The sequence below is a fragment of the Triticum aestivum genome, chromosome 6D, assembly GCF_018294505.1.
Source record: "Triticum aestivum cultivar Chinese Spring chromosome 6D, IWGSC CS RefSeq v2.1, whole genome shotgun sequence".
Lineage (NCBI taxonomy): Eukaryota > Viridiplantae > Streptophyta > Magnoliopsida > Poales > Poaceae > Triticum > Triticum aestivum.
In genome coordinates, this window is record NC_057811.1 from 487,617,224 (window position 1) to 487,689,312 (window position 72,089).

Sequence of the window (72,089 nt, forward strand, 5' to 3'; positions counted from 1 at the left end):
GCCCTCCCAATTGACGGCGACTCTCCGACAGCTATTGGAACCCGCCGGGTCAGGGAACTCCTTCAGACACCACTGGCGCAGCAAGAGGCGTACTCCTACAGCCGGGACAGGATCCACTCGACCCCTCGTCCAGGCCGGAGCCCGAGTTACAGCAGACACATGGTCTCAGCGACCGGCTCAAGTAACGTCCGACGCCATGAGCCGCCCCCTGGCCATGGCCCGGCTCATGACGGAGCTTTTCACGTAGCAGACCGAGATAGAGCGCGGCAAGAGGCGGAGCAGGCGCCTCAGTTGACGGCTTACCAGACTCCCCCGGCTTATCCGACGACTTCCGTCGACGTGGGTATCCCTACCAGGACTGGAGGTGTCCCTTGTTTAGTGCCAGCTCTCCGCAATGAGCGTCTACCAAAGGACTTCAAAGGCCCTAGGAAGGTGCCTAATTATACGGCTGACTTACAACCCGCAGCTTGGATCAAAAGTTACGAGATGGCCATGGAACTGCTGGAAGTCAGTGAAGCGGCAATGGCCAAGTACTTCACCATGATATTAGATGGGACTGCCCGCACTTGGTTGAAAGGGCTACCACCGAATTCCATCGGGTCTTGGGCTGAGCTGAAAGCCCGGTTCATCCAAAACTTCAAGGATACCTGTAGGCAGTCTATGTCAATTGTAGATTTGACTAACTGTAAGCAGCAGGAGGGTGAGTCTACGACACATTGGGTTCGCCGGGTTAAGGAGATAATACATTCCTCTGATAAGATGGATGCCGGCTCTGCAGTCTTAATGTTGGAACAGAATTGTCGTTTTGTGCCCCTAAAGATGAAACTCGGGCGGCTTAAGCGCGACTGCAATGATATGGGTACACTGATGGCGGCCCTCGTCAAGTACGCCGATTCTGATGGTACCAGGGACCCCGCTTCAGATGATGAAAGGACAGGGAAGGGAAAGAAGAACGGCAATGGCAAGGGTCCTCAGCATAACTCGAGGAACCAAGGAGGTGGCAAGCGCAAGGCCGAGGGCAGCCTAGAGTTCGTACCCAACGCCAGCTCACAGGGTAATAACGAGCGACGCAAGGGGAGGCCCCCTCCCCGAGCCGGCGGGTCAGGCCCGACGCTGGAGCAGCTGTTGAATGAGCCTTGTCCAAGGCATGGCTCTAGAGAGAAGCCAGCTACTCATCTATGGAAGGATTGTGCAATCATGAAGGCCTTTAAGAATTCCAACGCCTTTAACGGCAACAATGTCCTGGGCGGTGGCTCAGGCGCCGACGGTTTTCATGGCCCGGGCGGCGGCTCAAATTCTAATCTTCAGAACGGTCAAGGGGGCTTTAATCAGCAGTCTGGCCAGGGTCATCAACAGCAGCAGGGGGGTTATCAGACCAATCCAAAGCAGCTTAGCGGTGGATAGTATCATGTGTTTACCACCAGTCTGTGTAAGCGAGATCAGAAGCTTCATAATAGGGCTGTGAATGCTGTTGAGCCGGCGGTTCCACGCTACTTGCGGTGGTCTGAGCAGCCTATAGTGTGGAGTAGGGAGGATCACCCTCCCCGGGTGGATAATCCGGGTCACTTGGCCTTGGTGGTGGCTCCTCAGGTGGGAGGATATAAGTTCACTAAGGTGCTCATGGATGGAGGCAGCAACATCAACATCCTCTATTATGAGACGTTCCGTCGTATGGGGTTGATTGATAAGAACCTCAGCCAGTCAAACACTATTTTCCATGGTGTGGTACCTGGTAAGTCGGCTTATCCAGTCGGCAAGATCGATTTGGAGGTGGCCTTTGGATATGAGCACAACTACAGGGTGGAAAAATTGACCTTTGAGGTGGTCAAGATAAGAAGTCTGTACCATGCCATATTTGGGCGGCCGGCTTACGCCAAGTTCATGGCACGGCCGTGTTACGTGTATTTACAGCTCAAGATGTCGGGTCATAATGGGACCATTACGGTTCACGGCAGCCGGAAGGTGGCCCTGGAGTGTGAGGAAGGCGATGCAGCTTATGCAGAATCTATTTGTGCAACAGAGGAGTTGAAGTTTTACAAAGACGATGTTGACCCAACAGATATGACCTCTCTGAAAAAGCCGACTACGGAGCATGAGCCGGCAATGAAATTTAAGTCGGCTGATGAGACTAAACTTGTTGATTTCGTTCCAGGAGATTCATCTCAGCAGTTTAGCATCAGTGCCAATCTGGATCCAAAATAGGAAAGCGTGCTCATCGAGTTCATCCGTGAGAATAGGGACATTTTTGCATGGAAGCCGTCTGACATGCCAGGTGTACCTAGAGAACTCGCTGAGCACACTCTCAATGTTGATCCAAAATTTAAGCCGGTTAGGCAGTTCCTTCGGCGGTTTAATGAAGAGAGGCAGAAAGCTATTGGTGAAGAGGTGGCCCAGCTCTTGGCGGCCGGGTTTATCGTTGAAGTCTTTCACCCAGAATGGTTAGCTAACCCGGTGCTCGTACTCAAGAAGAACGGCACCTGGCGGATGTGTGTGGACTACACGGACTTGAACAAGGCGTGTCCGGCTGATCCTTTCGCCCTTCCCCGTATTGATCAAATTATTGATGCTACGGTGGGTTGTGAGCGCCTAAGTTTCTTGGATGCTTCTTCTGGATATCATCAGATTAAAATGGCAGTTAAGGACCAGGAGAAGACGGCGTTCATCACTCCCTTTGGAGCCTTCTGCTATGTATCTATGCCCTTTGGACTCAAGAGTGCACAGGCGACTTATCAGCGTTGCGTGCAGAACTGTCTTCATAACCAGATTGGGCGCAATGTTCATGCTTATGTGGATGATATTGTGGTTAAATCCAGGAAGGAGGAAACCCTGGTAGATGATCTGAGGGAAACCTTTGATAATCTCCGGGTCTACAAGATGATGCTTAACCCGGCCAAGTGTGTTTTTGGTGTTCCTGCAGGCAAGCTCTTGGGTTTCTTCGTTTCTAACAGAGGCATTGAAGCTAACCCGGAGAAGATCAAGGACATCACCTCCCTGGCTAAGCCGGCGTGTATAAACGACGTCCAGCGCCTGGCGGGTCGTATTGCTGCTTTAAGCCGTTTTATAAGCCGTTTGGGTGAGAAGGCCATGCCATTATATCAATTGATGAAGAAAACTGATGACTTTGTCTGGAATGATGCAGCTAATACTGCTTTTGAGGATTTGAAGAGACAGTTGGCCGAGCCCCCAGTCCTTGCTGCTCCGGTTGACAAGGAGCCTTTATTGCTATACGTGGCTGCTAACACACGAGCCGTCAGTGTGGCCGTGGTGGTGGAGCGCAAGGAAGAGGGTAAACTTCACTTGTTATTTTTCATGCATTTACCGATTATTTTGAGCTGTAAGACCCTGAAATTGAAAAGCATTTCAAATGAACTCTGAAAAGGTTGAAAGTTGGCATGGTATCATCATTTCACCCACATAGCATGTGCAAGAAACTTGAGAGGGTTACGGCAAAAACTGGATGCACTTCGTGTACAAAACGGACAATCTCTTTCGAAGTATTAGGGTTTCATACGAAACTCGTCTGTTACAAAGGGATTTCATTTTTTAACTTATTTGAACTCCAGAGTTTTTCTGTGTTCAAAATGCACCATTCAAGGCCACATCATAAATTTTCAACCCTTTATGACTTCATTTGTTATTTTTCATGCATTTACTGATTATTTTGAGCTGTAAGACCCTGAAATTGAAAAGCATTTCAAATGAACTCTGAAAAGTTTGAAAGTTGGCATGGTGTCATCATTTCACCCACATAGCATCGGCAAGAAAGTTGAGAGGGTTACGGCAAAAATTGGATGCACGTCGTGTACAAAACGGACAATCTCTTTCGAAGTATCAGGGTTTCATACGGAAACTCATCTGTTACAAAGGGATTTCATTTTTTTTGAAATTATATGAACTCCAGAGTTTTTCTGTGTTCAAAATGCACCATTCAAAGCCACATCATAAATTTTCAACCCTTTATGACTTCATTTGTTATTTTTCATGCATTTACTGATTATTTTGAGCTGTAAGACCCTGAAATTGAAAAGCATTTCAAATGAACTCTGAAAAGGTTAAAAGTTGGCATGGTATCATCATTTCACCACATAGCATGTGCAAGAAAGTTGAGAGGGTTACGGCAAAAACTGGATGCACTTCATGTACAAAACGGACAATCTCTTTCGAAGTATGAGGGTTTCATACGGAAACTCGTTTGTTACAAAGGGATTTCATTTTTTTGAACTTACTTGAACTCCAGAGTTTTTCTGTGTTCAAAATGCACCATTCAAAGCCACGTCATAAATTTTCAATCCTTTCTGACTTCATTTGTTATTTTTCATGCATTTACTGATTATTTTGAGCTGTAAGACCCTGAAATTGAAAAGCATTTCAAATGAACTCTGAAAAGGTTGAAAGTTGGCATGGTATCATCTTTTCACCCACATAGCATGTGCAAGAAAGTTGAGAGCGTTACGGCAAAAACTGGATGCACTTCGTGTACAAAACGGACAATCTCTTTCGAAGTATCAAGGTTTCATACAGAAACTCGTCTGTTACAAAGGGATTTCATTTTTTTGAACTTATTTGAACTCCAGAGTTTTTCTGTGTTCAAAATGCACCATTCAAAGCCACATCATAAATTTTCAACCCTTTCTAACTTCATTTGTTATTTTTCATGCATTTGCTGATTATTTTGAGCTGTAAGACCCTGAAATTGAAAAGCATTTTAAATGAACTCTGAAAAGGTTGAAAGTTGGCATGGTATCATCATTTCACCCACATAGCATGTGCAAGAAAGTTGAGAGGGTTACGGAAAAAACTGGATGCACTTTGTGTACAAAACGGACAATCTCTTTCGAAGTATCAGGGTTTCATACGGAAACTCGTCTGTTACAAAGGGATTTCATTTTTTTGAACTTATTTGAACTCTAGAGTTTTTCTGTGTTCAAAATGCACCATTCAAAGCCACATCATAAATTTTTCAACCCTTTCTAACTTCATTTGTTATTTTTCATGCATTTACTGATTATTTTGAGCTGTAAGACCCTGAAATTGAAAAGCATTTCAAATGAACTCTGAAAAGGTTGAAAGTCGGCATGGTATCATCATTTCACCCACAATGCATGTGCAAGAAAGTTGAGAGGGTTACGGCAAAAATTGTATGCCCTTCGTGTACAAAACGGACAATCTCTTTCGAAGTATCAGGGTTTCATACGGAAACTCGTCTGTTACAAAGGGATTTCATTTTTTGGAACTTATTTGAACTACAGAGTTTTTCTGGGTTCAAAATGCACCATTCAAAGTCACATCATCAATTTTCAACCCTTTCTGACTTCATTTGTTATTTTTCATGCATTTACTTATTATTTTGAGCTATAAGACCCTGAAATTGATAAGTGACCAAATTAGTAGAAGTTCATCATCACATTAAAACCAAAGTACATACATAGTTCTCATTGAACAACATATAGCTGTCCAGAGCATCTAATTAAACCATACATTGAAATTATGTAAAACATTTCAATGCAACAACAAATGCGATCATAATTGCAACGAAGGTAACAATTGATCCAACTACATAATGATACCAAGCCTCGGTATGAATGGCATATTTTCTAATCTTTCTAATCTTCAACCGCATTGCATCCATCTTGATCTTGTGATCATCGACGACATCTGCAACATGCAACTCCAATATCATCTTCTCCTCCTCAATTTTTTTATTTTTTACTTCAAGTAATTGTTTTCTTCTTCCACTAAATTTAACCTCTCGACAATAGGGTCGGTTGGAATTTCCGGTTCAACCACCTCCTAGATAAATAAAATCTATGTCACGTTGGTCGGCATAATTGTCATAAACAATAAATGAACCAAGTAGTTACAAAAAGATAATATATACCACATCCGAATCATAGACAGGACGAGGGCCGACGGGGGCGGATACCAAAACCATCGCACTATATAATAACAAGGAATAATAAAAGTAAGAAAATTAGACAAGTATCTATCTGAAGTAAGAATTTTTTTTCTTTCAGAAAGAAGATAAGAACAAGAGGCTCACCACGGTGGTGTCAGCGACGAGATCGGCGCGGGCGATCGACGGCGGTGAAGACGGGGACGGGACGTGACGGACCGCTAAACCTGGACAAATCTCGGGGAAAATGGAGCTCGGAGGTCGAGTTTCGAGAGGAGAAAGATTAACTAGTGTGGCTCAGACATTTCATCGAACACCTCATGTGCATAGGAGGTGAGCTAGAGCACCCAATTGTCCTCCCCTCGCCGGCCAGAAAAAACAGAGCACTGTGGAGTGCTCTGCCGTGGCGATGGGGTATATACAGGCAACTCATTTGTCCCGGTTCGTGGTAGAAACCGGGACTAAAGGCCCCCCTTCTGTCCCGGTTCGAGCCACGAACCGAGACCAATGGTTGTGGGCCAGGAGCAAGGACCATTGGTCCCGGTTCGTGCCTAGAACCGAGACAAATGGGTCCATACGAACCGAGACCAATGCCCACGAGGCCACGGCCGGCCCCCTGGGCTCAGGAACCGGGACGTATGCCCCCATGGGTCCCGGTTCGTGACTGAACCGGGACTAATGGGCTGGCCAGGCCCGAACCAAAACCCTGTTTTCTACTAGTGTATTCAAATATATGAATCCACTTTCATATCAAATTATGATCTTTGTTAGTCTCTTACACCCACACAATCCTCTAACCTTTGTAGCTAGCATTAACTTTCTCTTGTGCACGCACACACCCTCCTCGCCCTCCCCCTCCCTCAGCATTCTATCCATCGCGCACATTCTTTTTTTGTCTTTAGGTCGTTCTCCCACAGTCTCCACAACTCCTTTCCAACACACACTGATCGATAAACCTCTCCAGCGATGTCTGCCTACAACATACACGCGCACTTTCCATCTCCACCTTTCTGTGTCCATGCCTCGTGTCTCTCATACGGTCCCACAAACATGTAAACTCTCACCCCTCTTTTCATCGATCTCACAACCGCACACTCCTCCCCCTATCTAGCTAGTAGCTCGGCCTCTCGCACCACCTCCTATATGTCACATCCTAGCTAGTTCATGCATTAGAGTGTTGCATCATGTCTACTTTTCACAGAAACTTGAAATGGGGATGCCAGAAATCCCCAGCACCCCCCCTAAACACAACTAGGGTTTACTAAAATCCTTTTCAATGAACCTGAAATGCCCTCCATAAATGTTCACCATCTTTGGTCCTGGCTAAAACCTCTGCCAAAAATGGTTTCATATTTTTGGAGGCTATTCTGGATTTTTCACCAAGCCATAAGTATTTGCATTTGGGCAATTTAAATCCTATAAATATTTTAAAATGCCCAAATAATCTTGAAGGTATTTTTAGGCTGTTGAGAATATTTTCAAAGGTGCCTCTGAATATTTTCCGGATTTTCCTAATTGGAATAGTATTTCTACTATTTCAAAACACAGAACAGAAATAAATAAAAAGGAAAACAGAAAGCAGAGAAGGAACTTACCTGGCAGCCCACCTGGCGGCCCAGCACTGTGCTGGCCCATGGCCAGTCAGCTGCTTGCTCCCGCCAGAGCAGGCACAGAGGTGACGCCGGCGTGCGCGAGCTCGCCACGGCGCCACCTGCTTGCCGCCTCGCCCGTGGACGAGCTGGACGACCTCCACGTCGCGCCCCCGAGCCCCTGGACACCCCCATTCGCCCCCATCGCCTCTCCCTCGCTCTCTCTCGCCATGGCCGACGCAGCCGCTGCCACCTCGCCGGAGTAGCCGTAGCCACCGCCGTCCCCGCGTCACCTGACCGTGTCCAGCAGCTCCGCCGTCGCCTTCTCCTTCGAGCAAGTCGAGCCCCGAGCGCTCGCTTGCCCCGAAGCCACTGCTTCGACCTCGCCTTCACCGCCCACCGCCGGAGATCCCCTTCGCCGTCACCACCGCAGCAGTTCGTCCCCGACAGCGCCACCTAGCTCATCGCCTCTGCCGTGAGCTTCTGCCCCTTCCCCATCCTCTCATTCTTGCTGCCGCCCTTTGCGTCGACCGTAACCAGCAGCACCGCACACGCCGCCGCACGAGCTCGTCGCCGACGAGGCTCCGGCCATCCAACGGTCGCACCACCATGGCCGTTAGCTTCACTGCATCGCCAGGAGCCCGTAGCACCATCGCACGCCCCTCGCCGTGCTCTCCAGCGACGGGTTCGACTACACCCGTACCCCGGCAGCCGCACAGCTCGTCGCCGGCGTCGATTCCGGCGACCCCGAGCTCCACCACCACCACCAGTCGATGCGGCTCGTTCCCAGCTGCGTGTAGATGCTCTCCGCCGCCCATTTGGTCGCCGGAGCACGGATCCCGCACCCCACCGCCGCGTCTGGACGTCGCCGGCGGCTAAACGCCGGCGAGTCAGCGTGGTTTGACCACGGGTTTGACTCCCCAGAGTCACTGACAAGTGGGGCCCGCCTGCTAATTAACCTGGGTTAGATTTAAGTTAATCCTAATTAGTTAATTATCTAACAGTGACACTGACACAGGGGACCCACACGTCAGGTTTGACCTGGACGACCCCGTTGACCACTGACGTCATCATGACACACTGCTGACGTAATAAGTAACTTAATTACTGGAATTATTCTTATACAGGAAATTCCAGAAATTATCACAAACTTCAAAAAATCATAGAAAATAATCTATAGCTCAGAATGAAAAGATTTATATATGAAAAATGATCAGAAAAATCCATTCTATCCATCTGTACTGGTTTCATGCATGTTTAAGCAAATTAACCTACTGTTTAATGCAGAACAAGATAAAGCACTAACATGGGCCATTTATGAACTTGGAATTTGAATCTTTGATTCAAAATAGTCCAAACCCATCTGGTCTTAGTTGCATTAGCCCAATACATCCATTTTGCCATGTCTCATGCATGCATCATATTGTTGCACTTGCTTGGTGTTGATTGTGCTTCGATGTGTTCATTGTGGTAGGTCCTGCCTCCGAGGATATTCACGAGTATCCAACTGAAGGGCAGTATCCCACCACCACTCCGTCAGGCAAGCAACCCATTGATCATTTCGATACAAACCCATCTTCTCGCTTCTGCTCTCATTTACTGCATTAAGACAACGCGATTCAAACTGCTGTGTGTTGCGGTAGTTGAACCCACTTTCCTTTGCATGACCTGTCATTGCCACAGTAACTAGATGAAACCCACTAGCATGTGTAGGAGTTGATTGAGCCATGTTGTGTTCCTACAATGCTATGCTTGCTACGCTTAGAGTCGTGTCAGGTCTGGCTCATCAGGGTGATGAACTAGAGTGAAAGCGTGTGTCGGTAATGAGAGTGAGGTGTTGAATACGATTTGGTAAAGGTATCGATGGGAGGCCATGTAGGAGTACATGGTGGGTTGTTTCATTGAGACCGTCCCTAAGAACTGAGATCTGTATGCGTGATTTAAGATTCAGCTACTACCACGCATTGGGCCCGAAACCAATGGACCCCCTCGGCTTCTTAATCACCCTTGTCCTCTGTCCAGGAGTTGCACGTAGTTTCTGGTGTTTGTAGTAAGCTGGAGGCCGTGGACAGCGCTGACCAAGGGGTGGGCTGTGATGCGGTAGGCTCGTGGCACGGTGTACCGAGTCGCCCGTTTGGTGTCCGGGAACCCTGCACACATCGTTTGGGGCCGTATGTGGAAACCTCGGCCGGACTCCCTGCGGATGGAACCTGAATAGGCGATAAACCTGGACTAGAGACTTGAGTGTTTAGGTAGGCTGTGGCCGACACCCACGTTGGGCTTCCGCTTGAAGGTTGCCGAGTACATGTCGTGTAAGCGACGGTAAGTGGTGAGAGCGTGTGTGACGAAGTACACCCCTGCAGGGTATAAAACTATTCGAATAGCCGCGTCCGCGGTAAAGGACTACTTGGTCGCTTATGCAGTTCATAGACAAGTAAATGGATACTACTAAAAGCCTCAAGATAAGTGTGAGTACCGCGGATGGCTCTCTCGTGGGATGACGAGGGAGGATCCACGGTGGAGTATTGAAATGGTGATTAGTGGACTCGTGTGCGAAAACTATTTTACAAGTGGTGTCTCGTAGGATAGCTTAGCCAAGAGTCAAAGCTGGCTTGCTGCAATAACTCCACTACCTTCTTGAGAATGAACATGTATAGTAGGATCTGTTGTAAGACTTGCTGAGTACCTTTGTACTCATGTTGCTTCAATTACTGTTTTCAGACGACAACACCGCCCCTTCCGATGGGTTCTATGTAGAACTCGACGACGACGAGTGACTTGCCACCCAGGTGGTGATCTAGGCTTGTGAAGGGCCTACGTAGATAGACAGGCTTCGTCAAGCCTTCTTTCTTTCTAGTGTCTGTACCCAGACAAGTTGCTTCCGCATGTGTTTGTATGATTGTATGACTTGAGTGTCGGGTCATGTGACCCCTATCTGTATGAACAAGTTATGTAAGGCTCTCTGGAGCCCTTTAAATAAAGTACTTTGAGTTGTAGAGTTTTGTTGTGATGCCATGTTGTATTTGCACATATCGAGCATATTGTGTGTATGATTGAAATGCTTGGTATGTGTGGGATCCGACAATCTAGTTGTTTATCCTTGGCAGCCTCTCTTATGGGGAAATGTAGTCTAGTGCCTCCTTGAGCCATAGTAGTCCGCTACAGCCCGGTTCACCGGAGTCCTGCTAGCCCAGCACTACTGCTCTGGACACTTGACTGGCCGGCATGTGTTTCATATCGTTCCTGTGTCTGTCCCTTCGGGGAAATGTCACGCGGTGACATCCGGAGTCCTGCCTAGCCTGCTACAGCCCGGGTTCCCGGAGTCCTGTTAGCCCAGTGCTACAGCCCGGATTCACACGCTGCTGACCGACACGTTCGATGTTGATTCATGTATGCCTGTCCCCATACGTTAGTGCCGCTTTGGGTTCACGACTAGCCATGTCGGCCCGGGTTCTCTGTCATATGGATGCTAGCGACATTGTCATATACGTGAGCCAAAAGGCGCAAACGGTCCCGGGCCATGGTAAGGCGACACCCGTGGGAGTACCGTGCGTGAGGCCGCAATGTGATATGAGGTGTTACAGGCTAGATCGGTGTGACTTAGAATCGGGGTCCTGACAGCGTTGGCATCAGAGCCGGACTGCCTGTAGGTGCGTTAAGCCAAACTGGTCGATGTCGAGTCTAGAAATGCTTTAGTTATATGTAGGGGAATTGATTGTGGGAGGGAACGTAAGGCGCTTTTACTCCTTTACCTTATGCCCTCTGATCTGAGTCATTCTCTTCTCATTCTACGTGGGTTAAGGACTAGGCTCTCTTCTCTCTATCAGGTTCACGTGTTACTAATCCGTAGTAACTTATAGGATTGTTGGTTCCATGCTTCGGTTCAGTTTCTACTACCTTAGTATGTTGTCGGTTGAACCAGAACCTTGATATGATGTTGTTGAGTGGTATTGCAAACTGTTGCGAATGTCTCAAATCTTTTTCCGAGCATTTACAGCCGTTATGCTGTCCGAATTCTCCTAGAAATACTAATGCCTTGCATTATTCCGTGCTTTCAGATGGCCACCCGTTCCCAGAATCAAGTGGTTCGTCTGACCCGGTGCCTCGGCGTACCTGGTCACACGGCCATGCTGGTCCGAGTGATGGTTGAGACAGGCTATCGGTGGTATCCCGAGTATACCGTCGAGGAGCAGTTTCGAGACTTTAATCAAAGCCAATATTTTTGCACAGTCAGGATTTACCCTTCCTATCCTGGAGCTACTGAACCCCTCCATTGCTCTTATGGACTTGGGGTTACCATCGAGATGTCCGTGCAGGACGCAGCTTACTCGATGATGACTATCATGCGAGCCAGAACTGCCTTGCTTCAGAACACTGACTTCCGCTATATGCCAGCATCACTCCCTGGGGCACAGGGGTACTATCAGGCTACCTACTGTGATCCTACCCATGAGGATTCACTACTCCGCACCACCACCGAGATGCTTGAGGACAAGGACCGTGAGAATCGTGCCTTGCGAATGGAGCTCTTTAATGCCCGTTCTGATCACTGGGCCACTCTGACACGGTTTGCACCTGCCGTGCAGGCCGGGTATATGGACATGAGGGACTTGTACCCCGTGCGGTCTGGTCTGCCAGAATGTATGGAATGGCGTGATGTAGGAGGCATCACCCCTCCTCGTGGACCCCGTCTGCCACCGTTTGTTGGACCAAGGCCACACCCGAGTCCTTATGGACCGCAAGCTCCACAGGACCGACTGTTTCCAGATGATCATGTTCAGCTCCCAGGACATGGTGGTGACTTCTATGAAGATTACTACGGAGACGTCTGAGTTGGTAGTAGTTCCACTAGTATTGTAACAGTTGTATTCCCCACAGTCCTGCGTGTCTTGTGGGATACGACTTGGTGTGTATCACGTTCCGGAGGTGTAGAAAAATAATGTATAGGAGCTTGGAATGCCTCTGATGAGATGTATCGTCTTTCATCGTAGCTGTACTCTAGCCTGGGCTTGTACTAAACTATGTATGGTGTGTATGACCGTTGGTATATATATGTCAGTTTCTATATTACCATGTCATACTGATGATCATCTCTGCATTCCGTGTTATCCATTACATTCCGCATTTCCCTGCCAAGATTTAGCCATCCTTGTCTAAACCGTTGTTTTGTTTCTCCTAGGATGGTTAACACCCGCAACAACCCTGCTGTCCAGGCGCAGGGTGAAGCCAATGCAGTTAGGGGGGAGAATCTGCCTCAACCGCCTTCTCTGGCCGAAGTCATGCTGGAGGCAGAAAGAAACAAGCGTGAGACTAACCGCTTGCTAGAGCGAATTGAGCAGAATACTGCACGTCATCAGAGGAACGACTTGGTGTCCATCAATGACTTTATCAAGTTGTACCCACCGAAGTTTAACCATTCCGTCGAGCCCCTCGATGCGGATGATTGGCTTCGCAGCATCACCCATAAGCTACGTTCTGCCAACGTAGCCGAAGCTGATAAGGTTACCTACGCTGCCTATCACCTCGAAGGCCCTGCTAGCCTCTGGTGGGAAAACTTTGAGGCTATGCGCCCAGCCGGCCAAATCACTACTTGGGCTGAATTCAGTGAGGCTTTCCGTGAGCATCATATTCCGGAGGGTCTCATAGATCGTAAGCGGGAAGAATTCTGCAACTTCACCCAAGGCAGACTGACCGTGGATGCATACAGCCGTGAGTTTGGAAATCTAGCACGCTATGCTCCTGAAGAGGTATCCACCGACGCCAAGAAGCAGGCAAGGTTCCGCAAGGGACTTAGCCCCGAGCTTCGCCGTGATCTTCGTCTGCACGAGTGCACCTCTTTCCAGAAATTGGTCAATAAGGCCATCAGTGCTGAGACAGGACAGACTGACTATGACGCTACACGCAAGCACTCTCGCGATTTTGGTTCCTCATCCGGCTCCGGATCTCAGAAGCGCCGGGTCTGGATTCCAAACACTGCTCTGCCACCTAGGTTCACTCCGAGGCCATCCTTCGAGGCGCCTCGCCCCAACCAGCAGTATGCACCGCCCAAGGTCTATGGTGGCCCCGCTGCTAATGCTGCTCCACGCCCCAATGTTGTGACATGCTTCAAGTGTGGAGAAACGGGTCACTATTTGCGCGAGTGCCCCCGAAACAACCCCAATCAACCTGGACAGTCCGTTGGCCGTGGTAAGCCAGCAGGAAAGACTTACTACGCCAAGCCAGCCACCACTGCACGTGGCCATGTCAACTATGTTTCAGCTGAAGAAACTCATGAGGATCCCAACGTCGTCCTTGGTACGCTCCTTGTTAATTGCCATCCGGCAACTGTTCTTTTCGATACTGGAGCATCTCATTCATTTATCTCTGAGAGCTATGCTCGATTGCACAACACCACATTTTGTGACATGCCCACCTCCATGGTAATTCAAACCCCTGGTTCTAGATGGCAAACCTCTAGGATAAGCCATGGAAATGAAATTCTTGTCGACAGATTGGTCTTCCTTGCATCACTAATAGCTCTCAAGTCCTCGGACATAAATATCATCTTGGGTATGGACTGGATGTCAGCTCATTATGCTAAGATTGATTGCTCTACTAGAACTGTTCAACTCACCCATCCGTCGGGCAAGACAGTCAATGTTTTGACCCGAGTGTCTAAGCGTCAGCTTTACTCATTAAATGCCAACCCTCTTCCAGACCTTGAAGATGTTCCGGTAGTCCGTGACTTCCCGGATGTCTTCCAGAAGAACTGCCAGGTATTCCACCTGACAGGGATGTCGAGTTCGTGATAGACCTTGTTCCAGGAACCGTCCCAATCTCTAGAAGACCTTATAAGATGGCACCCCTAGAGCTAGCCGAGCTTAAGAAACAACTCGATGAGTCCTTGAAAAAGGGTTTCATCCGTCCTAGTTCTTCTCCGTGGGCTTGCCCCGTCCTCTTCGTCAAGAAGAAGGATGGTACGGATCGGATGGTTGTAGATTACCGACCTGTCAACCTAGTCACTATCAAGAACAAGTATCCGCTCCCCAGGATCAACGACCTGTATGATCAGCTCGCTGGATCCTCAGTCTTCTCTAAAATGGATTTGAGGTTGGGCTACCATCAAATCAAAATCAAGAACGGGGACATTCCTAAAACGGCCTTTGTTACTCGTTATGGCCAATACGAGTATACCGTCATGTCTTTCGGTTTAACCAATGCTCCAGCCACCTTCTCTCGGTTAATGAACTCAATCTTCATGGAGTATTTGGATAAATTCGTCGTAGTATACCTCGATGATATACTCATCTACTCCAAGAATGAGGAAGAACATGCCGAGCATCTAAGGCTAGTATTGACGAAACTTCGAGAGCATCGCCTTTATGCTAAATTCTCTAAGTGTGAATTCTGGTTGCCAGAAGTGACCTATCTAGGCCATGTAATCTCTGGTAAGGGTATTGCTGTCAATCCCGAGCGAGTTCAAGCCATCCTTGACTGGACTCCACCTGAATCGGTCAAGCAAGTTCGGAGTTTCCTTGGCTTAGCGAGCTACTGTCGCCGCTTCGTCGAGAATTTCTCCAAGGTTGCTAAACCTCTAACTGAACTCCTCAAGAAAGATAAAAAGTTCGAGTGGACCCCACAGTGCGAGTTCAGCTTTCAGGAACTGAAAAGACGCCTGACATCTGCTCCCGTACTCATACCACCAGATTTTTCTAAGGACTTTGTTATCTATTGCGACGCCTCGCGACAAGGACTAGGTTGCATACTCATGCAAGATCGTCACGTGATTGCCTACGCTTCCCGACAGTTGCGTCCACATGAGGATAATTATCCCACACATGATCTAGAGCTTGCAGCCGTAGTCCATGCACTCAAAACATGGCGACATTACCTTCTCGGTAATCGTTGCGAGATTTTCACTGATCACCAAAGTCTGAAATACATCTTCACCCAACCGGATTTGAATCTCAGGCAAAGACGTTGGGTCGAGTTGATCACAGATTACGACTTAGGAATAACTTACACCCCGGGCAAAGCCAACGTCATGGCTGATGCGCTAAGCCGTAAATCTTACTGTAACAACTTGATGTTACAACAAAGTCAACCACTTCTCCACGAGGAATTCTGTAAGCTTAACCTTCACATTGTTCCTCGAGGGTTCCTATCCACCCTGGTGGCGAAACCTACCCTTACGGATCAGATCATCAAAGCTCAGAAGGTAGATCCGGGAATCTCCCGTATTAAGAGAAACATCAAGAAAGGAGTTGCGGATTGTTTCTCCGTTGATGACCAAGGTGTTGTGTTCTTTGGAGACCGCCTAGTGGTTCCCAAGGTACGCAACCTGAGGCGATTGATCCTTAAGGAAGCTCATGAATCTCCTCTCACCATTCATCCCGGTAGTACTAAAATGTATCAAGACCTACGCCAGAGGTTTTGGTGGACTAGGATGAAGAGAGAAATTGCTCAATACATTGCTAATTGCGACGTCTGCCGTCGTGTTAAAGCAGAGCATCAACGGCCTGCTGGCACCCTTCAGCCTTTGGCTATTCCTGAATGGAAATGGGATAAAATCGGTATGGATTTCATTACCGGGTTTCCCAGGACCAAGAGAGGGAATAATGCTATCTTCGTTGTTGTCGATCGTCTTTCCAAAGTAGCCCACTTCCTACCTGTTCGTGAGAGTATAACCGCGAGCCAGCTAGCTGACTTGTACATCTCCCGAATAGTGTCTCTTCATGGTGTTCCATTGGAAATTAACTCAGACCGTGGAAGTCTCTTCACCTCTCGATTTTGGGAAAGTTTCCAGAATGCTATGGGAACTCGTCTCTCCTTTAGCACCGCCTTCCACCCTCAATCAAGTGGTCAGGTAGAACGAGTTAATCAAATTCTGGAGGATATGCTCCGAGCTTCTGTCATCTCTTTCGGCATGGATTGGGAGAAATGCCTTCCATTCGCCGAGTTCGCTTATAACAATAGTTATCAAGCTAGCTTGGGCAAAGCTCCTTTCGAGGTTCTCTATGGACGAAAATGTCGAACGCCTCTTAACTGGTCAGAAACCGGGGAAAGACAACTCTTTGGCCCGGATATGATTCAGGAAGCAGAAGAGCAGGTTCGCATTATTCGTGAGAAATTGAAAACAGCCCAATCTCGCCAAAAGAGCCATTATGACCGCAAACATAAGGCTATGACTTTTGAGGTTGACGAGAAGGCTTACCTTCGGGTTACCCCTTTAAAGGGAACCCATCGATTCGGTATCAAAGGCAAATTGGCTCCTCGTTACATTGGACCCTTTCGCATTCTTGCCAAGCGAGGAGAAGTTGCCTACCAATTGGAACTACCTCCGCATCTTTCCAAGGTTCATGACGTCTTCCACGTTTCTCAACTCAGGCGTTGCTTCTCGGATCCTATCCGTGGAGTGGACCACGAAACGCTTGATCTCCAAGATAATCTCACATATCGGGAATATCCCGTTCGAATCCTTGATCAAGCCGAGCGTACCACTCGACGCCAAAACATCAAGTTTCTCAAGGTTCAATGGTCACACCATTCCGAGAAAGAAGCTACTTGGGAAAGGGAGGATCGTCTTCGACTTGAGTACCCCACCTTCTTCCCAACGGATCCTAAATCTCGGGACGAGATTCTTTTGAGTGGGGGTGAGTTGTCACATCCTAGCTAGTTCATGCATTAGAGTGTTGCATCATGTCTACTTTTCACAGAAACTTGAAATGGGGATGCCAGAAACCCCCAGCACCCCCCCTGAACACAACTAGGGTTTACTAAAATCCTTTTCAATGAACCTGAAATGCCCTCCATAAATGTTCACCATCTTTGGTCCTGGCTAAAACCTCTGCCAAAAATGGTTTCATATTTTTGGAGGCCATTCTGGATTTTTGCACCAAGCCATAAGTATTTGCATTTGGGCAATTTAAATCCTATAAATATTTTAAATGCCCAAATAATCTTGAAGGTATTTTTAGGCTGTTGAGAATATTTCAAAGGTGCCTCTGAATATTTTCAGGATTTTCCTAAATGGAATAGTATTTCTACTATTTCAAAACACAGAACAGAAATAAATAAAAAGGAAAAACAGAAAGCAGAGAAGGAACTTACCTGGCAGCCCACCTGGCGGCCCAGCACTGTGCTGGCCCATGGCCAGTCAGCTGCTTGCTCCCGCCAGAGCAGGCACAGAGGTGACGCCGGCGTGCGCGAGCTCGCCACGGCGCCACCTGCTTGCCGCCTCGCCCGTGGACGAGCTGGACGACCTCCACGTCGCGCCCCCGAGCCCCTGGACACCCCCATTCGCCCCCATCGCCTCTCCCTCGCTCTCTCTCGCCATGGCCGACGCAGCCGCTGCCACCTCGCCGGAGTAGCCGTAGCCACCGCCGTCCCCGCGTCACCTGACCGTGTCCAGCAGCTCCGCCGTCGCCTTCTCCTTCGAGCAAGTCGAGCCCCGAGCGCTCGCTTGCCCCGAAGCCACTGCTTCGACCTCGCCTTCACCGCCCACCGCCGGAGATCCCCTTCGCCGTCACCACCGCAGCAGTTCGTCCCCGACAGCGCCACCTAGCTCATCGCCTCTGCCGTGAGCTTCTGCCCCTTCCCCATCCTCTCATTCTTGCTGCCGCCCTTTGCGTCGACCGTAACCAGCAGCACCGCACACGCCGCCGCACGAGCTCGTCGCCGACGAGGCTCCGGCCATCCAACGGTCGCACCACCATGGCCGTTAGCTTCACTGCATCGCCAGGAGCCCGTAGCACCATCGCACGCCCCTCGCCGTGCTCTCTAGCGACGGGTTCGACTACACCCGTACCCCGGCAGCCGCACGGCTCGTCGCCGGCGTCGATTCCGGCGACCCCGAGCTCCACCACCACCACCAGTCGATGCGGCTCGTTCCCAGCTGCGTGTAGATGCTCTCCGCCGCCCATTTGGTCGCCGGAGCACGGATCCCGCACCCCACCGCCGCGTCTGGACGTCGCCGGCGGCTAAACGCCGGCGAGTCAGCGTGGTTTGACCACGGGTTGACTCCCCAGAGTCACTGACAAGTGGGGCCCGCCTGCTAATTAACCTGGGTTAGATTTAAGTTAATCCTAATTAGTTAATTATCTAACAGTGACACTGACACAGGGGACCCACACGTCAGGTTTGACCTGGACGACCCCGTTGACCGCTGACGTCATCATGACACACTGCTGACGTAATAAGTAACTTAATTACTGGAATTATTCTTATACAGGAAATTCCAGAAATTATCACAAACTTCAAAAAATCATAGAAAATAATCTATAGCTCAGAATGAAAAGATTTATATATGAAAAATGATCAGAAAAATCCATTCTATCCATCTGTACTGGTTTCATGCATGTTTAAGCAAATTAACCTACTGTTTAATGCAGAACAAGATAAAGCACTAACATGGGCCATTTATGAACTTGGAATTTGAATCTTTGATTCAAAATAGTCCAAACCCATCTGGTCTTAGTTGCATTAGCCCAATACATCCATTTTGCCATGTCTCATGCATGCATCATATTGTTGCACTTGCTTGGTGTTGATTGTGCTTCGATGTGTTCATTGTGGTAGGTCCTGCCTCCGAGGATATTCACGAGTATCCAACTGAAGGGCAGTATCCCACCACCACTCCGTCAGGCAAGCAACCCATTGATCATTTCGATACAAACCCATCTTCTCGCTTCTGCTCTCATTTACTGCATTAAGACAACGCGATTCAAACTGCTGTGTGTTGCGGTAGTTGAACCCACTTTCCTTTGCATGACCTGTCATTGCCACAGTAACTAGATGAAACCCACTAGCATGTGTAGGAGTTGATTGAGCCATGTTGTGTTCCTACAATGCTATGCTTGCTACGCTTAGAGTCGTGTCAGGTCTGGCTCATCAGGGTGATGAACTAGAGTGAAAGCGTGTGTCGGTAATGAGAGTGAGGTGTTGAATACGATTTGGTAAAGGTATCGATGGGAGGCCATGTAGGAGTACATGGTGGGTTGTTTCATTGAGACCGTCCCTAAGAACTGAGATCTGTATGCGTGATTTAAGATTCAGCTACTACCACGCATTGGGCCCGAAACCAATGGACCCCCTCGGCTTCTTAATCACCCTTGTCCTCTGTCCAGGAGTTGCACGTAGTTTCTGGTGTTTGTAGTAAGCTGGAGGCCGTGGACAGCGCTGACCAAGGGGTGGGCTGTGATGCGGTAGGCTCGTGGCCCGGTGTACCGAGTCGCCCGTTTGGTGTCTCGGGAACCCTGCACACATCGTTCGGGGCCGTATGTGGAAACCTCGGCCGGACTCCCTGCGGATGGAACCTGAATAGGCGATAAACCTGGACTAGAGACTTGAGTGTTTAGGTAGGCTGTGGCCGACACCCACGTTGGGCTTCCGCTTGAAGGTTGCCGAGTACACGTCGTGTAGCGACGGTAAGTGGTGAGAGCGTGTGTGACGAAGTACACCCCTGCAGGGTATAAAACTATTCGAATAGCCGCGTCCGCGGTAAAGGACTACTTGGTCGCTTATGCAGTTCATAGACAAGTAAATGGATACTACTAAAAGCCTCAAGATAAGTGTGAGTACCGCGGATGGCTCTCTCGTGGGATGACGAGGGAGGATCCACGGTGGAGTATTGAAATGGTGATTAGTGGACTCGTGTGCGAAAACTATTTTACAAGTGGTGTCTCGTAGGATAGCTTAGCCAAGAGTCAAAGCTGGCTTGCTGCAATAACTCCACTACCTTCTTGAGAATGAACATGTATAGTAGGATCTGTTGTAAGACTTGCTGAGTACCTTTGTACTCATGTTGCTTCAATTACTGTTTTCAGACGACAACACCGCCCCTTCCGATGGGTTCTATGTAGAACTCGACGACGACGAGTGACTTGCCACCCAGGTGGTGATCTAGGCTTGTGAAGGGCCTACGTAGATAGACAGGCTTCGTCAAGCCTTCTTTCTTTCTAGTGTCTGTACCCAGACAAGTTGCTTCCGCATGTGTTTGTATGATTGTATGACTTGAGTGTCGGGTCATGTGACCCCTATCTGTATGAACAAGTTATGTAAGGCTCTCTGGAGCCCTTTAAATAAAGTACTTTGAGTTGTAGAGTTTTGTTGTGATGCCATGTTGTATTTGCACATATCGAGCATATTGTGTGTATGATTGAAATGCTTGGTATGTGTGGGATCCGACAATCTAGTTGTTTATCCTTGGCAGCCTCTCTTATGGGGAAATGTAGTCTAGTGCCTCCTTGAGCCATAGTAGTCCGCTACAGCCCGGTTCACCGGAGTCCTGCTAGCCCAGCACTACTGCTCTGGACACTTGACTGGCCGGCATGTGTTTCATATCGTTCCTGTGTCTGTCCCTTCGGGGAAATGTCACGCGGTGACATCCGGAGTCCTGCCTAGCCTGCTACAGCCCGGGTTCCCGGAGTCCTGTTAGCCCAGTGCTACAGCCCGGATTCACACGCTGCTGACCGACACGTTCGATGTTGATTCATGTATGCCTGTCCCCATACGTTAGTGCCGCTTTGGGTTCACGACTAGCCATGTCGGCCCGGGTTCTCTGTCATATGGATGCTAGCGACATTGTCATATACGTGAGCCAAAAGGCGCAAACGGTCCCGGGCCATGGTAAGGCGACACCCGTGGGAGTACCGTGCGTGAGGCCGCAATGTGATATGAGGTGTTACAGGCTAGATCGGTGTGACTTAGAATCGGGGTCCTGACAGCATAGCTCCATTCTCTCTGTCTATCCGTCTCGATGGGCCTTATTTGCCTCTAACAAATGGATGTACACTGACCGATCTCCCGCTATACATATAGCTAGCTAGGTCCTTATAACTCATTTTTTCCCACGTGTCGATCGATCTACCTCATTACTTATGTCTCTCCCTTCCTCCGACAAACAACAATTGATCTACCGATCTAGTTAGGTTTGCTTACCAAACACATGGTTCCCCTTCATCATCCATGCATGCGTCCAGACAAATCTATCACGCACAGGCACACACAGAAACACATCAACACTCTTATTGATAATATTGCAGTTCTACCCTCAGTTTGTCTAGTAGGCCTCTCCCACCATGTTCAAGAAGCAACTCCATCACCCATCCAGCACTCTACCCCTCTCCCTCTCTCTCTCTCCTCTCTCTCTCTCTCTCTCTGTCCCAACCTATTTCCCGTCCTCAGTTATGTATGGATGTCGACCGCTCTCCCTCAAGACATAGCTGGGTCTCTCCTTCTCAACACATATACGAGTCATTCTACCTCTCTAGTTAGGCCTCTGCCTCCCCCCTCCCCCCCCCCACACACACACCGATACATCGAGTGCACTAGTCATGTCTCCCTGCCACACACAAACTTGCCCTGTGCCCTCTGACGTTCCGGTAGGCCAATCGCCCTATGTCTTTGACTTGCACACACACAATTTCGATGGCTCTCTCCATCGATCTCGCACCCACCCACTTGATCCTCTCTTCGATTCTATCAAGATATATGACCCATCCCTCTCTTCTCATGGATCGCCCCCTCTATATATGATATGTATAGGCCTCTATTTCACACACATTGCATGCAAAATTTTGTTTGAGATTTCATCGACACATGTTCCCACAGATACATTCACGAAATCACCCCCCCCCAAAACAAAAAACACTCACGAACGCACATGCCATCTTTCTAGGTTTGTATCTCTCACACACACCCACGTAGGTGCGGGACGTGCCCGAAGAGAAGAGGTGCATGCACGGCGCACGTACTCCCGTCTCTTTCCCAACCACACCCGTGCTGGTACACGGTGGAGCTCATTTCTGTATGAAACGGCAACCCACGTGGTAATTTGACACGTGTACTGGTTGTCCACTTGATGGAGGATCGTCTACCATGGGTGGACAAACAAATTGCGACTTGACGCGTTATGTTAAAAAAGAGGCAAACCATGTGGGGCCAACCTTAGAGGCAAGGTTCTATACACTCGAGATGCTCTGTACGTATTACTTTTGTTGTGTCCCGTCAACTCGCAGAACAAGGAGAAGCTTGCTTACTACACCGTCTCCCCCGCCCACGGGTGCGATGGCTCGTAGGACGAGGTGAAGCTTGCTTACTACTACTCATTGTATTTGGTTTATTGGTCCCCATTGTATATTGTGTCAAATTTTGACTATAGATTGAACTAACAAAACGTTCATGCATGTTACCAAAAATTATATCATTGAAAACTATATTGAAATACAAATCCAACAATATAATTTTTTCTGATATGCATTAACATTTTCTTAGCTAAATATTTGGTAAAAATTTGGCACGAACTACAAAGGTGACCTATAAACCAGGACGGAGGTAGTAGTACTATGCCTTACGCCCGCTCCCTCGCCCACGTGCACGGTGGCTCGCAGGACGAGGAGAAAATTTTACTACTCCCTCCGTTTACTCCTCGTCCCTACCTTGGTTAGAGAGATAATCATATTGTTTGGAATATATGTCCTTAGATTTCAATATGAAATACTAGTACATACTCCAAACACTGATGTATATAGACGTATTTTAGAGTGTAGATTCACTCATTTTGCTCCGGATGTAGTCCATATTGAAACGGACATAATAGTACGCACTCTCCCTAGCCCCTTGACCCTCGCCCACGTGGTGGACGTGCAGCAATTCATTCGGTCTCATATAGCCAGAACGATATTTACTGCAGTACTATTATTGCTCGACTTCCCGAAGAGGCGAAGAGCCAATCGCAAGGTTAATATTTTGGAGATGCCAAGCGCGAGGTTTATAGGAGAACGAGTAGTAGGTGCCGCGTCATTTATAAATAAAGTTTTTTTCTTCAGTGGCACGTACGCAATATAAATAGGTTCATATGGAGAGAAAAGGAACCCGCTCCACTATATACATAGGCAGGACGAGCCTACATGGTTGCTTGCTGGGGTTCCTCTCTTCACACTCTCTCGCACAAAACGATTGTGGCCACATCCCTAACATCCCGGCGAACGTGGTGGATGGTTAGTGTAGATGCGGTCGCCGTCGCCAACGACGAAAACCCACTGTCGGCACGTCCCGATCAGGGGTCCCCGCCGTTCTCTCACACAAAGCCGGTAAAGTTGCCTTCGTCCCTTGCTCACTGCTGTGACGTGGGCAGTTGCCACCTCACGCCGCCCTCCTCTAGGTTGAGCTATGTCCCGACATCCCTCAGGTACAACTCCCTTTACAGCCGGCTTGCACCACTGCTCCAGCTGCCCACATCACTCCATGTGGATATTTCTCTACTTCTTTGCCCCGCACATACCTCTACTGGCTTGTACGTACTGTATTGGTGATGAGTTTATGTCTCATCAACTAGCCCCAGTAATCTTATTCTAATCACGCTTCTTCAATTTCTTTGCCACAGGGATGCTCATCTCGATTTTGGTGAAACTGCACAAAATGATCCGATGGTCAAAGGGTTGCAAACTTCATTTCTTCGGAAGCTCCAACGTTGCCAGCAAATTAAAGCCTGGTTAGGGTTTACAGCTCCAGGGCTAGGGACTGCATGGATCGTTTTTTTCTTTAGCTGTCTCTGTTCCAAAATAAGTGTCAACTTTAGTAGTAGTACAACTTTGTACTAAAGTTTGCATAAAGTTGAGACACTTATTTTGGAACGGAGGGAGTACATATTGGCTATGATCTGTCAATCATTGAGATGCAATAGCATGCATGTTAGTCTCCTTTGTATTTGATGAAATGTTGCAACGGGCAACCTTGGACGCAAGATACATGAAACAGAAGCTGGAAGCTTCATAGTGTTGTACAAATTTATCTCGCTGATAAATTACAGTACGTACCATACTAGTAGTACTATGTAAAGAGTTAGGTGTCGCATGGTGTCCAGAAAATATGGTGATAATGTGAGGTGGGCCATGTAATCACTGAGCCTGCGTGTTTTCGCTGCTCTCGCACTCCTCTGCTGTAAGAATGGAGAAAATTGTAATATAGTAGTACCTCCTTTCGCCGAAAGCGTGGGACATCCAGCAGTCCTACCACCTTAGTAATAATGACCAATGAGCCGTCAAATCACATAGACCCACCAGTAAGTTGGACGGACGAAGAAACCATCACTCTTGAATCCGCTTCTCTCTTCAACGCAGGCGCCAGTGAGAGGTTGCGTCCGCTCTGCCCGGGCATGAATGCGGCACCGATTCTTTGGAGCGGCGCTGACCGTTTCGGGCAGGAAGCGCGCGCGGGCGATGGAGGGGCTTTGGGTGGGCCAGGCTGGTCAGGAGAGGGCGTGGCAGCGGTCCGCCTATCTCAACGGGACGCCCAGAAGAGGATGCACCGACTCTCGCGACTAAATCGTACACTACACCATCTCTCTGTAGGAGTAGGTCGATGTGTCGCTCTCTCTAACACAGACATGCTGTTAAACACACACGCGCACACACACACACACACAGGTTCATAGAATAGGAATATCGTGCATGTTACTAGTCCAAGTTACTCACCACTATGACCAGCCTAAGCAATGTAACCAAACGCTCCTTACTCTGCCTTGTTATCTCCCCCGGAAACCCAATGCATGGAGCGTAACTACGCGTTGATCAGTCAAGAAATCAAAGTCGGCTTGCATGCGAGTTAATACATGGCCCTGCATGGTAGCTAAAATGGCATCTCTTAGTTGTTGGGATTAATTGTTGCGTTTAGAGACAAAAATCAGGGCTTTGATTGGAGGAAGGACCGGTCAAGTTTCTCCTTCTCCCCCAATCTGCTTGCACCTTGGTCCCGCTGCACCTTCTAACGTGAATTATTACACCTAGATGGAGGGAGTAGTACGAGATACGGTGGCACACTGACTTAGGTCGAATACAAGTTCCCAAAATTGTGTGCATGTTATAATAAGGATTCACTTAAAATAGTATGTGAGCGAATAGGGGGATCAATTGGACAGTGTTCACAAGAAGTAGCGAGATGTGTGAGGTAAGATACACCGCTGGCGCTTTTAATTTTTCTTATTATTTTTTTGTTTCACCCTTTGACTGGTGGGACCCAACGTACTACGTGGAGAGAGGTAAGGTGACTAAGGCTGCATTATTTCTATACTACCAACACTGCTTTAAATCCCAAAAGACCTTACCACCAAAGCCACATGACACGATTATGATTTAAATCCCAATGACTCGCACGCAAAAAAACACGGCATGCTTGTCACACGAATGCAGGAATGTATAAAAGGTTATTTTCCTCTCGTTGAACATAACAGGAGGGTGGTGTAGCTGGTTAGCCTATTCGCTCATCAAACTTGAGGTCTCGGGTTGGATAACTACACTTGAGCATTTTGTTTTTGTTCGACTTCTTTCTTCCACCCAATGATAGGTAGGTGTCGGATGTGGGGTTCCAGCAAACCCTTAAGGTTCAAACACTTGGGTGCGCGCGAAGTCTTTCCCTCCAACCGATCTACGCCCTAGCTCGTTAAGATCTTGCGGACGAACTCGACAAACTCACAACACAGAGAGACACGAGATTTATACTGGTTCGGGCCACCGTTGTGGTGTAATACCCTACTCCAGTGTGTGGTGGTGGATTGCCTCTTGGGCTGATGAAGAATAGTACAAGGGAAAGAACAACCTCCTGAGGTTGAGGTGTTCTTGTGCTTGGTGACTTAGTGGGTGAGAGCTGGATGAACTGCTCGATGCCCCTGCTGTGGTGGCTAGCTCTACTTATATAGGCCCTGGTCCTCTCCCCAAATATTGAGCGGGAAGGGAGCCAACAATGGCGAGCAAATTTGAAGGGGGGCAGCTAGTACAAGCTATCCTGACAAAAGTGGTCTTCACCTGCGAAAAGCTCTGGTGGTGACGCCGTTTTGGGCTCCACGATGACCTCCGTCTTGCCGTCCTTCTGGTCTTGGTCTCGTTGCACTGATATGACAACCTTTGCCTGATGCCTCAGTACTCTTTGCCTGTCCTGGCCTCCTTAGCACCAAAGAGGAAACAAGGACGCTGCGCGCGCTAGCGCACGCCTGGCGCCCGCCTGGTGCCGATCGTCATGGCTCACGTCACGAGAGCCTCGTGAGGTTTGCCCCGCCTTGATATATCCGCTCCTCGTGAGCCTGCCTGACTAGGCCACTCCTGAGGAGGTCTTGCATCGTCCGCCTCGCGAGGCTTGGCCCCTCGTGAGGGTCTTGGATGCCTTGTTGATGAAGATGGGCCGTACGGCCTCCTGGCTTAGCCACGCCGTGGACCGCAGGCAGGCAAGTCTGGGGACCCCCGTTCCCAGAACACCGACAGTAGCCCCCGGGCCCAAGGTGCGCTCGGGCTTGGCTTCGCGGCGAAGCCAAGGGTCAAGTTCGGAGCGCCGCGGGCCCCAAAAGCATGCGGCCTCAGTTGACGCGTGGCGGTTGATTGGACGTGGGCGTCTCTGCTTCCCCATGCTGCCTCAGCAACTGCTTGCCTGACAAAAGGTTGCGCAGGCAGTACTTGCCTTCATTGCTTCTTCCTTGCCTCACTCCAAATCCCCTTCTTGCCCCTTGCTACCGCTGCCTGCAGATCCACTCCAATCTCATCCTGCATCTGCGATCCATGGCGCCGTGCAAGGTCAAGACTTCCTCAGCACCGGCTTGGTATGAGCCGGCCCTTGAGGCCCCCACCGTCATGGAGAAGAGCCTCGCCTCCGTGCGCCTGCTGACGGCGGGTGAGAGCAATGAGTGGGGGGAGACCGAGCTCCGGCTTGCCTCCGACGTGCCGGAGCCTGAGGGAAGCACCTTCTTCCCCTTCTTCTCGAGCAGCGTTGCCGTCCGGTTGTTTCCTCCCTTCTCTGATTTCTTTTATGAAGTCCTCGACCACTACGGGCTGCAAGCGTTGCATCTCCATCCCAACTCTGTCCTCCTCCTATCCATCTTCGCCTATTACTGTGAGGCATACCTGGGCGTGATGCCATCTGTGGCGCTCCTGCGCCATTTCTTCTTCCTCCGTGTCAGCGAGGTGCACGTTTCCGGATGCGCTAATTTCGTCGCATGCGGCAAGGCCAACTCGATCTCGAGCACCGGGAAGAGGGCCGACAATATTCGATCCAAATGGGTCATGATAAACGCCAAGCGTGCCGATCCGCGTCTGGTGTTGCCAACGGTGGTGCCCTCTTCCAACGGGGGGTGGCCCAAGGCGGAGCTTACCGACAAGCGGGCATCATTAGTGTTGGGGCAGATGATGACCGACTTGAAGCCGAGCAACGCGAGGGCGGCCAAGGTGACGGGGGTCATGCTCCTGAGGGAGTTATTGACGCTGCGAATTGCTTCGCTCCAGGCGCGCGCGCCCCCTATGGGAGCTTTAAGAAGAGGGAAACAAGACCCGCCTGAGGCCGGGGGCCCTGCCTCGCGATGAATTGGCCGATGTCCTGCGCCTCATAGTTGGGGACAACCAGGAGTACCCGCCAAGCGCCTTTGCTCCCCAGTCCCAACGCAGGGACCGGGAGGAGTTCGTCGCCTCCAGGCCGACCTTTGACGCGCGCAGGCTGGTGCCGCCGGCGCTTCCGAGAGCCCCCGTGGCGCCGAACCCGGTGGAAGTGTCCCCCGACGAGTCCTGCGGGGAGGGAGAAGAGGAGGTGGACTCGGAGAAGACTCTTGAAGAGGTGGGGGAGACTTCCCCTCCAAGCAAAGTCGAGATCCTCCGCGCCCTTCCTGACGATGCCGAGGCCAACGCCCGCCAGGAGGAGAGGGAGCAGCCCCTCATCCCAACATGGGGTAGGTCGTCGTTGGTGCCTCGCGATGCCACTTCCATCCCGATGCCTCCTAAGGCTGGCTCCGGTTCTGCCTCCGCACCTCCTATCGCTGCCGGAACTCGAACGCCTGCTCCTCAGGTCCCGGTGCTGTCAGGCTTCCAGCTCCCCAAGCGGAAGTATATCATGATGGATCGGTAAGTGTCTTAAGCTTTGCCTTGTCCCTGTTTGTGCTCGTTGTTTCCTGATGCTCGCCCTTGGTTGACCAGGCCGACGTCTTCGGCGAAGAAGAGGGAGGAGGATGCGGCGGCCGTGCCTCCCTCCGTAGAGAAAGGAGGTAGCAGCGCCCACATCTCCCCAGCCCGGTCGTCCTCGCAAGGCCAAGAGGAGCATCACCGCGTGGAATCAGCCCCCATGGCCCCACTGGCTCCGGAGGTGCCGGCGCCTGGTGCGGCTGGTGAGGTCCCAATTGCTCCGGAACCCACAATCTCCCAGGCCCTGGTGACGATGTCGCCTCCTCCCACTACTGCACCTCCGCTCCCAGGTTCTTCTGCTCCTGCTATTGTTTTGGAACATGCTCTTTCGGAGATGACCCAGTTGCAGGCAGACCTCCTGGGCGCGGACCCACGCCTGGTGGCCGGGCGCCTGGAGCTGGCCTCTGGCTGGCTTCACTCCGACCTGGCGGTCCGTGCGGCGCTGGGCCAGGCCACTGCGGCTTCCGAGAAGGAGAAGCAAAGTGCCGCCAGCGCCACAGCCGATCGTGAGATGGCGCTAAAGGATGCCAAGGCCTTCCGTGACCGCTGCCAAGTGCTGGAGGACGAGTTGCAGAGCCTGCGCGACGAGCACGCCGAAGAAGCACGCTGCCGCCAAGCGAAGGAGGAGGAGGTGAAGGCCCGGGAGGACGCCGTCAAGAACCATGATGCTGAGCTGGCAGAGTTGGGGAAGACGCAGGCCGCCGAGCGCAACCGGTTGGAGGAGCTGGAGCAGAAGATGGAGGCGAGGAAGGCCGATCTTGATGCCAAGGCACGAGTCCTGGCCGAAGACCGTGTGTCCTTCGCCGATCTCGAGAAGAGATTGAAGGAAATATGCCCTAGAGGCAATAATAAAGTATTATATATTTCCTTATATCATGATAAATGTTTATTATTCATGCTAGAATTGTATTAACCGGAAACATAATACATGTGTGAATATATAGACAAACAGAGTGTCACTAGTATGCCTCTACTTGACTAGCTCGTTAATCAAAGATGGTTATGTTTCCTAGCCATAGACATAAGTTGTCATTTGATTAACGAGATCACCTCATTAGGAGAATGACGTGATTGACTTGACCCATTCCGTTAGCTTAGCACTCGATCGTTTAGTATGTTGCTATTGCTTTCTTCATGACTTATACATGTTCCTATGACTATGAGATTATGCAACTCCCGTTTACCGGAGGAACACTTTGTGTGCTACCAAACGTCACAACGTAAATGGGTGATTATAAAGGTGCTCTACAAGTGTCTCCAAAGGTACTTGTTGGGTTGGCGTATTTCAAGATTAGGATTTGTCACTCCAATTGTCGGAGAGGTATCTCTGGGCCCACTCGGTAATGCACATCACTATAAGCCTTGCAAGCATTGTGACTAATGAGTTAGTTGCGGGATGATGTGTTACGGAACGAGTAAAGACTTGCCGGTAACGAGATTGAACTAGGTATCGAGATACCGACGATCAAATCTCGGGCAAGTAACATACCGGTGACAAAGGGAACAACGTATGTTGTTATGCGGTCTGACCGATAAAGATCTTCGTAGAATATGTGGGAGCCAATATGGGCATCCAGGTCCCGCTATTGGTTATTGACCGGAGACGTGTCTCGGTCATGTCTACATAGTTCTCGAACCCGTAGGGTCCGCACGCTTAACGTTACGATGACAGTTTTATTGAGTTTTGATGTACCGAAGGAGTTCGGAGTCCCGGATGAGATCGGGGATATGACGAGGAGTCTCGAAATGGTCGAGACGTAAAGATCGATATATTGGACGACTATATTCGGACTTCGGAAAGGTTCCGAGTGATTCTGGTATTTTTCGGAGTACCGGAGAGTTACGGGAATTCGTATTGGGCCTTAATGGGCCATACGGGAAAGGAGAGAAAGGCCTCAAAAGGTGGCCGCACCCCTCCCCATGGTCTGGTCCGAATTGGACTAGGGAAGGGGGGCGCACCCTTCCTTCTTTCTCCTTCCCCCTTCCCTTCTCCTACTCCCACAAGGAAAGGAGGAGTCCTACTCCCGGTGGGAGTAGGACTCCCCCCTATGGCGCGCCTCTCCCCTTGGCCGGCCGTCTCCCCCTTGCTCCTTTATATACGGGGGCAGGGGGCACCCCAGAGACACAACAATTGATCCTTGAGATCTCTTAGCCGTGTGCGGTGCCCCCCTCCATCATATTACACCTCGATAATACCGTTGCGGAGCTTAGGCGAAGCCCTGCGTCGGTGGAACATCATCATCGTCACCATGCCGTCGTGCTGACGAAACTCTCCCTCAACACTCCGCTGGATCGGAGTTCGAGGGACGTCATCGAGCTGAACGTGTGTAGAACTCGGAGGTGCCGTACGTTCGGTACTTGATCGGTCGGATCGTGGAGACGTACGACTACATCAACCGCGTTGTGATAATGCTTCCGCTGTCGGTCTACGAGGGTACGTGGACAACACTCTCCCCTCTCGTTGCTATGCATCATCATGATCTTGCGTGTGCGTAGGAAAATTTTGAAATTACTACGTTCCCCAACAGAGATCTCACAAGGCGCTGAAGACACTCTACGAGCACGGCCTGGAGAAGTCGTTGGCCACCGACGAGGACGGCCCTGCCCTGCTGCTTCCCATCTTGGTGAAGGCGCTCGAGGAAGTCGTTGACGGCGTCGGTCCTATGGCGGAGGTAGAGGCTCGTGTCCTATCTTCAGCTGCATTGACTCGCGTTTTCAGCCACTTGCACCTTCGCGACCCCAATGCTCGCCTTGAGGAGCTGCTGGAACCCGTGGCTGAGGATGACTGTGAGGCCGCCACTGCAGCTGTGCAAGGCCAGGTGGAGGCCCTGCTGGGGAAGTTCCGCGGCTTTGTCTCCTCACCCTTGTATGGCGATGCCGCCGATCCTGCGGCCGGTGGTGTAGGCGAAGGCGTCGCTACCCGGGATGGAGCACCTTCTGCAGGCGCTAGCGGTGCCCAGGGGTGACCTACAACTAGTTTCCCATTTCGTCCCTGCAACATGCATTAGGCCTCATGGAGGCGTTTAGACTTCTCATTTAATATCGTGAGGACAATGTGTTTGTAATATTTGCTTCGAGATTTTGCGATTTTCCTTCCTATTTGCTTTGCGTTCTGCTTCGGCAGAGCCCGGCCCCGCGCATACCTCAACCGCCATTGGGCCGACCGGAGACCAGGACGGACCAAGGAGTGAGGGGCTACGTGACCAGTTAGGCTCCTGAGTCGCGATGCTGAGGAGTCCCCCTTGACGCGCAAACAGCTTATAGGGAGAGTACGCGAGGATAGATTAATGTTCTACGTCGGCAGAGCCCGGCCCCGCGCATACCTCAACCGCCATTGGGCCGACCAGAGACCAGGACGGACCAAGGAGTGAGGGGCTACGTGACCAGTTAGGCTCTTGAGTCGCGATGCTCAGGAGTCCCCCTTGACGTGCAAACAATCTCCATACCTGCCCTCGCCAAGGCCTCGGGAGGGGCGCGCGACGCCCAGGTCCGGGAGACCTGGTTGGGTGGCGTGCGGCTTTGGGCGTGACCCAAGCGTAGCCCCCGTGCCCAGCCCCCTCGCGCGGCTCTCCCGAGGGGAGGCGTTGCGGTGAGGCTGGACACTGAGCTCTGGGCTCCCTGAGGTTGGTACGACCGTGGGGTCGCCCTTAGTTGTTTATCACCAGCACGGAGCATAGTGCTTCCGCTTGTGCACGGGCATAGCCGCTCCTCGGCAGTGTCGACGGCCAGCGCGGAGCATGGTGCTTCCACTTGTGCGTGGGATGGGGGGGCCCTCCGGGAGGAGCCCCCGGGGCGTGTACACCCCCGCCCTGACACGTGGCTTGCACGGCAGGGCTGCGAGGTGTATCTGGGCACTCGTGAGCCAGCGCGGGACTCACGAGGCCCTACCTCAAGGCGGGTTGCGCCTGGTCTTGAGTCTTGGTGACTGTGTGTTCCTGCAAGGCGGTTAGGTGCATGCACTCTACGTCCTCAGGACCCGGCCCTCGAGCGAGCTCAGCCGCCGCTGGTATGCCAGGTCGCGATGCCGTGGTCAAGGCCAGGGGGTGAGGGCTGGAGAGCCAGTAAGAGCTCCTGAGTCGTGATGCTCAGGAGCCCCCCTTTTAATGCGCAAGCGAATTGCATGGGGTGAATGGACCCGCGGCTGGTGGCGATCGAGCAGATGATAACTGTAGGCAAGTTAAGCATGGAAAGCAGATCAGCTTGGGTAAATGCAGGAAGATACATGCCACTGGGTCCGGCCCGAGCGGCTTGGGGATAATGCAGCCCGAGGGGCGCCCTAGCAAGGTAAGCTAAAGACAAGAGCAAAAGGGATACATGCCACAGGGACGGACCCGTGCGGCCTGGGAATAATGCAGCCCGAGGGGCGCTCCCAGCTAAACGAGCTTGGAAGATGTCACTTGGTTCTGTAGACGAAGTAGAGTTGGTGTAGCTGAAGGCGTGCGTCGAAGGGGTGGCTCCTCACGAACCACCAGGCCCCTGAGCCTCGGGAGGCTCAGGGGCTCGGGAGGTTCCCTGAAGACCGTCTCCATTTCCTCTAGGACGGCGTGGTACCTGGCCTCCTGAGCCGCCGGGATACACCGCATGCTGCGCTGTTAGGCTGACGCCACGCTCGGCAAGCCGAAAGGCATGCGAACGTAGCTGCGTGGAGGGCCTCGCAACGGCCCGCACGCGAAGGCCAGAAACGCTCCTGAGATGCGGCCCTGATGAGCCCTAGGATGTCGATGCAAACTCGCAGCCCGGCATCCTCGCCTGGATGGGGAGCTGCACCTTGTGAGCGGCTGTCGCCGCACATAGCTCTTGCGTCCTGCAGTTCTTGAGTGGTCCTGGCGATAAACTCCTGAGTGATGGGCACTCCTTGCCCTGTGTTCTCCTGAGGGAAACGTGCCGCGAAACACGCCTCCAAATGGTGCCCAAGCGCCTCCCTCGTGAGGTTGGCAAGGTCTGAGGCCCTCCAGAAGAGAGCCCACGAGCCCTGCCCGAGGAGGGCGCCGGGCGCGCCTTCCTATGCGATGGAGGGAGGCGCCCTAGGGACGGACGCTGATCTTGACGAGGCTCCTGTCGCGACACCATCCTCCTGAGGTCCTGCGCGGCGCGGCTGCTTCTTCTTGGGGATGGCCTCCGGAGGGCCCTCACTTCTGCTGTCGGGGTCATCGATTGCTGCAGCCTAGAAGGCGCGCTCGAGGGAGCACACCACATCTCTTTCTTCACATGGGACCGTGATGATTCCGCCGCTTCCCGGCATCTTGAGGACGTTGTAGCCGTGATGGGTGACTACCATGAACTTGGCCAGGGCTGGATACCTGAGGATGGCATTGTACGACAGGCGGATGTGTGCGACGTCGAAGTTAATGAGCTCGGTGCGGTAGTTCTTGCGCTCTCCGAAGGTGACAGGCAGGCGGACCTGCCCTATCGGTGTGGTGGAACCGTCGGTCACTCCTGAGAAAGGCTTGGTAGGCTGGAGCTGCTCATATAGCACTTGGAGGTTGTCGAATGTGTCGACGGACAAGACGTTGAGCCCTGCGCCGCCGTTGATGAGGGTCTTGGTAACCTGCACATTGCTGATGACTGGAGAGCACAGCATCGGGAGGGCGCCAGCGGTGGCCGCGCACTTGAGCTGATCTGCCGAGTTGAAAGTGATGGCGCATTGGGACCACTTGAGCGGGCGCGTGGCCTCGAGCTTGGAGACAGAAGGGTTTTCGAGTCAGAGTAAGACTTCGTATTCCCACATATAGGGCATGGACAACACATAAAACCATTCTTCTTGTTTGCCTCAGCCACTTCGAGAAAATTATGCACGCCCTTAATGTACTCGGAGGTGCGTCTGTCACCGTACATCCATTGTCGGTTCATCTGCGTGCATTATATATAATTAAGTGTGTCAAAAACCATTACAGAACATCATGAATACAGAAGTGACCAAATTAATTAATAGAAGTTCATCATCACATTAAAACCAAAGTACATACATAGTTCTCATTGAACAACATATAGCTCTCCAGAGCATCTAATTAAACCATACATTGAAACTATCTAAAACATTTCAATGCAACAACAAATGCGATCATAATCGCAACTAAGGTAACAATTGATCCAACGGCATAATGATACCAAGCCTCAGTATGAATGGCATATTTTCTAATCTTTCTAATCTTCAAGCGCATTGCATCCATCTTGATCTTGTGATCATCGACAACATCCACAACATGCAACTCCAATATCATCTTCTCCTCCTCAAATTTTTTTCAATTTTTCCTTCAAGTAATTGTTTTCTTCTTCAACTAAATTTAACCTCTCGACAATAAGGTCGGTTGGGTTCACATACCTCCTAGATAAAAAAATCTATGCCACGTTGGTCGGCATAATTGTCATAAACACTAAATGAACCAAATAGTTATAAAAGATAATATATACCACATCCGAATCATAGACAGGACGAGAGCCGACAGAGGCGGATACCAAAACCATCGCACTATATAATAACAAACGATAATAAAAGTAAGAAAATTACATAAGTATCTATTTATATCATACAAGTAAGAACTTTTTTCTTTTAGAAAGAAGATAAGATCAAGAGGCTCACCACGGTGGTGCCGGCGACGAGATCGGCGCGGGCGATCGACGGTGATGAGGATGGGGATGGGACAGGACGGACCGCCAAACCTAGACAAATCTTGAGGAAAATGAAGTTTGGACAAGGAGCTTCGAGAGGAGAAAGCTTAAGTGTGGCTCAGGCATTTCATCAAACACCTAATGTGCATAGGAGGTGAGCTAGAGCACCACAAAGCTCTCCCCCGGCCGGCCAAAAAAATAGAGCACTTCACTGCTCCGCTCGCGGGCAACGGGGTATATATAGGCATCTCATCGGTCCCGGTTCGTGGCTGGAACCGGGACTAAAGGACCCCATTTGGTCCCGGTTCCAGACACGAACCGGGACCAAAGGGGCCATACGAACCGGGACCAATGCCCCACAAGGCCTGCCCGGTCCCCTGGCCTCACGAACCGGGACCGATGCCCCCATGGGTCCCGGTTCATGAGTGAACCAGGATTAATGGGCTTACCCGGCCTGGACCAAAGCCCTGTTTTCTACTAGTGTACGCAGCCCTAGGGGTGGGACGTGGGGAAGGAACGAAAAAATAGGAGGGACAATTATTACGGAAACAAAATCAGTGAAAAACCAAGATCGTAGAGAGGTGGAAAACCGAACGGAGGTGGGAAGCGATCGTACGTCGGGGTGGGGCACAGAGGTTTGACGAAACATAAGACGGGAGACGGAACACTCTGTTTCTTTTAGGTAGTACTAGCACATATGCCGGTGCGTTGCAATCGGAGAAAATATTGATTCAGTTACACAGAAGAACAGGTTGTGGAACACACTATCACCATGATATATATGAGTCCAAGTTTCAACATGGAGAAATCTCTACTCATAATGTCTCGGTTGGTAGTCTCCGTTCCGGGTTTATTTTCGTCCGGTTTTTTTCGTCCTACCTTCCACTGGTTTTTTTCGTAGGTTTTTTCGTCCGCTCCTCTCGATCCCTAGAACTCCCAGAGTAGACGCCGCCACCGCCCGCCCCTTCCAGGCCCCGCCCCCCCCCCCAGCCCTAGCCGCAACCCCAACCCCATGGAGGTCGAGATCAAGCTCCGTCTCCCCGACGCGGCTGCACACCGGCGCCTCTCCTCCTTCCTCGCGCCCCGCCTGCTCCGCACCGACGCCCCAGCGCGGCCCCTCGCCGCCGCCACCGCCGCCCAGCGGGACGTCCGCCTCTACGGCACCGACGACCGCGACCCCTCCCGCACCGTCCTCACGCTCAAGCGCCGCCCGCGCATCGACGCCGGCGTCAGCCGCGTTGAGGAGGTCATGGAGCCCCTCGACCCCGCCCTCGCCCTCACCTGCGTCGACAACCCCGCCCGTCTCGGCGCGGTCGACTCCCCCATCGTCCGGCTCGTCTCCGACGAGTATGGCGTCGGCGGGGACAAAGCGCCGTTCGTCTGCCTTGGCGGCTTCCGGAACACCCGCGGTGTGTATGAGCTCGAGGAGGGCGAGGGGCAGGGGCTCTTGCTAGAGCTCGACGAGACACACTAAGATTTCGGCACAAACTACGAGCTGGAGTGCGAGACCGCGGAGCCCGACCAGGCCAAGGAGGTCCTGGAGCGGCTGCTCACCGTGGCTGGGGTGCCGTATGAGTACTCCCGGAGCAATAAGTTCGCGTGCTTCATGGCCGGGAAGCTGCTTCCGTGACTAGGTTTGTGGTTGGTCTTTACCGTGTCCCAAATGATGATTAAACCGTGGTTGCTATAAAACTTGTGTTTCATTAGCACTTTCTTGCGACGATAGGCTTGTTCTGTGGTGAGTGATTTCAAATCTCACAAATGTAATGTTTAGTTCTGTTACATTCTGGTATTTGATAACTTTAATCCAAGAATACTGTCTTGGGTGGCAGCATAGCAACACAAGGGTTTGCATTTCAATCCTCGTAAAAAAACTTGTCCTGGAGCATGATCCGACAACTGCTGGGAAGAAGCCGGGGCTGGTATGTCTGGTTGGGGAGAGGACTAAATTTCATCTCTCGGGTCCATTTATATACAGGACATAAAATCTACTCCCTTTGTTTCAAAATATAAACCTTTTTTTAGAGATTTCAATACGGACTACATTCGGATGTATATAGACGTATTTTAGAGTGTAGTTTCACTCATTTTGCTTTGTATGTAGTCCACATTAGAATATCTAAAAGGGCTTATATTTAGGAACGGAGGGAGTAGCTAGGAACAAACTGAATTTCGTATGTCCGCCACACGGTTATGGGCAATGAGCCTGTTATTGCAGTCTCACCACACCACATCTTGTTCTGCTCCCCGGTGCAGATGGGCATCCTTAGATTCACCACCTCCCTGATGAGCTGCTTCTTGTCTTAACCCACCTCCCTGATGAGCTGCTTGTTGGTCTCAGGCATACACGGTCATCGTTGGTATCTAAGTTGCCACCTGACAAATCTGTTCTTATTTCTTATTAGGTACCTGAAAGGCTGAACCTGATCTTTGATGAACTAGAAGGCCAAGATACCAAGGTATGCCTGAGTTCATAGCTTGATTCCTTACCATATAATTGCTGAAACATGCAGCGACACATGATTAACCTTTGTACTTTATACTTTGCTAAAACATTTAGGACTCGAGTGGGCGACTCCAAGAATGGGTACTCCTGAAACTTTAGCCAGTGGCCATGTTGATGGTATTTTTTGGGAACAGGGGAGGGCGTGTGTTATTGTTCAAACCAGGCGCCTGAATTTTTTTAATCTTTATCCAGTGACCACATTGCTGCCCTAAGCGATGAACAGGGCAGGGCGTGTGGTATTGCAGTTAACTATGTGTCATCTGGTCATCATAGTGATTGGTAGATTAAAACCGTTAGCCACCTCTGAATTCATATCGAAGGTAGTTCACCAAGATCTGCGGTTTTTATTTGCATTTTATAAGTTTTAGTGTTTCATGTTACTGCTTTAAATACCTAATTATGGTTTCATCTTCCCTTTTTGGTGCCAGTCATGCGAGCTGGTCTTTTTCTGCTTGGATCTCCAGGTTGTGGGAAAACACTAATGACAATTTATTTTGAGATTGCCATATTCTTTCTACCTAATTTGTGTTCTGTATAAACTGTACAATGTTTCCTTTTCTGGAACTTTAGGGGCCTGATCAATTGAACAAGTATATTGGGGAGAGCGAATCAGAAGTAAGGAAAATATGAACCCGTGCAAGCACTAACTCACCATACATCCTATTTTTTTGAGGTAAATTTTTATGTTTAGCTGATTGCGTGTGTGGATTTATTCTTTCGGGAACACTTGGTAGTTACTTTGTACAATTATGAATGCGTGGTACATCTGTCATGTGATTTATGAATGTGCAACGCGTGGAATTAAATTGTTTGACCATGCCTTCCTTGTTTAGGTAAAACTAAGTAGTTGTGGCCGCTTTGGATGAGAGAACCCAATTCCTGGTAAATTGGACACCATCAATGAGTTCGTCGAGTTTGATTGAACTCTCACACTTTGAACATGCTCTATTTAAAGCAAGGCCATCCCTGTCATAACAGGTACAGTAAAATGCCAACACATATATGATTGATGTTATGGCACTATACTTGACTTTGGGATGACGAGATCGACGGAAGCAACAGGAGCCCATGACTCATGAGTTCAGCGGCGTCTGCACGCCCTACATGTAGTTGTGCACCTCCTCCTCCTGTTTTCTTGCATGTGATCAATGGTTTCAGATCTCTATTTATCACGGATTAGAATATATATTCTGTAACAATGCTTTCCTACATTTGGTGGATTATTGCACTTGTATTTTTTATTGTTATCATCTAGAAGATTATATTCTGTATGAATGCTTTTAAAATGCTTCGTCAGGCTGTTCCCGCCGATGCTACTGTTCATGCCGTCCCCCCAGTGCCTAGCATCACCGGCAACAAGTTCAGCGCTGTCCGACAAGGTGTCCTGCAGGGACAACCTCTGTCGACCTGTCATCGAACTTCAGTATGCGTGCTTTGTTCTTTGAAACTGAATTCAGACTTTGAGTACTACTTTTATTTGAAAGAAAATATGTGCGTGATTCCACAACTTATGCCAAAATGCATAGCATAGCTTGGTATACACGAATTGCAATCTGAAAGTTTTTCTCTGTGTCGTCGTCCTGCTTTCTGGTTCTATGTTATCTATCATCTTATATCTCTGCTTTCTGCTTTCTGGTGCCTAAACCGAACCGTCGAATCTGTAAATATGTACCAGTACCAGTTTGAACCAGGGGATGGTTGGTTGTTTATGTGTGCTGTTAATGAGTTCATTCTGCTCTCTAACTCATTGAATTTTTGGATGTCAATCAACAAGCTTCCCCTGACTGACTGATTGATTGATTGATTTTTGGCCGGTGCTAGCTTGTGTGTCTTGTGTCGGGCGAGGGAGAGGGACGATGTGCATACGGGGTTGCAGTGCAGAGGCGCCGGTGGTTTCAAGTTGCAGGGCCGGGAGGTGAGGGAGCACAATGACAACAACACTACGTCTCCCTTTTCTCTGTTATCTCTGTACTGAATTGTCCCCTCTTTGTTGCAGAAATTTCACGGCAACCAGGAGTAACAATATTTTTGGTTACTTGGGAATACGATGATGTTCTGGTGACGTGGAACATGCTGAGATTTGGACTTCAATCCTTGATTGTGCACGCGTATGCATGCTTCACACCCATGCTGCAAATAGATTTTCATTTTCGAAGAAAGTAATAATACTATAACTACAAAATTCATGTTGCAGATTTATGCTCCATGTAGTATACTGGCCCATTATAGCTTTATTCAGTTCACCATTTGCACCATCATGTTCTGGAGTTTGAAATGTACTCCCTTTTTCTGTAGGGATTTCCGAAACGAGTAGAAGACTAATAACTTCTACGACATCAAAGATCTCTGAGATTTTAGAGTATGCACCATATTGATTTACTTATCAATTTGTTCACACGTATATTGAGTTCATGATGGAAATATATACGAGTATTTTCATTGTATGGAATTTTTTAATTACTACCATATGGAATTTGGGAATTAGTCTTACAAAGCTTCCAAAATCACTAAAGTTATACAGCTACTACAGAACTGGTTAAAATTAGTGATGTTCTATAATATCTACATGACTGATTACAACACTGCTCATGTGATTTGGTACTTTACTATAAGGTAGCTTGTTTTACCCCTGAGGCGAGCTAATGATTGGGAACTTATAGTGCCAAACTGACCTGCATATTCTGTCAAACATTTTGTTGCAGTATTTAGGATCAGCATGGAAGCTGAATTTGTCACCTGATGTTGTTTAATTGTGTGCTACTAAATTCATTGGTTGCCAAGCCTTAAAACTATCTGTAATAGCATACCTTGTTTTCAACATCATTGGCTTGTTTAGAATGCTAAACTGAAGAACTGAAGTACTGAACAAAACAATACAGAAGTCAGTAAAAAGTGTTTAAGAGGAATTTTTGGTCTGCAGTCTGTACTAATAAAATCTTGTGGTCATTCGTTTTGACCTGATTCAAGGCAAGGCCTATCAGTGTTAACTCCCAGGCTGTAAAAATTGAATTGATGATTGCATACTCTCGTGTGGATTTTTTATGTGCATGCACGACAACCATTCATTTGTGCCTTTCATCATCAGATCAAACGGCAAGTTTATTGTCTGATTAATTAGAGGTTTCTATTTTAGAATGAAATTTTCTGAATTTTTGCTATCCCGCTGGTCCTTACTAATTCAGTATATACTAGAATTTGAAGTTGTGATCATCCATTGTTCTACTATGGAGACTAGGATAAATGATTGCAGTTGCAGGGCCGCCGCCATTGCTGAACACAAACGGGGCTCGAAGCAGGCCAATCTCCGAGGTGGACCGGGCAACGGATCGTGGAGAGGCGCCCAAGGATTTTTTTTGCTTCTGTTGATTGTGCCATCCAATTGGTTTAGACTTTTCACCATTGCTAATTACTAGGGGCGTATGGGTGCCGGACCTGGTAAGTGGCCTGCACGCTACGCTCTTGCCAAATAATTTGCAACCATGCTTGCACTGAATTTTTATTTATTTCCCGATGTACCTTACAACAACTTCATGATGTAGCACTACTTTGCACTAGCATGCACCTGCAGATATAATATGGAAAATGACTGTCATTTAGAATTACTTCCAAGCTGCATCGTCTATCTGAATGTCAGCCCGAAACCACTGGTTGGCACACATAAAATTTTGGAAGTTGTATGTAGTCCTCCTTCTTTGAGCCAAACTTTATGTCTATGATTGATGAATCAATATAATTTTTTTGTTCAAGCTGGATCCAATAGAACATGGCTTTGGTGGTAGTTCCCAGTACATGTAGAATTTCTATCCTTCTATATGTGTACTGAAACAATTTAAGGTCACTATGTAGTAAATTCATCATACTATATGTCCACGGAAACCACTTAAGGTCAAAAGTGACAAGTAGAACCACATGCATCGTTTTGGGTGGTCTAACTTGACTCTATTACTTTTATCTCATAAATCTATGATCGGTGCGTTTTTTACATGGAATATATTCCGGAGCGGTTGCTGGTGTTAGGGATGCATTTATATATGGGATAATTGCATTATCTATTTCATACGATTGGCATGCAAGGATTTTTCTTCTTTAGTATAACTCTCTGTATTTTTATTGTTTCTTTTATTGTTTCCAGAATGCATTTCCACAATAGAGATGGGAAATGGATACATCGTTGTCGTCCTTCAGTGAGCAGCCGAGGAGGAGCTCCTCCATGCTGATGATGTGGAAGACAGATACCCTGTCCGCGACGCCTGGTTCTGGCCTCATATACATGTAAGTACCCGTTCGTTCATTAATAGATAGCATATAAGGAAGTGTGTCGTCTGAATTTGGATCATGCCATGCACAAGACTATTCAGATTGTTTTCTTGAGGAAAGTGAGTATTCAAGTTGGTTAGATGAAGTGTATCATCATTTTTTCATGAAAAATAATTTCATAATACCATATTGCAGTGAATTCCTATGTCATCAGCAAATGCAGTGGAGAAGAAGCCGGTTCACCACATGATCATTTAATTAGTTATTGTTTTTTAACTATTCCCTGTTGCATGTATAATCAGAAAAAATAAAACTCCTCCTTTCGGCCCATACTAGGAGTCTGGAAGTGATACTTTTGTGAGGAGTGCTGGAACATGACTGGATCAAGCGAGACAGAGAACAATGGATGAAAGAAAGAGATCAGAAAAGGGATTCACTCCTGACCACCTCATACATATATACATGTGTAAGAGCTTGTCACCTCATACATATCTCTTGTAGCTATATAGGGCTCTTTTCGTATTCTAGGAAATTTTAAAATTATATTTTACTAGGGATGTAAGTATCAGATGCTAGATATGTGATCTAGAGGTTTTAGACTTTCAGGATTCAACCATCAGTTGTCTTCCTTGAATATTTATTTATTTTTGTAGGGCAATATGTTTTTTAATCCTTGAAGCGCCATTCAGAACTTATGATCGTGGTTGTCAAATTCCTGTGAAATATATACCTTTGATCTCAGTTTTATAGGGAAATTAACATGATCTCATTTTTATCATGCTGACAATATATTATGTTATACCTTTGATTTTGGTAATGGTATGTTTTCCCATGATTGCTGTCATTTTTTTGTCCTACATGTGTCCGTGCGTTGGGATAGTATGAAGAAAAGTTGCAGCTATCCATACATCATTATTTATGGCAGAAGGGAAATCTACTGAATCACAGTCACATTTCCTAAAACTCTCGAATTCCAACTTAACGGTGTTGATGACCATGATGAAACTGTGAAATATTAAGCGGTACTTTTCCATTGATTTTTTCATTCTCATCGTATCATTTATGTGACTGTGTGACTCAAGTTTTGATTTCTCCCTCACCTTTTAAGTTCAAAGTAGTATTTAGCAAGTTGTTGTGTCGAATATAAATCTCTGAAACACTTGCTACATAAAGGTTCAGTTATATCATCAATAATGCCAATGCTTCTGGCTGCTGTTGCTGGCTCCTAACAGCAAAATCAAGTCTGGAAACACGTATGGTAATGGTGTAAAAAAATCGAGAGAGGTTTTGAGTATGCTTTCTTAGCAATGACACTTTGATTTAGCTTACTTTGCTAGGATACCAGAACTAGCACTCTACGAGTGAAATAATTTATTTATTTAGCACCATTGTCAAATTATTACTTTGTATTCCTGAAATTTTAATATAACTGAATGTGGTGAAATGCAGTGAAAATATTGTTGATTTTGATTTAAAAATGGCTAAATTGGAGGAAAGCATTTCTGCTACATTCATCGGCAATACTGCACCATATACTATAGAAGCTTGGGCCACTAAATCAGCTGTTTCTAATGGATCTTCTTGGACTCAACAGTATCAATCTACTTCCCAGGCATGTGGTTTATTTTATTCTTCAGCTCAATGGAAAACCATGGCAAGTTCTGTTTTACCTTTAGGGTGTTGTCAAAATGATTTCAATGAGACCAATTAAGTGAATAGCCTATGGAAAAATGATGACCTCTTGTTAAAATGAAATAAAAACAGATAAACAGAAAAATGATGATCTATTGTTGATTGTCTTCAACAGAAACAAACCTGTTCATAGTTTTCTTGTGTTTTTTCTTCGATGTGACTCTTTGTCTGACATGTTGATGTTACTATGTATCCCATATTGGATTTCACATAAGGAATGTCCATCCCTGAAGCACAACCTTGTGTACATGGTTAAGTGGACCAGACTAAGTCTGGAAGAAGATTGAAAATTTCAAACGTGAGAATGACAACTACAGGAAGACTATAAGACTTTATATTGATTCTTCTTGTAAAATCACTAGAAACGCCTAGGGCCAACTTTATAATGATTTTTTTTCTGGACAGGAGCGCCAAGTGATTGAGTCATTCATCGCTATGGACGTGAATAGCTGACAAGGGCCACCTTGATCAGAATCGCTCGATAAACCAGTCCTTCCAGAAAGACAAGCAAATCCTGCCAGCAAAATCATATTACAAATAGACAGGACACAAGGCATCCCAGACCACACAAGCAAGTAAATGATCGATATAGAGGTTTGAATGATTGAGCCATACAATATGGGAATACATGCTACATGCTAAACAAGTTAGACGGATCAAAGTAATGATGGTCAATAAAGACGGAAAAATCATGGCACGCAACAGACGAGTGACCGAGTATAATGAACTTTTTATAGTCATGGATTAGTCATGTGTTAAACAAGTTCTGTTCATGGATTAGTTATTATCAAGCCTGCTGTTCTTTCTATAGTCATGTGCTATTTTTTCAATTGAACACATTGAAGTTCCTATAGATTTTCATGGTTTATGCAAAATAGCTGAGCCTGGTTGTTTTATTCATACATATTCAGGATTGTTAGAGTCTAGAATTCGTCGGTTTATGTCGTGGAGAGAGCAGTAGTGTTGTTCATCTTCTGGTTTTGATATAATTACTAACATTTATTCATTTTAAAGATTAGTGGATTAGTGCATGCTAACAAACCCTGTACTGTCAAAGCATTGTTCCAATGTCTCTTAAAATATATATTTTCATAGAGGGTCGTTCTGACAAGTGTGGTAGCATGCTGATCCAATAAAAGACCGGCGAAGACAAGATCAAGTTCCGCCACTTCTGCTTTGAAGAGATTGCTACCAAGCTGTACCTCAGCCTCAAGGACAAGAATGACTCCAGTTTGGGGTTCAACATGCTGCTCGCAAATCCTAATACAATATTTGAGTCTCACCATGTTGCTTCCATTATAAAATGTGGCTTCGTGATGGCAGTATTGCCAACATTGACCTCATCGAGTCCACCAAGATTAATAAGCCTGGGATCAAGGATGCAGGTCCCTATCACATTCAGGCACATATATCCTCATATGCAGTCTGATATATTCAATGGTAGATCCACCAGGTATACCATCAAGGTTAAAATCAACATGAATAACTCCTTTGTGTAGGGCTAATAACTTCAGGTTTCAGTGGGAGGGAAACAATTGTGTAGAATGCCCTATCGTTTGATGTGATATATGCCCAAGAGATTAGGAGTCCTTGATTGTAATATGTGCCAATTCTTAAAGAAAGCAAGGAGTGAAGTAGAAGCTTCACCATTTGAGCACCAAGGACGTATCATTGACTACAATGTTCATCAGGTTGCTTAGAAGAGATATGAGCAAAAGTATTATCATTTGTAAATATTCTTTTCAAGTGAGATGAGTAGCAGTACCAAGATAGATAACAATGTTAAAGTATCTTTAGATTTTTTTTTCATTTTTTTGATAGAGCTGGCATTTATTTGGATATGATTTTCCATGGTGGGGAGAGATGGCGACGGCGCGGGGTGAGTAGGTTGGGGGAATGAGATATGAGTGTGAGCAATGTGTTGTGGGCTGAGAGAGTGAATCGCCTTTTTTAGATAAGAAGAAAATGAGTTGTTGATTGCTTTTTTAAGGGAAAAGCCACTGTTTGCTTTGAAAGAAATGTCACACATTTTTTATATAGTGAATAATATCACGTATCCTAATAAGTCATTTCTATGGAATAATTACCAACAAGTGATTCAAAGGTGAGCCATATCGAAATTGGATGTGACCCGCTCTAATAGAAGGCACGATGCCACTCACTTCGACTAAAAATGTCACATGCTATTATCTAGCAGCTAATCGATGAATATATCTTTACTTTTTCGGGTCAGAGTTTAAAACTGATGGCTTCGGATGATGCTTTGATGGATTGGATTGAGACCTCGTCGAGTTTTACACAATCAGAAGAGGTGCATACAAATAATTGTTATTTTTTGTATATATTTAGCACATGATAACACAAAAGGTATATTTCTACATATATGTTTATTATTGTAGGGGATGAGAGAGATAAAGATGGATTATGTCGACGTTTAAAAACATCGACAAGGGTCCCCATGTGATGTCATTGAAAGGCACAAAAATATCATCAAGTTTTATACACCAACATGAAAAAAATTAAAGGCCTGTGGCAACGCACGGGCATTGTACTAGTAAATAATAGGAAGCTTAGAAAATAAAGATAGACATGAAGCAGTATGATATTCAGTAACTTTGTATTTTGCTTCTCAATATCATCATACTATTAGACAATGGTAAGCAGGAGTCGAATAGTTTCACCAATCATTAGTTTTCTTATATTGTGATTTCACAACCGGAAGCTTATACAACATTAAACTCCAATAGTTTGGAACAAATGGCCGAATTGTAAGCTAGAACCTACAGGAAAACAAAGGAAACGAATCCATTGTCTCCCCTATGTCTATTTCAAAAGTTCTGCTTTAACGATGCGCCATCAATCTCTATCTCTAGATGATACAGATCTCATTCTCCGCTTATTAAGACCCAAGAGGGCTTGTTCTCATGTATCTTGTGCCACCAATCTCGGCCTCTCCTCCATTCTCTTCTCTATCCAATCCAGATCTCATCCTCCCCTTCTCAAGAGGGCTTGTTCTCATGTAACTTGTTCACGTATATAAACCGGCAAGATTCAGTGTAACAAAGCGATGTGGGATTTTTTTAGCGATGTGGGATTATTTACTGGATAAAAGAACATAAAAGGGGCTCATTAAGATTGCTGCTATACTGCCCCTTCTGGGCCTTGGCGGAGCTGCGTCGATGGGCCGACCCACAACAAAAACGGCCCAGCTGGCTAGGGCAGCTCACCTGATCACGTTCCATCTAAGTTCGAAACCTGTTTGATGCAGTTTTTTTTTTCTTTTGTAGGAAAGATGGACAGGCTGTCGAACCAAGCAAAACAGATGGACACACTTACAAAAATTTGCTGGACGGACGAAAGTTAGGGAGTAAGAAGCAATAGCCCCTTTATTATTAGGTAGAGATAAGTAGAAAAGAGATAGAGATAGAGTGTAGAGATTTCAAGCAGCGAGAGATTTGAGAAGGAACTGAGACAGGGGATAATAAGGAAAGCAGTCCATGCCGAAGCAAAGGACTTGAGAAGGAAATTGGTGAAGCGGGAGAAATAGGAAGGAAAAGGAATTGAGACGGGGGATAACAAGGAAAGCAGTCCACGCCGAAGCAATGGATTTGAGAAGGAAATTGAGACAGGACCCACTTGCGAGCATTTCTATGGGGACAAGAAAAATAGTGTGCGCGTGCCCCGGTGGGTGGTGGCGGGCACACGAGACCACGAGGTCATAGGGCACCAGAAAAGTCGTCGTCCCGCAAAAAAGAATTATACTGGACGAAACTAACCTCCGGGCACCAGTGCATGCATGCACGCCTCTCGAACCCGTGGCTCGGGGCATGTTTGGCGCACCCCCGTACGCCAACGTCTCACGTGTAGGTCGAGTGTCCAGAGGGACACGAATTTATTCTTTATGTTCTTTTCATGAATACAGAAATATATGTATCATTTCATTGATAGGTAGAAAGCAAAGAGTGTTAGGGTTACAAGGGTAACACCTATCAACGTACACAAAGCAGGCATAGAGAAGTGTTACGTGAGCAGAACACAAGGGGGATGCTCAGCCCCAAAAAGTTAGAAAAATCAAGGGGGCACGAAACTCGCGATGTCCTTGGCTCCAGTAATGGCCCACGACCTAGTGTCGTCCTTAATAGCCTGAAGCAGATGTACGATGGAGGGGCCTGCGTTGTCGAAGATGCATGCATTGCGATGAAGCCAAATGGACCAAGCGATGGGAAGGGCGAGGGAGGCGAGGTCCTTGTGCGGCATGCGACTAGTGATGGAGGCCCTCCAGTCAAGGAAGCAATCCTCGTTGCAAAAATCTCAGGCCAAATAGTCTTGGAGAACGGGCAGTGAAGAAGCAGATGATCCAAGGTTTCCAGCACTTGGTCGCAAAGAACGCAGTGCTCATCATGCGGTAGGCCATGCCGCGCAAGACAAGTAGCAGACTAGTAGCGGTCCTGGCTGGCAACCATGCAAATATCTGAATCCGAAGGGGCGCCCACGTACGCCTTCCAATGAGGCGCGAGCGTGGAGCCGGAGAACATGGCCTGGTAGCAGGACCACGCGGTATAGACGTCGGGATCGGTTGATCACAAACGGAGCACATTGTGGCCAAGAGATAGGGCGATCTGTTGCAGGATGCGCCAGAGCTTCACGTACTGCACCATCGTTGTGGGTCCCATGGCACACTGGATGTCCTGGATCCATGCCATGTTGTGGAGGCCTTGGGCAACAGATCTTGCTCGCCTATGGCGCTTAGGGACCAGGGCAAGCACGGTTGGTGCGATCTCACCAATCGACTGGCCCGAGACCCATCGGTCCGAGTAGAACAAGTAGGAGTTGTGTAGGATCGAAAGTATCTCTAGAGGGGGGTGATTAGACTACTTGACCAAATAAAAATCTAGCTTTTCCCAATTTTAGTTCTTGGCAGATTTTAGCAACTTAGCTCAAGTCAAGTAATCAACCTACATGCAATTCTAAGAGTATAGCAGCGGAATGTAAAACAATTGCATATGAAGGTAAGGGGAGGAGTTTGAGGGAGCAAACGCAATGTTGACACGGAGATTTTTTATCCGTGGTTCTGATAGGTGGTGCTATCGTACATCCACGTTGATGGAGACTTCAACCCACGAAGGGTAACGGTTGCGCGAGTCCACGGAGGGCTCCACCCACGAAGGGTCCACGAAGAAGCAACCTTGTCTATCCCACCATGGTCGTCGCCCACGAAGGGCTTGCCTCACTCGGGTAGATCTTCACGAAGTAGGCGATCTCCTTGCCCTTACAAACACCTTGGTTCAACTCCACAATCTTGACGGAGGCTCCCAAGTGACACCTAACCAATCTAGGAGACACCACTCTCCAAGAGGTAACAAATGGTGTGTTGATGATGAACTCCTTGCTCTTGTGCTTCAAATGATAGTCTCCCGAACACTCAACTCTCTCTCATAGGATTGGATTTGGTGGAAAGATGATTTGAGTGGAAAGCAACTTGGGGAAGGCTAGAGATCAAGATTTATGTGGTTGGAATGGAATATCTTGACCTCAACACAAGTGTAGGTGGTTCTCTCTCAGAAAATATATGTTGAAAGTGTAGTCATGTTCCGATGGCTCTCTCCATGAATGAAGAGTGGGTGGAGGGGCATATATAGCCTCCACACAAAATCTAACTGTTACACACAATTTACCAAACTCGGTGGGACCGAATCGTGAAACTCGGTCAGACCGATTTAGTTCATAATGTGACCGTTAGGCATTTCGGTGGGACCGATACATCAACTCGGTAGGACCGATTTCGTTAGGGTTAGGGCATAACGTAATCTCGGTGAGACCGATTACACAAACTCGGTAAGACCGATTTTGGTAATAGACAAACAGAGAGTTCGTCAGGCAAACTCGGTGGGACCGATTCGCTCATCTCGTTTGGACCGAAACGTTACGAAGGGAAAACAAAGAGTTTGCATTGCAATCTCGATGGGACCGATCGCTCATCTCGGTTTGACCGAAACATTACGAAGGGAAACAGAGAGATTACAATCCCATCTCGGTGAGACGGAGATCCCTATCGGTGAGACCGAAAAGACTAGGGCCTGTGGCAGTGGTTATGTCAACTGAACTCGGTGGCGCCGGATAGGAAGTTTCGGTGGGGCCGAGTTTGACTTTTGGTTTGGGACATATGTGGATGTGGGAAAGTAGTTGAGGGTTTTTGGAGCATATCACTAAGCACTTTGAGCAAGAAACTCATTAAGCAACACCTCACCCCCTCTTGATAGTATTGGCTTTTCCTATGGACTCAATGTGATCTTGGATCACTTAAAATGAAAAGTGTAGAGTCTTGTGCTTTGAGCTTGAGCCAATCCTTTGTCCTTAGCATTTTGAGGGGTCCACTTTTCTCATCCATGCCATGCCAATCATTGAGCTTTCCTGAAATGTTTATCTTGAAATAGCATTAGCTCAATGAGCTATATGTTGTTAGGAATTATCAAAACCACCTAGGGATAGTTGCACTTTCAATCTCCCCCTTTTTGGTAATTGATGACAACATATAGATCAAAGCTTCGACAAGTGATAATAAGATTGAAAAACAACGTCGCTTTGTGAAGTATGTGATAAGCAAGAGCTCCCCCTAAATTTGTGCATTATTTAAAATTTTCTTTTGAATGCAAATGCGCAATCGATTAGGATCATGGGTTACTCTTCCATGTCACATACATCTTGGTGGAGCGCTCAAAATGATAGAAGTTAAAAGCATGCACTCATCACCAAGCAAGTGAATAATCATATAAGAGGATATAAGAGATAATATCATCCAACATGCATAAATGGTAGCATATGATCAAACACATGATCAAACAAGTATCTCACAGGCACATAAAGTATCTCGCACAAGCACACAATCAAGAAGTTCAACCAATAGCAAGAGAGATAAAAAGCAACACTCTCTCTCGAAGCCTATGATCAATACATTTTTCTCCCCCTTTGGCAACAAGTTACCAAAAAATTCAAAAATGCATAGTGCTACACGTCTCTCAAGCTTGGCCTTCATGAGGTGGTGTAGAGATGACTCCAAGGACGAAAGCTTTTGTTGATGTAGCTGGAGCTGGTGGAGTGGCTGCTAGAGGCGGCACTGGAGCTGTAGTTGCCGGTGCTGATGTTGTAGCTCTAGTATCTGTGACTGGCACTGCAGCAGATCTCTGTCCTCTGGGCACTCTAGCAAAAGCATCTGTAGTAGACTTGCCCTTCTTCTCCTCTGCTTCCTCCTGAAGCTGTTCAACTGCAGTTTGGATCTCAGTTACCTTGACATCAAGATCATAGAATTTCTGCTCAATGATCCTCTCCAAACTCTCCTGGTTTTGAGTCAGGGTGGCCAAGCCCTTCTCAATCCTCAAAGTGGATTGGATCAGATATGCAAGCTGGTCTTGCTTGCTCTTCAGGAATACTTGAGATACCTCTTCAGCAGTTGGCATCTTTGCAGCTTTCTCTGCCCTTGCCTTCTCTCTCTTCTCATGTGCTTGAGCTGATGATGGTTCATTCTCATTCATGACAACAATGTTGTCTTCAAATTCAGGGTAGATGGGCAGGTGCTCCTTATCCAATAGATATTTGCCCGTGTCCATCTTGGAGTTGATGAGCTCCTGAATTTGTGGGGCATACCCACAACTTCTCTTCTGATCAGTTGCTGTCCTTTTGATTGTCTCCACAATCAGACTCATGACTTTGAACTTTTGAGGCACATCAAACAAATGTAGCAAATTGATAGCATGTCCTCTGATCATCTTGTGATCACCTGACTTGGGTAGCAATGTGTGCCTTAGGATCCAGTTGATGGTAGGCAGACCAGACAACAAGAAGTGGACAAATCCAAACTTATGAGTCTCCAAAGCATCATTTGGGATCTCTCTGTACATGTGTGCCATAGTGTTATGGTCTTTCTTCTTCTCGGCATAAACATCCAAGTCATCCTCATTTTCTTCTGGGGCATTGATCAACTGAGCCCATTCTTCAATAGTAGATTGGTACCTTGTACCTTCAGACATCCAAATGATCTTCCCATCTGGGTAGAAGTGGGCAGTGGAGTAAAACTGCATGATCAGCTCATCATTCCACTTGGTGAGCTTCTGGGCAACAAATGTATCAACTCCACATGCTTTGAAGCTATCATATACACCTGGATAGTGATCTTCATTCTTCTTGATGTACTCCCAGTCAACCCATCTCATGTCACACACTATAGGCTTCTTGTCAAGCAAAATTGTCTCATAAAAATCTTGTTGTTCCTTAGTGTGAAACCTGTAGTCAACAGCAGTTCTCCTCCTGACAGCATATGGATCAGACTATCTCCATAATCTCAGTCCTGAGTCCTTCCTGATTTTCATGTTTTCTGCAACAGGATGTGCATCATTGTGGTCAGGGATCTTGGGCTTCAGCTTTCTCAAAACTAGTGAGTCATCTTCCTCTTCTTCAGCAGCTTCAGGCATTGGGGCCTTGTTCTTCTCCTCAGCAGGAATGCTTCTGGTGTTCCTCTTGGGTTTAGGCTTTTGAGCTGGAGCAGCAGCCTTGGGAGCAGCTTTGGGCTTAGATGGAGCAGCCCTTGATCTGATTGCATCTCCCATGAGCTTCTAAGCTTTGGGTGCTGGTGCAGCATCCTCTTGTTCTTCTTCTTCTTCAGAGTCTCTCATCATTGATGGCTTTCCAAGAACTTTGGCAGTAGTGGTTCTTGCCCTCTTCTTCTTACCATCACCTGCTGCTTCACCATCATCTGACTCAATAGTGAACTTCATAGTTTCACCTGTGGCAACTTTCTTTGGCTTGGAAGCTTCAGCAGTTGAGGCTCTGGCTTTTGACATTGGAACTCTTTTTGCTGGAGCCTTTATTTTCATTCCAGGCTTTGTTGCGGCAGTGGTGCTATACTCCTTTTTTGGCACTTTCTTTCTTGAAGTGGCCTCATCCTCAACAGCCACATAATCCTCATCTTCAGAATCTAAGGTTTTCTTCTTCCTTGTCCTGGTAGCTGCCTTTGGCAAGTTACTAGGTGTGCTCCTGCTGCCCTCATCATAACTGCTGGAGGGACTGGTGCCCTCACTCAACTGAGCCTGTTCCTCTGACCTGTTCTGAATGTCACTTTGATCAGACATCTTTAGGCAAACTGTCAGCAGACCCTGTGAATAGGTTGTAGATGAGGTAGAGTAGATGAGCATCACAAAGTACAGAGGTTTTGCAAAACATTTGAGTCAAAAAGCTTAGTTTTAGTTCTCTACAGAAGTGATCTCAGAGCTACCGAATTGACAAACTCGGTGATACCGAAGCAACACTTGGAACCTAAACTAGTGAAATCGGTAGAGCCGAGCCACAGTTCGGTGGCACCGAGATTGCTAGGGTTTCACAGAATCTTGAACTCGATCACACCGATTTGCACGTTTCGGTCAGACCAAAAAGCGCATGTGCAATGGCCAAGGCCGTATCGGTGAGACCGATTTCTACAGTTCAGTCGGTCCGAGATGAGTTCTGCGGAGAGCTAACCCTAAATTTTTTGAATCAATCTAGACCTAAGGAAGTTTTAGCTGGATGAATCAATCTCAATCGTGGCAAGAAACATGGCATTGTCCTTGTTGGAGTGAAAAAGACAGCACAAGGGGTCGAACACTTAGCCTAGAGTGGTGAGTGTTCGCTACGGCGGCAACGGCGGAGCAGATTGCTGTTGACGACGACGAAGACCAGCGGCGGGAGGTCGCTGGCGGCGAGAAGACGATCCGGAGACCCGAAGAGGCAGAGCAGGTTACGCATGGGTGAAAGGTTTCAGAAAAATTTCCAAAATTTGACCCGTCAGTATATATATAACCTGACCCTGTTGGTGTGACCGAGTGGAACAACTCGGTGGCACCGAGATGCAAAACTGCAGGCAGTTACTGCAACTCGGTGTGACCGAAAGGTTCTAATCGGTTGCATCAAGATTGAAAAACCTAGATCAACTAAGTGATCTCGGTAGGACCGAAAGGATGAATCGGTCAGACCGAAATGCACAAAGAGGTTTTGGAAGTTTAAGTCTATGACGAATCGGGGACTCCGAGTGCTCCTCACACAGAGTGGTTCGAATCTGACTTCATCAAACTTTGTGATGTAGCATGAATAGAGTTTGAGACGAGGAAAGCATAGATAGCTAGGGGGAGTTCTTAGGCATTCTTGTCCATCCATTTGGCAAAAGAGAAATAGCCAAACAATCAAAGCAACAAATGGATGTCCTCGAATGAGAAAAATATGCATTCAACATGCTCACACAATTAAAATGGCAAATGAAATATGTGACAAAGCATGCACAAACATTCTAGCATCTATCAAGCAATGGGCGATGACTAGGTCATCTATATATGAGTATATTGACTTAGGAGTCAAATGAGAACATTTGATCATAGGTCATACTCATCGTTTAAGCACAAGTGGGGTTACCACTTTTACATAAAGCATTGTTGTGCTCACACCATTAGAGTTGCTTTAGCTCAATTCTTAGAGTAAAGCTCCCCCTAGATGTGATGTCCCCCCAACAGGGATGAACTAACCTTGGGTTTTGTCGATGATGACTTCATGTAGGTAATGAAGATGTGGATGCTCAATGTTGATGTAGATCTTTCGGAGCAATCCATTGGAGTGAGTTGCACTTTCAATACCTACACGGGTTAGTCCCACAAGGAACAAGCAAGGATATCCATAGACATAGAGTGATGTATACACAAAATGTTGTCCATGAAAGCATTAGGTTACCTTGTCCCTTGTCTTACCAACAAGAGGGTTTGTGACTCCTTGGACTAGTGCAAGATATGGAAGTTGTTTGCACTTGTCCTCGCCAAAATGATAAGAGTGAAGTTTGTTGCCGGAGTCACCCTCAAGAACTCTCTAGTTCTTCTTCTTCAGGATCCACACCATCTTGATGGGAATCCTTGGAGTTGTAGTACTTGATGAAGTAGAACTTGATGTAGTCTTGGGAACCCACTTGACCAAGGCCTTAGGTGCTTCTTCAAATGCATCAATATCCTCTTGAAGCTTGTCCTCGCCTTTTTGCTTGTGGTCTTGTGGTGGAAGATCATCTTGAGCTTGTGTCCCTTGGAAAGAAGTAGGATCATACTTCTCTTGTTGAGGAACAAACTTCGTTTTGGGGTATTGATATTCTTCCCACTCAACTCCATTGGCATTGAACTTTCGTTCAAAACCAACACCTTGATTCTTCCGGTGCCTTCCTTGCTTGCGTACAATTTCCTCAAATTGCTTACTTCCGGCAAGGCTCTTGTAAACACCTTTCTCTATAATTCCCTTCAATAAGCTATTTTCTTTCTCAAGTGTAACTTGGCTAAGAGAATCATTAGTGGAATCAAGAGAACTACTAGAAGCAACAACATTGGATTTAGCATGATTGTTGTTACTACTAGATGAAGAATCTTTCTTGTTCTTGTTGCTAGATTTAACTTGTGGCATATAAGTAGACAAGAGTAAACGCTTGGCAATGTAAGAAGAACTTTTCTTGCGAAGATCGTCATTGATTGCCTTTAAAAACTCATGCTCTTGCTGAAGGTTGAGCTTTTCAAAGCGCAGCTTCTCATGAGTCTTTAAAAGTTCTCGATAATTTTCCAAGGTAGTTTCATGAGCTAACTTAAGAGTGTTTAGTTCTTTAGTTAGATGCTCAATCTCCTTCTTATCACCGTCATTCGTTTTATCTTGATTAGCATGATTAATAGCAAATTCATCATAGTTTTCATAACTAGAGTTGTCAACAAGTAAATCATCATCTCCTAGCAAGTCATCTTCATCACTATTGAAATCAACATACTCGGGTTGTGTTACCTCTGGACCTTTAGCCATGAAGCACCTCCCAATTCCTTCATTTGGTTAGTCAAATATGTCGTAGGAGTTGGCTGTCACAAGTGCTAGTCCGGCAACACCTTCATCTTGAGTATATTCGGAGTCGGAGTGATAACTTATTTCGGAGTGATGGTCAGAGTCGGAGCTGGATACCCATTCACCAACATGAGCTTGATGTCTTCTTTTTTGTGTAGCTCCTTGATGACTTATCCTTCCTTTCCGAATCCTTGCTTCTCCGAGAGGGTCTTCTTTCATAACGATCATCTCTACTCCTTCTTTCTCTTGGTGGTGATTCTTCTCTTCTACTCCTTCTTTTGGGAGAATCTTCTCTTCTTTTGTAGGGAGCCGTACACTCATTGGAATAGTGTCCGGGTCTTCCATAATTGTAGCAATTACGCTCACGACTAGAAGATCTTTTTTCATTGTAGGACCTTGACTTGGAACTTCTTTCCTTGCTTCTACTTTTGTAGAACTTGTTGAAGTTCTTCACCATTAGGCTCAATTCTTCATTGAAGGTTTGTTTCTCACTTGATGATGTGGGAGCTTCACATGAGGCTTTGTAAGCACCGCTTGACCTGTTGTGGAGCTCTTCCTTATCCTTGAGTGACATCTCATGAGCAACAATTCTTCCAATGACTTCCGTTGGCTTGAGATCTTTGTAATTGGGCATCATTTGGATCAATGTGCACACGGTATCATATTTTCCATCCAAGGCTCTTAGGATCTTCTTGATGATGAATTTATCGGTCATCTCTTCACTTCCTAAGCCGGCAATCTCATTTGTGATGAGAGCAAGCCTAGAGTACATTTCAGCGACGCCTTCCATCCTTCATTTTGAACTTGTCAAGTTGACTTTTAAGCACATCCAATTTGGATTCCTTGACGGAGTCGGTACCTTTGTGCATATCAATCAAAGTATCCCAAATTTCCTTTGCATTCTCAAGACGGCTGATTTTGTTGAATTCTTCGGGGCACAATCCATTGAAGAGAATATCATAAGCTTGAGCATTGTATTGCAGCATCTTCAACTCTTCCACGGTAGCTTCACGGTTTGGTTCTCACCCATCAAAGAATTCACCTTGCAAGCCAATACACACAATAGCCCAAACGGCCGGGTTCTGTCCAAGAATATGCATTTTCATCTTATGCTTCCAACTAGCAAAATTTGTATCATCAAAGTAAGGACCTCTACGGTGGTAATTTCCCTCGCTAGATGCCATACTCTCCTAGGTTAAAATGGAGACCAAAGCTCTGATACCACTTGTAGGATCGAAAGTATGTCTAGAGGGGGGTGATTAGACTACTTGACCAAATAAAAATCTAGCCTTTTCCTAATTTTAGTTCTTGGCAGATTTTAGCAACTTAGCTCAAATCAAGTAATCAACCTACACATGCAATTCTAAGAGTATAGGAGCGGAATGTAAAACAATTGCATATGAAGGTAAGAGGAGGCGTTTGAGGGAGCAAACGCAATGTTGACACGGATAGTTTTTATCCATGGTTCCGATAGGTGGTGCTACCGTACATCCACATTGATGGAGACTTCAACCCACGAAGGATAACGGTTACGCGAGTCCACGGAGGGCTCCACCCACAAAGGGTCCACGAAGAAGCAATCTTGTCTATCCCACCATGGCCGTCGCCCACGAAGGACTTACCTCACTCGGGTAGATCTTCACGAAGTAGGAGATCTCCTTGCCCTTACAAATTCCTTGGTTCAACTCCACAATCTTGACGGAGGCTCCCAAGTGACACCTAACCAATCTAGGAGACACCACTCTCCAAGAAGTAACAAATGGTGTGTTGATGATTGACGGTGTCCTGGACTAGGGGGTACTCACCACGTCGTCTCCCGATCAGTTGGATTGGGCCGAGGACCCCCAGGGCCGAATACTCATGGGCCAGTTCGGACAGACGATGACATATACAAGGAAGATTCTTCAAGACTTGGTGATCAAGACAAGGACTCCACCCCACCGGCGTATTCGACTAGGACTCTTGTTATCCTAGGCCTCTGGTATGTTATATAAGCCGAGGCCAGGCTAGTCAATAGATTATTATGACATTACTCATCATACCTCTAGGGTTTAGACCACAACATATGATCTCGAGGTAGATCAACTCTGTAATCATACACATCGAATACAATCAAAAGCAGCATGTAGGGTATTATCTCTTCAAGAGAGCCCGAAGCTGGGTAAAATCCCGTGTACATGTTACCATTGATCCTAAGACACGCAGCTTGGGACCCCCTACCCGAGATCTGCCGGTTTTGACACCGACAATGGTGCTTTCATTGAGAGCTCCGCTGTGTGATCGGCAATGGATCAATGGCTGATCTGCAGATCAACTGGGACGTCGGCGTCTTCATCGCCGGCTCGACTGGTCACCTCAGCTGGTCCGAGGACCAGACTCCTCTTCGGATCATCAAGATCGTACATATGTCCTCATCATCATCAACTCCGATCTCTATCAAGATCACGGAGGAATCATCCATGGAGCCCGGGGGCTCAACGTCAACATTGCCCTCGTGCGACCATGCTGTTTTTCTGGACAAGCGAACTCGTATTCGCCGTCACCGCCTCCTCGAGCGTTGGTTGGATGATTGCTTCAGTGGAATAGTGCGGAATTGAGTATATAGCAACCCTGTAAAATTTCATCGCGTTCCGATGGGGGAATCTTCAGCGATCTATGATATACTGGAGGCCTGTCGAGTCTGGACGGGAATTTAGACGAGTTCAGGGCGTGGTCTCCAGAGGCTAGCTCGGACATCCTTTGGAAGATCCAACCATTGATCGGCTGCGGAATTCCTATATCATCCACCCCTCAAAATTGCAGCTCGATCCGACCGTCCAAACTCCCGGAACCTTCCGATTAGTGCATCACTTTTCAGATCTGTTTTCTGCGCGAGAATGAATCCGACCCGAGTTCATCTTTTTTATGAACGCGATTTCGGACATCCTTTTTGAAGGAAGTTTTGTATGGGGTATTGTGTTTTGTTCCCAAACACATCCCACTAATTTTAAAGTCTTTTCCAATATGATCTTCACCGTTGCGCCGGTGTCAAACCAGCCTGACAACATTGCTCCACGGCTGCCGACCTGCGCTAGACACGTCGTCGCTTTGTTGAGCCGAGCTCAACTTCTTCGGATCATCATCTCTGCAAGCCGAACAAGAGTTTGGCATCACGAAGGGTAAATCATCACCAACATAGCCGCCCCACGGATCACACGGAGCGGACACACCGGCATCGCCGCACAGTCACTTCATCAAGCCGGCATTGACCACGTCACGAGCCACGACCTGCATCGGCATGGCCGCACTGTTGCTTCTTCAAGCCGGTGTCCCTCACGCCGACCTACTTCGACTCATCGGCTGACATGGAGGCTTCGACACCTCGGCTGGACCGGGGTCTCCGCTATCTCTTCATCAACATGCTCCGGTGACTCCGGCGTCACCGGCCGACCAGCTTCGACACATCGGCTGGCATGGTGGCTGCAACATCACCTTACCGACCTGCTCCGTCACCTCGGCATTCAGGCCATATTTCTTTAATTATTTCCTTCACTTAAATTAATTTAGTAGAAGATTTTTTTAAGCATATTATTGTTATTATTTCTGGCTTGCACTATCTTGTGTGTGCAGGCGATTGGTTCAGACCGGGCCGCGCTGTCACCTCGGCGTAACATTGTCGTCCCACCTCCGTCGACACAATTGTGTCGTCACCTTGGCGTGCTGCCCTGTGTTGGCAACCCCGCGCCGTCCTCTTCATCAACCTACTCCGGAGACTTCGGCGTCACCAGCCGACCAGCTTCGTTACGTTAGCTGGACCGGGGGCTTTGCCTCGGCGAGACAATCTTTGCCGGCATCGCCATGCCGTCGCTTCATCACCCATCAGGCAATGGTTGTGCGGATCGAGTCCCAATTTTGGGAGTAACCTTTCTTCGGACTGCTACAACAAATAAACCAGGTGCTATTAATCCTAGCAATTTTTGCTTGGTTGGGTTTATTTTTTCTAAGAAATTATTGCTTTGGTTTGTTCCATCATCTGTACACAGGTCTATCAAATGGTGGCCGCATTAATGACAGTCGCATGGTGGTTCGCTCAGTTTCCGTGCATAGTTCGGCGAACGCCGCATCCGGAACTCAGACCGACCTGTGAATTCGGGCTTTACCACGCCTTTACCGCGTCACGCTGATGCCCTGCGTCGACACTGACTTCGGCGCCAGGCCACATATTTTTAAATAAATTATTTTGCGTAAATTAATTATGCGAGGATTTTTATATATTTATATTATTGTTGTTGGCCTGCACTATTTTACATGTGCAGGTAATGGACTTCGACTGCGTCACAGGGTATCTTCGGCAGGCCGACGACGTCGTCCCAATTGGCGTAAAGCATCTCGCGTGATCACATTGTTGGTCGAGTAGCCATACCGACATCTTCGGTTGCCTCAGGGACTTCGGCATCACCGAGAGAGCTCTACCTCATTGAGTGTTCGGCGCACAGGCCATACTTCTTTTATTACTTACTTTGCATAAATTATTTATTACACAACAATTTTATTCATTATTATTACTATTATCTCCGGTTTGCACTATTTTTTGTGCACAGATAAATGATTCGGGTTGGGCAGTGTTGTCTCCTCAGCTGGAGGGGAGGCTTCGTCAACACTTCACTAACCCACACCAGGGGCTTCAGCGTCACTCTGCCAGCCTGCATTGGCTGTGCTATGCCACCACTTCGGATTGCCGAGCTCTTCGCTCCACCACCTTGGGGCCGGCTTGGGGGATGGAACTTTGTCCCACATCAAGCTTGGACCGCGTCATCAATGCCGAACACATTAACAAGCTAAGTCGCTTTCAAGCTCAAAAACTTACGATTTTATTTTTTCCGGTTCGACCAAGCATTATACTTCCTTGTCAAAACTTTGTTTGTGACACACAAATTCGAATACCCCGTTTACTCGGGGGCTTCCTTTATGAAGCCTTTCCTTTTGCATACGATTATACTTGTACGGCTTCGTTCCTTGTTCGTGTATTACGCCACAATATGCACCATATTGATTTAAGTGTTCCGCAAGCTGGGTTGCCTTGCTCCTGTGTTTACCCCTACGTTCCCGATTGTTCGGCTAGGGAGTAAAGGGAGCACCTCTACGATTGTCACGACCGGGTCATCCGAGCTCGGACCTCAGACTGGGTGAAGCTGAAAGCTAGCGCTCTTATTGTTTTCAATCATGGTCGGCACACAACGAAACTCATGAGTACAAAAATCTATTGCACAAGTCTCATAGTAACAATGAGCAACCGAAGAAAGGTATCGGTGGAGGTACTATTTTCTTCAAAGATGCTTCTTACACTTTGTCAGTAATATAGCATAAGTTCCCTAAGCGCCCTTTGTCTGTTACAGCCTTATGGCCTGATTGCCTGGTTATCGAAAACACTATCGATATTCTCGACAGGTGGAGTACATAACACTCTTCGGTCCTTGACCGAAGAGGGAGAAGCCGACGGTCGGTTAAGACGCGTTTAAAGTTCGGGTGAACACAGATATGATATAAGTACTTAGATACATACAATCATTATACATAAAATAAACATATATCACCAGTATTTGTATTCAGTATACAAGCGCTGCCTTCTGTAATTATCGTTATAAAGCCATAAATATACATCAATTTGACTTAAAATTTTGGCCAAGCTGGATTGCCTGACTCCTGTGCTTACCCCTATGTTCCTGATTGTTCGGCTAGGTGGTAAAGGGAGCACCTCTGTGATTGTTACTACCGGGTCATCCGAGTAAGTACCTCAGACTGGATGAAGCCGAAAGCTAGCAATCTTAAAGGATCACATTGGTAGGCAATGACAGAAGTGAAAATTTTGGTTTATTAATACCATAGAGTTCGGGAACTTTCCCCGAACTAAATCCTCAATATTTTTCTCCCGCATTGATCGGAGGTGAGGTTTCATGATCATGGTCGGCATGACAACCCAAAGAAAGAAACCGATAGCGGGACTATTTTCTTTGGAAGATGCTTCTTACGTTAAAAAATAATATAACATATCTCTCTGCGTACCTTTGTTTATAAAATCGTATGGCCGGATTGCCTTGTTTTCCATAAATCTTTGCCCTTATCACGGCTATATAAAGTAGGAAAACACTCATCGGCTACTGGCCGAAGAGGTTGAAGCCGATGGTCGGTCAACAAAGTTTTGTACAATGCGGATCCGAGCATTAATGATGTAAAGTACTTGGGTACATAGAATCATTACACATAAATTATGAGCAAAAATTAATTTTTTTCTCAGCCAATCTTTTAAAGAGTCAATGTAACAGTCTCTTTGAGACACCCGAGCAGCTGACATAATGCTCTCATAGTTCCTTATTGGCATTAATTCCCTATCTATTGAGCCCCTTGAGGCCCGCCTTGGCGAGCTCAGCTTTCGTTAGCTCCAACTCCTTTATGAGATCTTTATTCTCTTTCTGAGAAGTTTCTGTTAAATGCAAACAATTTTTTTCTATCAAATGGATATCGATCCTTAATTCGGCCACCCGTGCCCACATTAAGGCTCGGGGGCTACTAGGCTTCGTGCTCATTATTTACAAATATTAAAAAGGGCACATCGATCCCCTGATCTGGTGTTGCCACCCGATTAGTGTCTCGGGGGCTACTGCATTGCCTATTCAATGCAGAAAATTCCAAGTGCCAAGTGTTCGGCTTGACCGAACTATGGGCAAACGTGTCTTCGGATAACAATAGGTACCATCTGGGGCTATCCGGCGTCAAGCTAATATATCACGGCAACTTCTCAAGACCCTCTCTCAAGGGCCCGTTCGTCGATCACTATTATCTCTAATATATTACACTATGTTTCTATTCCTACGTATGCTACCGAGCTAGGATTTGATCCTCGGGCCGATTTCGCGCATCGACCTGAGTCTCAGGGGCTACTAGCACTACTAGAAAAAGGCTTACTAGTGGCGCACCAGTTTTGCCTACTAATGGCGCACCACTAGTGCGCCACTAGCATCACGCCACTAGTATTTTTTACTAATGGCGCACCACTGGTGCGCCATTAGTATATGCCATGGTGCGCCATTAGTATAGGCCACTGGTGCGCCATTAGTATAGGCCACGGTGCGCCATTAGTATTTTTTAATTTTGAAGGCGGGAAAATAGTAGTGGTGCACCGTCTAACCCCCACCGTGCGCCATTGCTATTTTTGAATTTTGAATTTGGATCTGGATCGCGATTTTTTTGCCCATTTTTTGCTTGTTTTTTTGGCTCGTTTTTTTGCACGATATTATTTCAAATTTTGTTCCTGTTTTTGGATCTTGTATGTTCTTTTGCCGTGTTCTTTTACCGGAGAGGAGTTCGCCGGAGAGGAGGAGGAGGAGGTCGCCGGAGAGGAGGAGGAGGTCGCCGGAGAGGAGTTCACCGGAGCATCGGAGAGGAGGAAGGAGAAACCATGAGGGGAGCTCACCGAAGAGGAGGGAGGAGGAGCTCACCGGAGAGGAGGGAGGAGGAGCTCACCGGAGAGGAGGGAGGAGGAGCTCACCGGAGAGGAGGGAGGAGGAGCTCACCGGAGAGGAGGGAGAAGGAGCTCACCGGAGAGGAGGGAGAAGGAGATGAAGTGGAGGTGAGGTGGAGTGGAGGAGAAGAATGAAGAGGTAAGGAGGAGAGGACACGCCCAGCCATATATACGGCATAGTAATGGCGCACCGTGGGCAGGTGCGCCATTACTATTTTCTTTTTATTTTTTTGATTTATTTTGAATTTTGAAGGCGGGAAGATACTAACGGCGCACCATGGGCAGGTGCGCCATTAGTAACTTTTTTTTATTTTTTTTATTTATTTTGAATTTTGAAGGCGGGAAGATACTAATGGCGCACCATGGGCAGGTGCGCCATTAGTAACTTTTTTTATTTTTTTATTTATTTTGAATTTTGAAGGCGGGAAGATAGTAATGGCGCACCATGGGCAGGTGCGCCATTAGTAAGTTTGATTTTTTTTGAATTATTTTGCCTCTCCAGATCTTAAAAGCCCCGTATCTTTTTTTCTGTTAGGTTTTTTAGGATTTTGAAACTCGGATGTAACTTTTCGAGTAGATGATTTTTCATATAAAAAACTTTTTCATCCGAGTTCGTATGCAAAAGTTATGCCCATTTTAAGAAATTCCAGAGAGATTTTGCAAATAAAGTCGAAATTCATATTTGTTAATTTTCCCAACAACTAGACCACATATCACATGGGAAACTTGTTTTATTTTATTTTTTTGACATTTCCATCATTTTCTTTTATTTTTTTAAAACTGAAAAGGCGGTCCGGGGGGGTGCATTCGGTGGAATGGGCCAAGTTACTAATGGCGCACCGTGGGGGTGGTGCGCCATTAGTAGTTCAACTACTAATGGCGCACCACAACAACCGTGCGCCATTAGTAGTTTTTCAAAAAAAATTGAAACAAAAGTTGTAACAAAATTACTAATGGCGCACCTGTGAGCGGTGCGCCATTACTAATTCAACTAGTAATGGCGCACCGTGGGAGTGATGCGCCATTACTAGTTGGCGCACGGTCCCACGGTGCGCCATTAGTAGTTTAAAAAATAAAAAAAAATTGAAACATAATTACTAATGGCGCACCGTGGGATGGTGCGCCATTACTAGTTGAACTACTAATGGCGCACCACTACTAATGGCGCACCATCCCACGGTGCGCCATTAGTAGTTTTGAAAAAATTAAAAAAAAATTACTAATGGCGCACCGTGGATGTGGTGCGCCATTAGTATTTTCACACTAATGGCGCACCGGCACATGGTGCGCCATTAGTATTTGGTAATGGCGCATCACATGTACAGTGCGCCATTAGTGGCCATTCCATCTATAGCCTTTTTTCTAGTAGTGTAGGATCAACGGTTTCATGCTTTCCTTCAGGTGCATCTCGGGTTTTAGACCGACACACACCTTGAGGGCTACTGGTCATACATATTGACAGCAAATAAATTTACACGCATCGGAAATAAAATCCGTAAACAATCAGCCCAAGCCCGAGGTGGTGCATCACCTCGGAAGCAGTCCGACATGAAGCTCGGATTCGAATGGCCGGCTCCATAGAGGGCATTTCTGGCATTAAGCTCGGCTAAACTCCTTCAACTTTTTTTGAACCAAGGTGTTCTATGACACCTCGGATATAGTTCGGCGTTGGAGCTTGGACATAGTCCGGCGTTGGAGCTTGGATACAATCCGGCATTGGAGCTCGGGAGCGGTCCGGCGTTTGTGCTCGGCTGCGAAAGATACCTCGAATACAGTCCGGCGTTTGTGCTCGGCTGCGAAAGATACCTCGAATACAGTCCGGCGTTGGAGCTCGGACGTGAGAAGACACCGCCGCACGAGAAACACTTCAAACCTAAGGTGTGGCATAAAATATAACAAGGCATTGATAAAGGCCGAGAACTTAAAAGGGCCCCTCAGATACCCGACGTGTAAACTTTTCGGATTCACTTCGGCGATCCTCAAGATCGAAGATGAGAAGATTTGTTGAACCAGTTTTCAAGACCGATGACCGAAGATGAAGAACAGTTCGGAAGAATCGAGGAGCGTCCCCAACTTGAAGACCGGTTCAGGGGGCTACTGACGGTGTCCTGGACTAGGGGGTACTCACCACGTCGTCTCCCGATCAGTTGGATTGGGCCGAGGACCCCCAGGGCCGAATACTCATGGGCCAGTTCGGACAGCCGATGACATATACAAGGAAGATTCCTCAAGACTTGGTGATCAAGACAAGGACTCCACCCCACCGGCGTATTCGACTAGGACTCTTGTTATCCTAGGCCTCTGGTATGTTATATAAGCCGAGGCCAGGCTAGTCGATAGATTATTATGACATTACTCATCATACCTCTAGGGTTTAGACCACAACATATGATCTCGAGGTAGATCAACTCTGTAATCATACACATCGAATACAATCAAAAGCAGCATGTAGGGTATTATCTCTTCAAGAGAGCTCGAAGCTGGCTAAAATCCCGTGTACATGTTACCATTGATCCTAAGACACGCAGCTTGGGACCCCCTACCCGAGATCTGCCGGTTTTGACACTGACAATGATGAACTCCTTGCTCTTGTGCTTCAAATGATAGTCTCCCCAATACTCAACTCTCTCTCATAGGATTGGATTTGGTGGAAAGATGATTTGAGTGGAAAGCAACTTGGGGAGGGCTAGAGATCAAGATTTATGTGGTTGGAATGGAATATCTTGACCTCAACACAAGTGTAGGTGGTTCTCTCTCAGAAAATATATGTTGGAAGTGTAGGCATGTTCTGATGGCTCTCTCCACGAATGAAGAGTGGGTGGAGGGGCATATATAGCCTCCACACAAAATCTAACCGTTACACATAATTTACCAAACTCGGTGGGACCGAATCGTGAAACTCGGTCAGACCGATTTAGTTCATAATGTGACCGTTAGGCATTTCGATGGGACCGATACATCAACACGGTAGGACCGATTTCGTTAGGGTTAGGGCATAACGTAATCTCGGTGAGACCGATTACACAAACTCGGCGAGACCAATTTTGGTAATAGACAAACAGAGAGTTGGTCAGGCAAACTCGGTGGGACCGATTCACTCATCTCGGTTGGACCGAAATGTTACGAAGGGGAAACAAAGAGTTTGCATTGCAATCTCGGTGGGACCGATCGCTCATCTTGGTTTGACCGAAACGTTACGAAGGGAAACAGAGATATTACAATCCCATCTCGGTGAGACGGAGATCCCTATCGGTGAGACCGAAAAGACTAGGGTTTGTGGCAGTGGCTATGTCAACTGAACTCGGTGGCGCCGGATAGGAAGTTTCGGTGGGGCCGAGTTTGACTTTTGGTTTGGGACATATGTGGATGTGAGAAAGTAGTTGAGGGTTTTTGGAGCATATCACTAAGCACTTTGAGCAAGAAACTCATTAAGCAACACCTCACCCCCTCTTGATAGTATTGGCTTTTCCTATGGACTCAATGTGATCTTGGATCGCTTAAAATGAAAAATGTAGAGTCTTGTACTTTGAGCTTGAGCCAATCCTTTGTCCTTAGCATTTTGAGGGGTCCACTTTTCTCATCCATGCCATGTCAATCATTGAGTTTTCCTGAAATGTTATTTTGAAATAGCATTAGCTCAATGAGCTATATGTTGTTAGGAATTACCAAAACCACCCAGGGATAGTTGCACTTTCAAGTTGTCATCCCAAGGATCCGGAATGGTGAAGCATCAAAGATAGCCTGGACCTCGGCATCGAACGGGAGCTGGAGATGTCACCAAGGACGAGAGTTGTCCATAGCTTTTAAAACGTCAGTGTATAAAATCTTCCTTATTTATACAAAATAATGTACAGTGTGTATGAAAAGGTAGACATTAAAAATATATCTCTTAAAAAATGTTAATAATATTTTTTTAACATCTACATAAGAAATGTTCCTGTTGTATACAAAAAATTTACAATGTTTATGGAAAAGTAGACACACGAATATACAAAACAATTATTTATTTCCAACAAATTTAGCATATTTATATAAAATGTTCCTGATGTATACAAAAAAATGTATAGTGTGTATGGCAAAAAAGGTGAACATGAAGAAATTCCTGAAAGTTTGAAAAGTGTTAAACATCTCTATATAAAATGTTCCTGATGCATAAAATGTATAACGGAAAACAAAGAAAACTACTAAAAAACCGAAAAGAAAAAAACATCTAAACAAAGAAAAAAGAAGAAAGAGTTGCAAAAAAACCAGTGAAAACAGAGAAAATAAACAAAAAGAGAAAGGAAAAAGTAAAGAGAATAAAAGTCCAATAAAACCCGTGAAAAGAACGAAAAATAGATAGTGAAAAACAAAGAAAACAGAAAACCAAAGAAAATTATGAAGAATAAAAAAATGAAAAAAAAATAGAAAAAGGAGAATAAAACAAGCAAAAAAGAGACTAAAATAAAGTACAGCAAGCGAGCGAGGAAAACTGGCCCGAGCCATTAAAACGCGATGCAAAACATCTTCAGGAGAGTGAAACATAGGACTTGCTATAAGCGAGATACAGTGGGCAGATTTCTGATACACACTTTAAACATTTTTAAATGCTTGATTCAAAATTTTAAATACAGGACTAAAAAATTAACAAAGGATCAACTTTTCTCCTATATATATTTAAAATATTTCTGAATGCTTTATTAACATTTTTCAAGTACAAGATTAATATTTTTCTAATATGTGGTCAACATTGTTTTCTATGCACATTTAACATTTTTTCAAATGCTTTGATGAACATTTTTTAATATGAAAATTTACCTTTTTTTTAAACACGGTCAACATTGTTTATACACAGTTAACATTTTTTAAATTGTTTTATAAACATTTTTGAAATTATGGTTCCACTTTTTTCAATTGCTTGATTAACACACACACACACACACACACACTCACACACACACACACACACACACACAGATATATATATATGATTAAAATTTCCATATTTTTTAATACATTGTCAACACGTTTTATACATATTTAACATTTTCAAATGCTTAATTAATATTTTTCAAAAAAAAAGAGATCGAATGCCCACAGTCCCCACTGGCTTGGCTTGATGCGCCATTAGTAACTCGGATGTATAATATCTTTTTTTATTTCTGCAGGTGCGCCATTAGTAACTCGGATGTAACTTTTCGAGTAGATGATTTTTCATATAAAAAACTTTTTCATCCGAGTTCGTATGCAAAAGTTATGCCCATTTTAAGAAATTCCAGAGAGATTTTGCAAATAAAGTCGAAATTCATATTTGTTAATTTTCCCAACAACTAGACCACATATCACATGGAAAACTTGTTTTATTTTATTTTTTTGACATTTCCATCATTTTCTTTTATTTTTTTAAAACTGAAAAGGCGGTCCGGGGGGTGCATTCGGTGGAATGGGCCAAGTTACTAATGGCGCACCGTGGGGGTGGTGCGCCATTAGTAGTTCAACTACTAATGGCGCACCACAACAACCGTGCGCCATTAGTAGTTTTTCAAAAAAAAATTGAAACAAAAGTTGTAACAAAATTACTAATGGCGCACCTGTGAGCGGTGCGCCATTACTAATTCAACTAGTAATGGCGCACCGTGGGAGTGATGCGCCATTACTAGTTGAACTAGTAATGGCGCACGGTCCCACGGTGCGCCATTAGTAGTTTAAAAAATAAAAAAAAAATTGAAACATAATTACTAATGGCGCACCGTGGGATGGTGCGCCATTACTAGTTGAACTACTAATGGCGCACCATCCCACGGTGCGCCATTACTAGTTTTGAAAAAATTAAAAAAAATTACTAATGGCGCACCGTGGATGTGGTGCGCCATTAGTATTTTCACACTAATGGCGCACCGGCACATGGTGCGCCATTAGTATTTAGTAATGGCGCATCACATGTACAGTGCGCCATTAGTGGCCATTCCATCTATAGCCTTTTTTCTAGTAGTGTAGGATCAACGGTTTCATGCTTTCTTCAGGTGCATCTCGGGTTTTAGACCGACACACACCTTGAGGGCTACTGGTCATACATATTGACAGCAAATAAATTTACACGCATCGGAAATAAAATCCGTAAACAATCAGCCCAAGCCCGAGGTGGTGCATCACCTCGGAAGCAGTCCGACATGAAGCTCGGATTCGAATGGCCGGCTCCATAGAGGGCATTTCTGGCATTAAGCTCGGCTAAACTCCTTCAACTTTTTTTGAACCAAGGTGTTCTATGACACCTCGGATATAGTTCGGCGTTGGAGCTTGGACATAGTCCGGCGTTGGAGCTTGGATACAATCCGGCATTGGAGCTCGGGAGCGGTCCGGCGTTTGTGCTCGGCTGCGAAAGATACCTCGAATACAGTCCGGCGTTTGTGCTCGGCTGCGAAAGATACCTCGAATACAGTCCGGCGTTGGAGCTCGGACGTGAGAAGACACCGCCGCACGAGAAACACTTCAAACCTAAGGTGTGGCATAAAATATAACAAGGCATTGATAAAGGCCGAGAACTTAAAAGGGCCCCTCAGATACCCGACGTGTAAACTTTTCGGATTCACTTCGGCGATCCTCAAGATCGAAGATGAGAAGATTTGTTGAACCAGTTTTCAAGACCGATGACCGAAGATGAAGAACAGTTCGGAAGAATCGAGGAGCGTCCCCAACTTGAAGACCGGTTCAGGGGGCTACTGACGGTGTCCTGGACTAGGGGGTACTCACCACGTCGTCTCCCGATCAGTTGGATTGGGCCGAGGACCCCCAGGGCCGAATACTCATGGGCCAGTTCGGACAGCCGATGACATATACAAGGAAGATTCCTCAAGACTTGGTGATCAAGACAAGGACTCCACCCCACCGGCGTATTCGACTAGGACTCTTGTTATCCTAGGCCTCTGGTATGTTATATAAGCCGAGGCCAGGCTAGTCGATAGATTATTATGACATTACTCATCATACCTCTAGGGTTTAGACCACAACATATGATCTCGAGGTAGATCAACTCTGTAATCATACACATCGAATACAATCAAAAGCAGCATGTAGGGTATTATCTCTTCAAGAGAGCTCGAAGCTGGCTAAAATCCCGTGTACATGTTACCATTGATCCTAAGACACGCAGCTTGGGACCCCCTACCCGAGATCTGCCGGTTTTGACACTGACAATGATGAACTCCTTGCTCTTGTGCTTCAAATGATAGTCTCCCCAATACTCAACTCTCTCTCATAGGATTGGATTTGGTGAAAAGATGATTTGAGTGGAAAGCAACTTGGGGAGGGCTAGAGATCAAGATTTATGTGGTTGGAATGGAATATCTTGACCTCAACACAAGTGTAGGTGGTTCTCTCTCAGAAAATATATGTTGGAAGTGTAGGCATGTTCTGATGGCTCTCTCCACGAATGAAGAGTGGGTGGAGGGGCATATATAGCCTCCACACAAAATCTAACCGTTACACACAATTTACCAAACTCGGTGGGACCGAATCGTGAAACTCGGTCAGACCGATTTAGTTCATAATGTGACCGTTAGGCATTTCGATGGGACCGATACATCAACACGGTAGGACCGATTTCGTTAGGGTTAGGGCATAACGTAATCTCGGTGAGACCGATTACACAAACTCGGCGAGACCAATTTTGGTAATAGACAAACAGAGAGTTGGTCAGGCAAACTCGGTGGGACCGATTCACTCATCTCGGTTGGACCGAATTGTTACGAAGGGGAAACAAAGAGTTTGCATTGCAATCTCGGTGGGACCGATCGCTCATCTTGGTTTGACCGAAACGTTGCGAAGGGAAACAGAGATATTACAATCCCATCTCGGTGAGACGGAGATCCCTATCGGTGAGACCGAAAAGACTAGGGTTTGTGGCAGTGGCTATGTCAACTGAACTCGGTGGCGCCGGATAGGAAGTTTCGGTGGGGCCGAGTTTGACTTTTGGTTTGGGACATATGTGGATGTGAGAAAGTAGTTGAGGGTTTTTGGAGCATATCACTAAGCACTTTGAGCAAGAAACTCATTAAGCAACACCTCACCCCCTCTTGATAGTATTGGCTTTTCCTATGGACTCAATGTGATCTTGGATCGCTTAAAATGAAAAATGTAGAGTCTTGTACTTTGAGCTTGAGCCAATCCTTTGTCCTTAGCATTTTGAGGGGTCCACTTTTCTCATCCATGCCATGTCAATCATTGAGTTTTCCTGAAATGTTATTTTGAAATAGCATTAGCTCAATGAGCTATATGTTGTTAGGAATTACCAAAACCACCCAGGGATAGTTGCACTTTCAAGTTGTCATCCCAAGGATCCGGAATGGTGAAGCATCGAAGATAGCCTGGACCTCGGCATCGAACGGGAGCTGGAGATGTCACCAAGGACGAGAGTTGTCCATAGCTTTTAAAACGTCAGTGTATAAAATCTTCCTTATTTATACAAAATAATGTACAGTGTGTATGAAAAGGTAGACATTAAAAAATATATCTCTTAAAAAATGTTAATAATATTTTTTTAACATCTACATAAGAAATGTTCCTGTTGTATACAAAAAATTTACAATGTTTATGGAAAAGTAGACACACGAATATACAAAACAATTATTTATTTCCAACATATTTAGCATATTTATATAAAATGTTCCTGATGTATACAAAAAAATGTATAGTGTGTATGGCAAAAAAGGTGAACATGAAGAAATTCCTGAAAGTTTGAAAAGTGTTAAACATCTCTATATAAAATGTTCCTGATGCATAAAATGTATAACGGAAAACAAAGAAAACTAATAAAAACCGAAAAGAAAAAAACATCTAAACAAAGAAAAAGGAAGAAAGAGTTGCAAAAAAACAGTGAAAACAGAGAAAATAAACAAAAAGAGAAAGGAAAAAGTAAAGAGAATAAAAGTCCAATAAAACCCGTGAAAAGAACAAAAAATAGATAGTGAAAAACAAAGAAAACAGAAAACCAAAGAAAATTATGAAGAATAAAAAAATGAAAAAAAATAGAAAAAGGAGAATATAACAAGCAAAAAAGAGACTAAAATAAAGTACAGCAAGTGAGCGAGGAAAACTGGCCCGAGCCATTAAAACGCGATGCAAGAACATCTTCAGGAGAGTGAAACATAGGACTTGCTATAAGCGAGATACAGTGGGCAGATTTCTGATACACACTTTAAACATTTTTAAATGCTTGATTCAAAATTTTAAATACAGGACTAAAAAATTAACAAAGGATCAACTTTTCTCCTATATATATTTAAAATAT

The 72,089-nt window shown here is 46.7% G+C and overlaps 1 long non-coding RNA gene and 1 pseudogene across 1 annotated transcript; both read left to right on the forward strand.

The window, feature by feature from the left end:
* The first annotated feature begins 35,987 nt into the window (after positions 1-35,987).
* LOC123142219 (triphosphate tunnel metalloenzyme 3-like) lies at positions 35,988-36,692 on the forward strand (annotated as a pseudogene).
* A 1,012-nt stretch (positions 36,693-37,704) lies between these two features.
* LOC123142220 (uncharacterized) lies at positions 37,705-38,536 on the forward strand. The gene is made up of 4 exons (XR_006470550.1): positions 37,705-37,826; positions 37,935-38,179; positions 38,340-38,388; positions 38,485-38,536. It is a non-coding gene; the product is annotated as an uncharacterized lncRNA (long non-coding RNA).
* Positions 38,537-72,089: the final 33,553 nt, after the last annotated feature.